Source organism: Hyperolius riggenbachi, chromosome 3 (genome assembly GCF_040937935.1).
Source record: "Hyperolius riggenbachi isolate aHypRig1 chromosome 3, aHypRig1.pri, whole genome shotgun sequence".
NCBI classification, from domain to species: Eukaryota; Metazoa; Chordata; class Amphibia; order Anura; family Hyperoliidae; genus Hyperolius; species Hyperolius riggenbachi.
Genome location: NC_090648.1, coordinates 323,736,482 through 323,808,570, shown reverse-complemented (window position 1 = coordinate 323,808,570; position 72,089 = coordinate 323,736,482). Strand labels below are relative to the sequence as shown.

The window sequence follows — 72,089 nt, the reverse complement described above, 5'->3', positions numbered from 1 at the left end:
TATGTACTGTAAGCTGTTCCCTTCCTTTGTCTGTGGCTGCTGTATTTAGTATTTAAGGACCAGGGGTGTTTTGCCTGATCTGTGCTGCGTGGACTCTCCAGCCCGCAGCACAGATCAGGATTATGCCAGACTTACCCCGAGACTTACCCCCTTTTTTCCCCACTAGGGGGATGTCCTGCTGGGGGGGTCAGATCGCCGCCGGCTTGCTGCGCTTTGAGGGGGGGGGCAAAGCGTTTTATGCGCTCCCTCTCCCTCCCTACCTCTGCCTTCATGTATTGCGCAGGACGGGTAACCCTCCTGCGCATTGTAGGATAGGCTTCAGCCTATCATATGCCGGCGATCCCCGGCCAATCAGATGTGCCTTACAGCAGTGCCGTATGAAGTAAACAGCGGGGATTTCTTCCCCGCATGTTTACATTTTGCCGGCGAGCCACGATCTGCGGCTCTCCGGCTGTTCACAGAGACACCCTCCGTGAACTGACATGGAAAGGCCGCTCTATCGAGCGGCCCTTTCCATGGTAAACCACTTAAGACCTGCCGACGCCTACGGGCGTTAGGCGGTCGTTATCACAGTCCAGACAAGACAATTCACTCCTCCCTTATTTGCATTGCTGAACCCCACCCACATTCTTTGTCCCAGTCTGATCATCGACTGCAGTTTCCTGCAGTGCCAGTCTGATACTATATGTTCTAGGAGGGAGTAGGAGACACCCAAGGGTAGTAGGGTTATGTGTATTGTGTGGTAGAGCATATGGTAAGAGAACCTCACCTTAAAGAGGTACCTGAGATGTGCCAGAGATGTTTTAAAAGAAAAGTTTTATACATAACTGGGGCTTCCTCCAGCCCCATGCACACAGATAGCTCCCACGCCGCCGTCCTCAGCCTTCTCTTAGTGTTGGGCGAACACCTGGATGTTCGGGTTCGGGCCGAACAGGCCGAACATGGGCCAGATGTTCGGCATGTTCGGCCCGAACGCCGAACTCAATGGGAGTCAATGGGACCCCCGAACATGCCCATTTTGGGGGCCCTATGGGGTCGCAGGCATAAGGGGGGAGCATGCCCCGGTCGCGGGGGGGGTCGGAAATTCCCCCCACCCCCTCCGCTAGCGCTCCCCCCTCTGCCCGCTTCCCCATACAAAAAGTTTAAATCAAGTTCAATAGTACCTGGGCTGGTGGCATTGGCTGGCAGTGGAGTGAGGAGGAGGAGGAGTCCGAATAGTAGAGTGACGTTGAGGCCGGGCAGCGGGCGGTTCAGCGCTAGTACCCTTGTGGTACTTCCGCCCTTTCTCTGACCTCACGTCCTCTGCGTGATGACGCATACGAGGGTACGCGTGATGCGTACCCTCGTATGCAGAGGACGTGAGGTCAGAGAAAGGGCGGAAGTACCACAAGGGTACTAGCGCTGAACCGCCCGCTGCCCGGCCTCAACGTCACTCTGCTACTCGGACTCCTCCTCCTCCTCACTCCACTGCCAGCCAATGCCACCAGCCCAGGTACACTACTATTGAACTTGATTTAAACTTTTTTTATGGGGAAGCGGGCAGAGGGGGGAGCGCTAGCGGAGGGGGTGGGGGGAATTTCCGACCCCCCCCGCGATCGGGGCATGCTCCCCCCTTATGCCTGCGACCCCATAGGGGGGCCGTATTGCGGCCTGTTCGGCCCTGTTCGGGGGCATACAGAAGTTCGGGGCGAACCCGAACTTAAAAGGCCGAACACCATCAGGTGTTCGGCCGAACTCGAACATCACCCGAACAGGGTGATGTTCTGCAGAACCCGAACAGTGGCGAACACTGTTCGCCCAACACTACCTTCTCTATCACCGGTACAGAGTCACATAAGTTCCTCCAGTCGTGGGCAGTCTGCACTAGAGAAAGAGCCGCGACTGGAGGAAGTTACGGTACCACTATTCTTGCGCAGACTTGCTGCTACTGGAGGAAGTTACCGATACCGGCGATAGAAAAGACTGAGGACTATGGCGCAGGAGCAATCTGTGCGCATGGGGCTGGAGGAAGCCCCAGGTACACTCCCATATATTCATACGTTTTTCTTATTGGATTGCTAAAACCAGCAAACGTACTTTGTGTATTACGTATAACATATACTGTATTAACTACATATAACTACTGAAGAATTTTATTTTGTTCTTGAAGATATACTTTCTTCAAGTGTTGTTCTGCGTAGAAATTATTTTACAAATTGTGCTTAGGCTATAAGTAAATTCTCCTTTGAAATAAAGAACATAGATTTTTTTGACATGATGATTATATAATAAAAGCGATATTTTACTTCACAGCATATAATGTGTTATGTCTTGTCATGTCTCGTCATACTTTGTATGCTGTAATTTATGTCTTATAAAAAGTAAAAAGTAAAAGTAAAAATGCACATGCATGCAGGCCATAGGACATAAAATACCACTGATCACAAATTCTCATGCAGAGTCACAGAACACATAGATCTCTAAAATTCACACTTATCAAATAAATGGCCAGGAGAGACAATTTCATGAGCCAGTGAAGGGATAAAGTCAAACTAATTTACCTATAGGTCCTATATGTTTCTATGGAAACAGGGAATGGATATTCTACAAGGAGTTCACTGCTTCAATCATTATCAATTATAATATATGATACATTATAAATCTACTTATCTGATTTACTAATCTGATTTACAGATTAATGATATTAAAAACAATTTTCATTTTGGCCCCTCATATTTAAAAAAATATATAAAAAATAAAAAAGTTCACACTGTTGTTTGTTGTTATGGTTCCCAAAATTGAAAAGCCACCGTCTTGGAAATGGCCCATTGCTCTTCGCAGAAGTTTGCACAGAAATAAGGTCAAATAACAGCAAATTGCATGAGTCCCTTGTAACGCTAACGAGTAGTGACTAATCAATTTGTACTACATAATTTCTCATATAGGAAAATCATTGACAAGCAGCGTGACAGTGTGCTTAATTGATTTGTTAAATTCCTGATTTTTTTTCACTCATAATCACATGTCTCTTCTCGGTTTCCTAAGTAAGATGAAATAGTGAAATAAAGATCATGGGATCATTGCCAGTCATTCTGAGAGTGAATATGCTTAAAAAGTCTCAAAACAGGGCCTGGTTCTACAATGCAATATACATATATTAAATCATTTACATCCATCTTAACCACTTGAGGACCGTGGGCTTTCTACCCCTTATGGACCGGCCACTTTTTTTCCATTCAGACCACTGCAGCTTTCACGGTTTATTGCTCGCTCATACAACCTACCACCTAAATGAATTTTGGCTCCTTTTCTTGTCACTAATAAAGCTTTCTTTTGGTGCTATTTGATTGCTCCTGCGATTTTTACTTTTTATTATATTCATCAAAAAAGACATGAATTTTGGCAAAAAAATGATTTTTTTTAACTTTCTGTGCTGACAGTTTTCAAATAAAGTAAAATTTCTGTATACATGCAGCGCAAAAAATGTGGACAAATATGTTTTTGATTAAAAAAAACCCATTCAGCGTATATTTATTGGTTTGGGTAAAAGTTATAGCGTTTACAAACTATGGTGCAAAAAGTGAATTTTCCCATTTTCAAGCATCTATGACTTTTCTGACCCCCTGTCATGTTTCATGAGGGGCTAGAATTCCAGGATAGTATAAATACCCCCCAAATGACCCCATTTTGGAAAGAAGACATCCCAAAGTATTCACTGAGAGGCATAGTGAGTTCATAGAAGATATTATTTTTTGTCACAAGTAAGCGGAAAATGACACTTTGTGACAAAAAAAAAAAAAAGTTTCCATTTCTTCTAACTTGCGACAAAAAAAAAAAATTAAATGACCCCATTTTAGAAAGAAGACACCCCAAGGTATTCCATTAGGAGTATGGTGAGTTCATAGAAGATTTTATTTTTTGTCAAAAGTTAGCGGAAAATTGATTTTTATTGTATTTTTTCACAAAGTGTCATTTTCCACTAACTTGTGACAAAAAATAAAATCTTCTATGAACTCACCATACTCCTAACGGAATACCTTGGGGTGTCTTCTTTCTAGAATGGGGTTATTTGTGGGGTTCCTATACTGCCCTGGCATTTTAGGGGCCCTAAACCGTGAGGCGTAGTCTGGAAATCAAATTCCGCAAAATGACCTGTGAAATCCTAAAGGTACTCATTGGACTTTGGGCCCTTTAGCGCAGTTAGGGTGCAAAAAAGTGCCACACATGTGGTATCGCCGTACTCGAGAGAAGTAGTACAATGTGTTTTGGGGTGTATTTTTACACATACCCATGCTGGGCGGGAGAAATAACTCTGTAAATGGACAATTGTGTGTAAAAAAATCAAAAGATTGTCATTTACAGAGGTATTTCTCCCACCCAGCATGGGTATGTGTAAAAATACACCCCAAAACACATTGTACTACTTCTCCCGAGTACGGCGATACCACATGTGTGGCACTTTTTTGCACCCTAACTGCGCTAAGGGGCCCAGAGTCCAATGAGTACCTTTAGGCTTTACAGGGGTGCTCACAATTTAGCACCCCGCCCACTTGCCAGGACAGTTAACAAACCCCACAAATGACCCCATTTTGGAAAGAATACACAACAAGGTATTCCATGAGGGTAATTGTGAGGTCATTGGAAATTTTATTTTTTGTCACAAGTAAACGGAAAATGACACTTTGTTAAAAAATAAAATAAAAAAACAATTCTGCTAACTTGTGACAAAAACTAAAATCTTTTATGAACTCACCGTGCACCTCACATAATACTTTAGGGTGTCCTCTTTCCAAAATGGGGTCATTTGTGAAGTCTGTCCTGGCATTTTAGGGTCTCTGCAATCATTACATGTATGGCCAGTATTAGGAGTTTCTGCTATACTCCTTATATTGGGTATACGGGTAATGCACTCTGGGCTGAAAGGAAAAATGAACGACAAACATACCTTGCTCCACATCAATGGCAGATCTTCCTCCACATCAATGGCAGTGATAACCTCAGGAGAGAGACACCCCGTGCCACCCTGCACTCAGGGTGAGCCACCAACTTATGTGACTGGGCCTCAGAACTTTAGTATACAGCATTATGCCTGTAGGATACAGCAATATGCCTGCCAATAGAGATGACTCTGTGTGGCATTAAAGCATCATCATAGGCCCAAATCACATATAAACCGGGGGTGTCCACATTAAAGGGAAATTCAAACATGCCGTCTTATATCGCCAACCCAGGACAGATCAGCAATATCAAGCATGGAAACCGATCCTTCTTCCGACTTTTATGCTTACCCGTTTGGTTTTCAAGCTTACCTCTCCTCTCCCTGCGACAATGTGCGAAATACCACTGAGTGTGTGCCTACTCCTGTGTCTGGAGTTCCCTAGGTTCTAATAGTGTACCTGCTCGTGGTACCTCTCAAAACACTCCCCTACGCATAGGCCAGGGTGGTCAGGACATTTGGGACAATAAAAAACGGTGTCAGTCCTTCTCCTAGCACTGCTGCAGACACGACAACGTTTTCTTCAGATGCGTTGACCTGGGGTACTCGGAATCTGATAGGCGTAATGCCTTCCATGCAATCGGCTAGTTGCATCTGGGGGGGGGGGGGGCCCTGACACCTCCTGGATACAGGATGTCTAGAATGATCTGTTCCTGAAATTGAAGGAAAGTTCCAGTTCTCCCAGCCTTACTGTAGAGAACAAAGCTGTTGTATACTGCCAATTGAATCAGATAAAAAGACACTTTCTTATACCAGCGTCTTGTTTTCCGGTAACTAAATAGGGCGCTAACCTCTGGTCATTGAAGTCCACCCCTCAGTCTTTTCAATGACCGCAGTTGCCCGTTGAATTTGGACTGTCGTGTCTGTGTGAATGGTGGACAGAAAGTAAACATCCCTCTTGTCCCTCCATTTCACCGTGAGTAGGTCTTCAGTACGCAAGGCGGCCCTCTGCCCCCGTTCAAGTCTGGTGGTAACGAGCCGTTGGGGGAAGCCCTGGCGACTAGGCCGCGCAGTGCCACAGCATCGGATTCCTTCTAACTTAAAGTGCTGAAAGAGGGCCACACTTGTGTAATAATTGTCCACAAAAAGATGGTACCCCTTCTGGAACAAGGGTGACACCAAGTCCCACACAACCTTTCCACTGCTCCCCAGGTAGTCAGGGCATCCGACCGGCTCCAATTTTGAGTCTTTTCCCTCATAGACCCTAAAACGACATGTATAGCCTGTGGCCCTTTCACAGAGCTTATACAGTTTCACCCCATACCGGGCGCACTTGCTTGGGATGTACTGTTTGATGCCAAGGCGCCCGGTAAAGCGTAAGAGGGACTCGTCTACGCAGATGTTCTGTTCAGGGATATAAGCATCTGCAAATGTTGATGACAGGTGGTCTATGAGGGGCCAAATTTTGTGGAGCCGGTCATAAGCAGGGTGGCCCTTTTCATGACAGGTTTCGTCGTCGTTGAAGTGCAGGAAGCGCAGGATGGACTCAAATCGTGTCCTGGACATGGCAGCAGGGTACAAGGGAACATGATTTACTGGGTTCGTAGACCAATACAACCGCAGTACATTCTGTTTCATTAGTCCCAAGTGAAGGATAAGGGCCAAAAAGATTTTAATGTCGGAAACTTGGACTGGTTTCCACCGGAAAGGCTGGGCATACATGCTCTCCGGGTGCTCGGTGATGAATTGTGTGGCTTTACGGTTGGTCTCAACCACAATTAAGTCCAAGAGAACCTGGGTGATGAACAGCTGCAAAAAGTCTAGGGCCGTTCCTAGATGAGCTGTCGCCACCTGGACTCCAGACTGGGCGGTGAAAGGGGGCACTACGGGTGTGGCGGAATCAGGGGATTGCCAATCTGGTTGTGCCAGCACCTCTGGGAGTCTATGGGTACTACGGGCCCGTCTTCTTCTTGGTGGCTGCGACGGGGGTACTACTGCACTTGCCACCGTACCAGTTTCAACTTCCATGCTGACGCTCACCACTTCGCCAGGGTCTACAGAAGTACTGGTACCAAGTCCAGGAGATGCTGCGCTGCTGGTGCCTGCCTCACCAAGAAAACTACCAACAGCGCTAGCACCACCCTGCTGCCCTTGAGGCGGATCCTGCGCCACCTGCGGTCTAACGACTTGGGGTCTGGTACGCCTGGCTCTAGCCGGGACCAAAGCCTCGCCATCACTTTCATTCAGGGAACCACTGCTTTCTACAGGTTCAAATTCGGACCCGGAAGATTCGACGGATGATTCTTCCCAAAAGAACTCATCCGACTGGTCCATGTACCTGTATACCTCGTCATCGGAAAGCCCCCTTCTTGCCATTGTGGATTGCTAAATTTATGGGGTTTTCCTCCGAGACTACCCAGAAAAAAAGAGCACCTACCTAGCAAAAAGGGAGTATTTGAGAGGTATTGGGGTTGGTGGGAAGTGGGGTCTCAGAGGCAATCAAACAATCACGGGACAATCAAATACAATTACAGCACAATCGACTCCAATCACAGCACAAGCAAATCTGATGCACTCGGAAGGTAGTGGTTGGAAGTGGTGGGGGGGGGGAGGGGGGGGTTGGGTGTGGTGGGGGGAAGGGTGGGGTTGGGTGTGGCGGGAAGTGGGGTCTCAGGCAATCAAACAATCACGGGGCAATCGAAGCCGATCACGGGACAATCAAATACAATTACAGCACAATCGAATCCAATCACAGCACAATCAAATCTGATGCACTCGGAAGGTGATGGGGGGAGGGTGGGGTTGGGTGTGGCAGGAAGTGGGGTCTCAGAGGCAATCAAACAATCACGGGACAATCGAAGCCGATCACGGGACAATCAAATACAATTACAGCACAATCGAATACAATCGCAGCACAAGCAAATCTGATGCACTCGGAAGGTGGTGATTGGAGGTGGTGGGGGGGGAGGGTGGGGTTGGGTGTGGCGGGAAGTGGGGTCTCAGAGGCAATCAAACAATCACGGGACAATCGAAGCCGATCACGGGACAATCAAATACAATTACAGCACAATCGAATACAATCGCAGCACAAGCAAATCTGATGCACTCGGAAGGTGGTGGTTGGAGGTGGTGGGGGGGGAGGGTGGGGTTGGGTGTGGCAGGAAGTGGGGTCTCAGAGGCAATCAAACAATCATGGGGCAATCAAAGCATATCACGGGACAATCAAATACAATTACAGCACAATCGAATACAATCACAGCACAAGCAAATCTGATGCACTCGGAAGGTGATGGGGGGAGGGTGGGGTTGGGTGTGGCGGGAAGTGGGGTCTCAGAGGCAATCAAACAATCACGGGACAATCCAAGAAGATCACGGGGCAATCAAATACAATCGCAGCACAATCGAATACAATCGCAGCACAATCAAATACAAGCGCAGCACAATCGATACAATCAAAGCACAGTCAAATACAATGCACTTGGACGGTAATTAGGGGGGGGGGGGGCCTGAGGGCGATTTGAGGGGGTGGGGGGTTGATCAGGAGCCCGCACGGGGCAGACTGAGTCCTGATCTGATGAGAGGCAGACACAGGGGTTTACTGATCGCAGATCAGTTAGTGATTGCTGGGGAGGACAGATGTGAACAAAGAGCAGGGGATGTAATCAGGAGGGGGGTATGAGGGCAATCGAGGGCCTGGGCAGGTGATCGGTTACCCCCGCGGGGCAGTTAGGGTCTGCTCTGATGGGTGGGGGTGCTGAGGGGTGATGGACAGGTGATAGACAGGTGATCAGAGGGGGATCAGAGGGGGATCAGGGGGTAAGGTAGCTGTATACAGATGTATACAGTATACAGGGGGGTAGTCTGGGATGGGGTCTGGGGGTGATCTAAAGGTAGGGGGGGGATCAGGGGTGACTAGGAGGCAGTTAGGGACCTAAACTAAGGGGCAGCGTCGCTAGTTAGCGGCAGGTGGGGGGGGGGGGTGGGGGTTTTGCAGGGGTGCAAGGGTGCTGGGCAGGGGTCTGCTGGGCTGATCAGGGGGGGTATGAGGCCTGGGGTGGGAGATCAGGGGGGCTGTGGGTAAAAAAAAGCAGTGTGGTTTGTAACTTACAAAGTGCTTCCTCCTCGCTGGTGGTCTCTGCAACAATGAGACCACGAGGCGAGGAGGAAGCACGTATAAGGCACTTTGTTTACCTAACAAAGTGCCTTATACATTCTGATTGGCCCCATGCACGGATTCCTCCACTCGCCGGCGCTGCTAAGTGGCCGGCGAGCGGAGACAAAATGCCGGGCTTCCGACTCCCGGCGGAGGATCGCGTCACTGATGACGCGATCGCTCCGCCCATGCCCCTACCAGGACCGCCGCCTTTGGGCATGAGCTGGTCCTTGTGGGGTCCACTTCCCGGCCGCCTCTGTGCGTTAGGCGGTCGGGAAGTGGTTAAAGTCTCACCTTTACCACGTTTTGATGGTAAACTAGCTCCAGAGTGTGATGCCCTGTTTGAAAATGCTTTTATAATGCTGCCCAAGTATTTCTCTATGTCATTACATTGCTTACCACCTCTTGTTTAAGTTTCTTAAACAAAATATACATGAAAATATGAATAAAGATGGTAATACCCAGATTCTAAATAGAAAGACATATAAGTAATTTACAGGGTATAATCAGAGGTAACAAAGGACACATAGAAAACTAGAGAAGTACAGTAGATAATGATTAATAAAACTTAAGCTCCTAAATTAAGGCGGTACAAAGGTATACCCTTGGCCATTCTTGATCAGAAACATAGCTGGGCAACTATTTGGTTCACTCCGCTGAAACACATCCACAATCTGTAATTGATTATATAATTAAATGAATCAGATGTTTCTCTAGTATTTCTCCTAGTGGATACATTACATAAACAAAACTGATCACATCTGATGTACTTCTTACTAAAATACTGCAATACTGGCATGCTTTCTATATGGTAAAATAAATCCTGGTTCTGCCCAATCTTATTTCTTAGCAGGAAGAATTCTGATTGGGCAGCTCAGTAGATCAACAAGAAGCTCCAGTGGGAGAGTCAATATTACTTTTTCCCAGGTTCCCTATATCTACTAGGGATTATCAGAAATGCTGATTTCTAATTCTGAGAAAATTCCAATTTCCACCAATGACGATTACCGATTCCGCGGATTTCTGATTCCAATTCCCAAGGAGTCTTTTTTTGTGGCCATTTTTTTGCATTCTCTGATTGGCCAAGTACTTCTTAGTTGACTCTGAATTCTCTGATTGGTCCAATGCTTCCGAGTTCTGTAATTGAGTTAAGGGCCCTTTTACACCGGGGCGCTGTGGTATTTTTATCGTACCCCACTGCCGGACAATGAAAGTCTAGGGAGACTTTCATACTTCCGTGGTATGGCGCAAGCCTGCATCATGTGCGTGTCACTTCCTGCTTGGCCGAGGGCCAAACAGGGTTCCCTGAAGAACTGTTTGTGATTGTGCGATGCAGTGCATCGGGCGCAAGGTGCCTGATTGCCAACGCTGTTTTACAGTGTGAAACCAGCCTTAAACTACTGAGTTGCAGTATGCAATGCGGTATTTCTACCGAAACCTTATTCCCGAGGAGTCTTTTTTTGGGTCATTTTTTGCATTCTCTGATTGGCCAAATACTTCCAAGTTGACTCTGCACTCTCTGATTTGTTCTGAGTTCTGTGTGAGTGCCAAGTTCTGTGATTGGGCTAAAATTACAGAGTTGCGGTAATGCAGTATTTCTGCAGAAATCCGATTTCTGATGACCTGACGACCCTCCTTGTGTACACAGCAATATTGACATGTAGAGTAACTACATAGAAAAGACACTTCATAGAAAAGAGCCAATCAAGGGGAGCAGAAACAGCAGATGTGTATAAACTGGAGGGGAGGACAGATCCCAGGGAGGTGCCCTCCTGAAGGCAAACCTGTAACCCTGTTTGAGAACCTGACGTAGTCTGTCATCTGCATACAGAGTGGGCAAATTCCACTTAATTATATTGACTATTCTAATGTACTCAATGCTATACGAGGTAATAAACATTGGCACGGGGCTACATCTGTGACCCATGTAGCCCTCAACATTGAGGTCATGTAAATGGATAGGGATATATGTTTGACATGTTTCAAAGCCCAGGAGGGATAACACCTCTCTGCAAGTCTGGCCTTTAAAAGAGAGAACTCCTCCCTCAGGGAGTCATTGTCAGTAGTAGCAAAATTACCTCGGCAGCTGAGAGTGGCGCGACCGCCGCTCTCGCGTCTGATGTCACGGCGGATCCCGCCGCCTCCTCGGCATCGCTTCCCACTAGGTCAGGTCTCTCCAGGGCGCATCTCAGCAGAAGGGCGCACGCGTGCACACAGAGACAGGACCTTTATGCGCTGAGAAGAAAGGTCAGCTGACCGGCCGGTCACTGACCTCTGCCGCCTGATTGGTTGAGAGGTGTGGGTGGAACTGCGGGGATTACCTTTGCATTTAAGTCCCGGGCTGTCAGTTCAACATTGTCTGCTGTTGCTGAAACTTTGCGGTTAAGCTCTCAGACCTTAGATAGTTCCGGTGTGCTTTGATCCGGGAGGAAACCAGGGATTTCATACAAGATAGAAATTGTTTGATAACTGTAATTATAATTGATATTATTGTCTCTATGTGTATGAACCTTGCCTGAACTCTCAACTATCCTTTGCCTCACGATTCTGTACTCTGCCTATCTGTCTAGTTGCCAACCTCGGCCCGACCTCGACTCTGCTCTTGCCTTCTGATTCTGTACCTCCGCATATCTGATTGCTACCGACCTTAGCTATCGTCTGACTACGTACTGTTTACTGATTTTGTACTGCTGCCTGACTGATCGATTACCGACCCTGCCTGTACGACCTCTCCTGTTCTGGTGATAGTCCCACAGCCAGGGGCTATCACTTGGGAGTGCTCCTGAGCTACTGTGCACCTAAACACGTGTGATCACTCTGATTAAAGTACTGACAGTTCTGTTACTATCTCTGCATTATTAGTGATTCTGCAGATCACCACATAATCAGATATAGTTTCTGTATTACTGGTGATACTGCAGATCTCCAAATAATCAGAATCCTGTCACCAGCTGACACTAACCGTTACAGTCATCCATTAAGAAATTCCTGTACGTACTGACAAATTTGCCCACCGGAACCTCTCTGATAGTTTGGTATCGGGGGGCAACTGTAAAACAGAGTTTCCTGAGCACGGCTTGCAATATGTGTTGGAGGTAACTTTTGAGCTTCCAACATCACCTATTCAAGCAAGATTCCAAAAAATAATGTGACATGGTAAATGATAAAAATAGGTCATTTTGATTCAGGTATGTGACAAAGTCTGGCAATAGATCCATTGGCCCAAACCAAACCACAAGTACTGTAGATGATCAATATATCTGCTGTACTAGGTCAGATATTTGAAAAACCTCTGCAGACAGAATCCCCCATCAAACAAAAAGTAATTAGTGTGTCAAAAGAAAATAGATCAGAACAAAAATCAGTGTTAGTGAAGAATAATGAGATCACCTCCAGAGATTATATTCAATTGCAGTGAAAGCAAGTCCATGTGGGATGAAAGAATACAAAGCTCTAACATCTAGTGTTACCTACACAAACTGGTTTGACCACAAAAAAATCCTCAAAGCTAGATAAAATGTGCTTTGTATTGCGAATAAAACTGGGAAACCGACAGACCAAGTGTTGGAGGTGTGAAATGAATCAACCCAGTCACCCAGTAGCTCCCCCAAAGATCCATTGCCCACCACAATCGGTCACCCTTCAGGGATAAACCCCAACTTGTGGATCTCATGTATAATGCACCACTGCCACTCAGGCCCAGTCCACCCATGAGGAGTCTGGGGGCAGCACCAAGCAGAAACAGAAAGTGAAGAGAGTGTCTGGCCAACCTATATTAGGGGCAACTGTACCTGGCTAACCTATGCTGTGAGCAACTGTACCTAACTACCAATACTGGGGGCTCCTATACCTGGCTACCTACCTATACTGAGGGTGTTTTTTAGGGGGCTCACAGCAGCTATAACATGCAGTGTTGGGTGCTGTGCAATCATTCCATTTGGGGGGGGGGGGGGGGCAGGGGGGATAGTAGGGCGCATCCTCATACGTTTGCCTCAGGCAACAAAAATTCTAGAACCGGCCCTGCTGCCACTTTGTGTTATGTACAGGACTGGGCCCCCCCCCTAGGTCCAGGCTTGCTCCCCCCTCTCTTGTGATGGAGGTTAGGGAGGGGACCCGCCAACACATCTCTGGGGGGGGGGGGGGGCTGGCCCATTGTAGTTAAGTCCCTGCCTTCCTGTATTCTAAACTGTCAACCAAATGTCTTGCTTCATGATGACATTTTTCTACTCATGGTAATGGCGTACGCTGGATACTGAATATTAACAATATGATGTTGGTTTTCATTTTTAAATACAGTAAGTGCACTTGCTGTAACTATTCTAACTTTTTTCCAAGGGCCATAGTGCAAAAGGAAGCCTGTGTTTATGATTTCTTTGCACAGAAAAAGCTACTGATTTCATTAAGTAATTTTCCATTTGTTTTGCCAAGCTTCTAACTTCAGCATACAGTTTTCAACTCACATCAAGTCGTTTATGATGTGCTTCAATTTCTAATTTCTTCCATAAAGTTATTAAACAAATTGATGTAAACTGAAAATATACCCCTGCTTGTGTACACTATATAAACTAAGATAAGAATATGGTCAGCAACACCAAAACATTTAATAATTTGAAAAAGAAATAGGAATAGCTCAATGCACTAAACATTACCACTAAACATTAAACATCAGAGTGCTATTCCGGTCAAATAAGTGGAAATGTTCAGGACTACATTCATCATGATCTGTATTTGGAAATAGTGCCACCTTGTGTTACATTACATTTTATTAAAGATCTAACATTCAAAAGAGATGTAGTACCATTAACAGTATGACTATAACAACAGAACAGGGAGGCAGGACAGACTAGATAGATAGATAGATAGATAGATAGATAGATAGATAGATAGATAGATAGATAGATAGATAGATAGATAGATAGATGCCTCACTCCATTTCCTTAGGGCAATAATACAAATGTATCATAACTGCAATACCAGCAGGATAAAGTGTGGTAGTGAGCCCTGGACCTCACCAATTATAATTGTTGAACTAGAACCTAAAACCAAGTTTTAGAGTTTTACAAATGTAAAGGTGGCCATACACTTATAGATTTGCAGCAGATTCGACCATCACATACATTTCTGTCAGATGCCTGTCAAGTAGAATCTGACAGGAATCTATCTGATGTGTGCCACACACTAGGAACAAATTTCCAATAGATTTCAGATTAAAAGTTATTGGAAATCTATTGGAAATCGATCTAAATGCATTTTTGGACCATTAGATCCAATAAAACTCTATGGGCCATCGATCTGCTGCCAGCAGCAGATCAACCTTGATTTTCCATCCTGTCAGATAGATCAAATCAATCGAAATTGGCCTCAAATCGATTGATCAATAGACTTGATAGAATTGATTTCTGATCAATCAACTGATTCGATAGAATCGATCGATGGCTGAAATCGAGCAGTGTATGGGCAGTGTAGATGAAGCATAGTCACAGAGCAAATCATTGATCAACACTAAAAATGATATGACACAACAGCAAACATATTCCCTTAAATGTTTACAATTCATACATGTGCACCTCTTGAACATAACTACTTTCACATGGCACCCAACTGTCCTTTTTGGACGGACAGTCCCTATTTGGGAACCATATACCTCCGTCACTTTTTTTTTTTACCTGTAACATTATTCTCATCCTTTAAATTAATATCCTTACTTTTAAATGTTATTATGAAATAAAATGTACGGTGATCGATAGGACCAATGTGGTTTGATTTTTTGCTTTTGAATTCTTAGTGAATTCTTAGTGTAACTAGGGGTGTGGCTGGGCATGACAAGAGGTGTGGCAGGGGCATGTCTTAAAGTATCCCTCTTTCTTAACTCAAAAAGTTGGGAGGTATGCATTCAGAGACAAGAAAAAGGGACATTTTTTTGTGCAAAAATGTTTTGATAAGAGACAAGTCCCCACCACACCTTCCGTCACACCCCATTTTACGTGTACTTAAGCCCCACCACACTTCCAGTCATGTACACTATAAAAAAGCTAATGAAAATGTATAAATACTGGGTGTTCTCTAAAATCAACTAAGCATCTTATAACTAGTGTTGGGCGAACAGTGTTCGCCACTGTTCGGGTTCTGCAGAACATCACCCTGTTCGGGTGATGTTCGGGTTCGGCCGAACACCTGATGGTGTTCGGCCAAACTGTTCGGCCATATGGCCAAACTAAGAGCGCATGGCCGAACGTTACCCGAACGTTCGGCTAGCGCTGTGATTGGCCGAACGGGTCACGTGTAGTGTTGGGCGAACATCTAGATGTTCGGGTTCGGGCCGAACATGGCCGAACTCCGAACATAATGGAAGTCAATGGGGACCCGAACTTTCGTGCTTTGTAAAGCCTCCTTATATGCTACATACCCCAAATTTACAGGGTATGTGCACCTTGGGAGTGGGTACAAGAGGAAAAAATTTTTTAGCAAAAAGAGCTTATAGTTTTTGAGAAAATCGATTTTAAAGTTTCAAAGGGAAAACTGTCTTTTAAATGCGGGAAATGTCTGTTTTCTTTGCACAGGTAACATGCTTTTTGTCGGCATGCAGTCATAAATGTAATACATATAAGAGGTTCCAGGAAAAGGGACCGGTAACGCTAACCCAGCAGCAGCACACGTGATGGAACAGGAGGAGGGTGGCGCAGGAGGAGAAGGCCACGCTTTGAGACACAACAACCCAGGCCTTGCATGAGGACAAGAAGCGTGCGGATAGCAATTTGCATTTTGTCGCCATGCAGTCATAAATGTAATACAGATGAGAGGTTCAATAAACAGGGACCGGAAACGCTAACCCATCACAGATGTTCATTGTTCATGTTACTTGGTTGGGGTCCGGGAGTGTTGCGTAGTCGTTTCCAATCCAGGATTGATTCATTTTAATTTGAGTCAGACGGTCTGCATTTTCTGTGGAGAGGCGGATACGCCGCCGATCTGTGACGATGCCTCCGGCAGCACTGAAACAGCGTTCCAACATAACGCTGGCTGCCGGGCAAGCCAGCACCTCTATTGCGTACATTGCCAGTTTGTGCCAGGTGTCTAGCTTCGATACCCAATAGTTGAAGGGTGCAGATGGATTGTTCAACACAGCTACGCCATCTGACATGTAGTCCTTGACCATCTTCTCCAAGCGATCGGTGTTGGAGGTGGATCTGCACGCTTGCTGTTCTGTGTGCTGCTGCATGGGTGTCAGAAAATTTTCCCACTCCAAGGACACTGCCGATACCATTCCCTTTTGGGCACTAGCTGCGGCTTGTGTTGTTTGCTGCCCTCCTGGTCGTCCTGGGTTTGCGGAAGTCAGTCTGTCGGCGTACAACTGGCTAGAGGAGGGGGAGGATGTCAATCTCCTCTCTAAAGTCTCCACAAGGGCCTGCTGGTATTCTTCCATTTTGACCTGTCTGGCTCTTTCTTCAAGCAGTTTTGGAACATTGTGTTTGTACCGTGGATCCAGAAGGGTATAAACCCAGTAATTGGTGTTGTCCAGAATGCGCACAATGCGTGGGTCGTGTTCAATGCAGTCCTAGGCCGAAAAGGTCATAGCCTAGGGTCACAAAACCTGTTTATTTGGGCAATTTCAATGGTGGCGAGTCTGACGTACATAAATCGCAGCAATGGCCGTTAGCAACGTCTGAATCTCACGAAATGTCTCATGCAGGTAGAAGACATATTGTTAGACTTGGGCTCCAAAGATGGGTTCCCTACATCTCTGCAAACCAGAGTTACAGGGCTCCAAATTTGGTAAAATCCCCCATAGGCTTTTATTGGGCCTCCTATTTACAGTTCCAAAATCTCACATCTTTTCAAAGGGCAATTACTCAGCAGTGGCAAATTTTCTAGCATTGTAGGGACCCTTAGGGGCAACATGACTGGTGAGTTTCGGGCCCCTAGGCCAAAGAGGTCATAGCCTAGGGTCACAAAAACCTGTTTATTTGGGCTATTTCAATGGTAGTGATGGTGACGTACATAAATCGCAGCAATGGCCGTTAGCAAAGTCTGAATCTCACGAAATGTCTCATGCAGGTAGAAGACATATTGTTAGACTTGGATTCCAAATATGGGGTCCCTACATCTCTGCAAACCAGAGTTACAGGGGTCCAAAATTGGTAAAATCCCCCATAGGATTTCATTGCCTCCCTATTTCACTTTCCAAAATCTCACATCTTTTCAAAGGGCAATGGCTCAGCAGTACCAAATTTTCTAGCATTGTAGGGACCCTTAGGGGGAACATGACTGGTGAGTTTCGGGCCCCTAGGCCGAAGAGGTCATAGCCTAGGGTCACAAAAACCTGTTTATTTGGGCTATTTCAATGGTAGTGATGGTGATGTACATAAATCGCAGCAATGGCCGTTAGCAAAGTCTGAATCTCACGAAATGTCTCATGCAGGTAGAAGACATATTGTTAGACTTGGATTCCAAAGATGGGGTCCCTACATCTCTGCAAACCAGAGTTACAGGGGTCCAAAATTGGTAAAATCCCCCATAGGATTTCATTGCCTCCCTATTTCACTTTCCAAAATCTCACATCTTTTCAAAGGGCAATGGCTCAGCAGTACCAAATTTTCTAGCATTGTAGGGACTCTTAGGGGGAACATGACTGGTGAGTTTCGGGCCCCTAGGCCGAAGAGGTCATAGCCTAGGGTCACAAAAACCTGTTTATTTGGGCTATTTCAATGGTAGCGATGGTGGCGTACATAAATCTCAGCCATGGCCGTTAGCAACGTCTGAATCTCACGAAATGTCTCATGCAGGTAGAAGACATATTGTTAGACTTGGATTCCAAAGATGGGGTCCCTACATCTCTGCAAACCAGAGTTACAGGGGTCCAAAATTGGTAAAATCCCCCATAGGATTTCATTGCCTCCCTATTTCACTTTCCAAAATCTCACATCTTTTCAAAGGGCAATGGCTCAGCAGTACCAAATTTTCTAGCATTGTAGGGACCCTTAGGGGGAACATGACTGGTGAGTTTCGGGCCCCTAGGCCGAAGAGGTCATAGCCTAGGGTCACAAAAACCTGTTTATTTGGGCTATTTCAATGGTAGTGATGGTGACGTACATAAATCGCAGCAATGGCCGTTAGCAAAGTCTGAATCTCACGAAATGTCTCATGCAGGTAGAAGACATATTGTTAGACTTGGATTCCAAAGATGGGGTCCCTACATCTCTGCAAACCAGAGTTACAGGGGTCCAAAATTGGTAAAATCCCCCATAGGCTTCCATTGGGCCTCCTATTTACCGTTCCAAAATCTCACACCATTTCAAAGGGCAATGGCTCAGCAGTGGCAAAACTCACCAGTCATGATCCCCCTAAGGGTCCCTACAATGCTAGAAAATTTGGTACTGCTGAGCCATTGCCCTTTGAAAAGATGTGAGATTTTGGAAAGTGAAATAGGGAGGCAATGAAATCCTATGGGGGATTTTACCAATTTTGGACCCCTGTAACTCTGGTTTGCAGAGATGTAGGGACCCCATCTTTGGAATCCAAGTCTAACAATATGTCTTCTACCTGCATGAGACATTTCGTGAGATTCAGACTTTGCTAACGGCCATTGCTGCGATTTATGTACGTCACCATCACTACCATTGAAATAGCCCAAATAAACAGGTTTTTGTGACCCTAGGCTATGACCTCTTTGGCCTAGGGGCCCGAAACTCACCAGTCATGTTCCCCCTAAGGGTCCCTACAATGCTAGAAAATTTGCCACTGCTGAGTAATTGCCCTTTGAAAAGATGTGAGATTTTGGAACTGTAAATAGGAGGCCCAATTAAATCCTATGGGGGATTTTACCAAATTTGGAGCCCTGTAACTCTGGTTTGCAGAGATGTAGGGAACCCATCTTTGGAGCCCAAGTCTAACAATATGTCTTCTACCTGCATGAGACATTTCGTGAGATTCAGACGTTGCTAACGGCCATTGCTGCGATTTATGTACGTCAGACTCGCCACCATTGAAATTGCCCAAATAAACAGGTTTTGTGACCCTAGGCTATGACCTCTTCGGCCTAGGACTGCATTGAACGCGACCCACGCATTGTGCGCATTCTGGACAACACCAATTACTGGGTTTATACCCTTCTGGATCCACGGTACAAACACAATGTTCCAAAACTGCTTGAAGAAAGAGCCAGACAGGTCAAAATGGAAGAATACCAGCAGGCCCTTGTGGAGACTTTAGAGAGGAGATTGACATCCTCCCCCTCCTCTAGCCAGTTGTACACCGACAGACTGACTTCCGCAAACCCAGGACGTCCAGGAGGGCAGCAAACAACACAAGCCGCAGCTAGTGCCCAAAAGGGAATGGTATCGGCAGTGTCCTTGGAGTGGGAAAATTTTCTGACACCCATGCAGCAGCCCACAGAACAGCAAGCGTGCAGATCCACCTCCAACACCGATCGCCTGGAGAAGATGGTCAAGGACTAAATGTCAGATGGCGTAGCTGTGTTGAACAATCCATCTGCACCCTTCAACTATTGGGTATCGAAGCTAGACACCTGGCACAAACTGCCAATGTACGCAATAGAGGTGCTGGCTTGCCCGGCAGCCAGCGTTATGTCGGAACGCTGTTTCAGTGCTGCCGGAGGCATCGTCACAGATCGGCGGCGTATCCGCCTCTCCACAGAAAATGCAGACCGTCTGACTCAAATTAAAATGAATCAATCCTGGATTGGAAACGACTACGCAACACTCCCGGACCCCAACCAAGTAACATGAACAATGAACATCTGTGATGGGTTAGCGTTTCCGGTCCCTGTTTATTGAACCTCTCATCTGTATTACATTTATGACTGCATGGCGACAAAATGCAAATTGCTATCCGCACGCTTCTTGTCCTCATGCAAGGCCTGGGTTGTTGTGTCTCAAAGCGTGGCCTTCTCCTCCTGCGCCACCCTCCTCCTGTTCCATCACATGTGCTGCTGCTGGGTTAGCGTTACCGGTCCCTTTTCCTGGAACCTCTTATATGTATTACATTTATGACTGCATGCCGACAAAAAGCATGTTACCTGTGCAAAGAAAACAGACATTTCCCGCATTTAAAAGACAGTTTTCCCTTTGAAACTTTAAAATCGATTTTCTCAAAAACTATAAGCTCTTTTTGCTAAAATTTTTTTCCTCTTGTACCCACTCCCAAGGTGCACATACCCTGTAAATTTGGGGTATGTAGCATGTAAGGAGGCTTTACAAAGCACAAAAGTTCGGGTCCCCATTGACTTCCATTATGTTCGGAGTTCGGGTCGAACACCCGAACATCGCGGCCATGTTCGGCCTGTTCGGCCCGAACCCGAACATCTAGATGTTCGCCCAACACTACTTATAACCTTCCCTCAAAAACTATGATCCAATCAATATACTCACAAGCTCCTTTGTCCTACTTCTCACTGACAAGTGGTAGGTGACACCTGTGTATGCATCTGCCACCTATCATTGGGCATGGACAACGGGTGCTGGGGAGAAGGCTTCGAATGTGCTTCTCTAGTAGTGAGCATTGAGCAATGCAGGTTAGTGCTGAACTATTCAGTACTAGCCTTTCTAAAAAATGATTCAGTTTAGAGTAAAAATGAGCTTTAACCTCTTACTAACTAATGTCTAATTGCCTCTAATCAAAGCCCAAATATTTTATTAACCCTAACCTTTGTCTAACATTGACGTAATGCTTAAGACTAACTTACCTGACATTTTAATTAACTTACCTATAAAAATAGAATATCCCCCTTTGCAGTTGCTTGCTCTATTGTGTCCATTTTGTAAATCATGTTTCTCCATCTCACCACTCAAAACAGTTAATCTCTGCCATCCTTTGTTAATCATTATTTGACTTCTCCCATGGCAATGATGTAGGAGACACACAATTTCACATACCGTAGCTGGTAGTCATCTGACCATCCCCTAGTGTCATTGTTTTGATGTAGCACACACACACACACACACACACACACACACACACACACACACACACACACACACACACACACACTACACTACACTAAAATATCAGTTGAGCCTGAGGAAGGAAAAAACTCTTGAAGAGTGTGTAGCAGTTTTCTTTAAAAGAAATAAAAAACAAAAAAACAAAAACATTTACTTCATCATGTCAATCAGATTGTGAGATTAGGATATGAGTATATGAGTATCCTGAGTGATTTATCCTGCAGGAAAGCGATGTGTAGAAAATAAACACTGGAATAAAATGTAGAGCCATGCATCATGTAGGCTATGTCCCCCTGAGGCTATTTAAATGCACAATTTTCATGTTTGACGAGAAAGTACCTTTAATTGCTTTTAATGAGCTAGACATATTAAGTCACATGAGACCAAGTGTAATAAAAATGGTGATTATGTTTGTAGTAATCAATAAGATTTCAGAAGTCTAGATGAGGCAGGAAAACAAAAACAAGTCTAACTGCTTGAAAAATAAACATTATTTTCTGCTTGCTGTTTTAGCACCATGAATACGAATAAACTAATAAACAAATGCCTGTGGCTCTTATTCAGGAAAATAAGTTCCAAGAGGTTTTTCTGTGTACAATTATTTAGTGTAATGAACCTTGTTCATACAATATACTGGCAAGAGTTCTCAATTCTGCATGCAATAAGGTGCAAGAAAAAAAGGTGTGGATTGAGAAGAACTGTGTGTAATGTAATATATTATTGACATTTTGAATATAGCATAGCCTTAGAATATCACATCATGGTTTGTGATGTGGACTGGATGATTTGCTCAACACAACTATCATAACTCAGAAGAGATGAAGGTGTATGGACTTTATGCCCTGTCAGAGATTTGTGCATTCCATTTTTAAAGCAAACCTGAACTGAAAATTAAGAGTCAAAATAAACATACCGTATATACTCGCATATACGCCAACCCGCGTATAAGCCGAGGTACCCACTTTTCCCTCAAAAAAAAAACAGGAAAAAGTGATTGACTCATGTATAAGCCCCCTCTCCAGTATAGCCCCCTCCACAGTAGCCAGATGTGCCCCTAGAGGGGGAGTCATCCCCCCTCCCCATAGCCAGATGTGTCTTGAGTCTTTAGCAGCGCACTCTGCACACCATGTTGCAGGGGATGGGGGACATGAACACAGCAGGGAGCCGGCTGGCAAGAGCAGGATCTTTACACTCCTGTGCCAGTAACAAAACCTGCTTCACTATCTGTTCTGTTCCACTGACTCGCAAATAAGCCGAGGGGGTAATTTTTTAGCACATTTTTACGCTGAAAAATTAGGCTTATACGTGAGTATATACAGTGCACATGTCATACATATGTGTAGCCTACTCACCAATATCTTTCTCCTCTAGTAAGAAGAAATGAGCTTCTGAGAGTAACTGGTGGTGAGGTAAGTATGTAATATTAATTTGCAGGTACATCATGTGTTTATTTTAAATAATTTTACTTGGTTCAGGTTCAATAGCTCTGACTAGTCCAAGGTTTATGACCATTAGAATATTAAAGGCCATACACACATTATTGTTTTCATTTGTTTTCCAGAAGTATTGATTGGACTGGATGGAAAATTTAAGTAGATCAAGCAAAAATGGCAAAAAAAAAATCTATTATTTTATGAGTGCTGCTTTCAAGCCTGCATTTTGAATTTTTTGTATTTATATAAGGTACCAACTGTAAGCAAAACATAAAGGATATGAGGAAGATATGTGGATACTTTAAAGTTTGATAGCTAAATTGGTGGAGGTAAGGCCAGATTTACCAGATGGCATGGTAGGCACATCCCTGGATCAGGCTGGGCTTTTCACTGCCTGCAACTTTAAAGTGAACCTTAAGTCAGAAAAAAAAAGAGTTTTACTCACCTGGGGCTTCTACCAGCCTCCTGCAGCAGTCCTGTGCCCTCGCAACCACTCACTATTCCTCTGGTCCCCCGCTGCCAGCTAGTTATAGCTGGCAGCATAGCTTTTTCCGCATTCCCGACTGCAATTAGCGCTATTGCGGGCCGCAACGCGTACAAAAATATGCATTGCCGTATATCTATGCATTCGTAATGCTGCAACACGTATTTCTGTATGCGTTGCAGTTAGGAATGCGGAAAAAGCTACGCGTGGCCAGTCCTGACAGGCCTGTTGGCAAAAACAAAACTAGCTGGCAGCGGGGAACCAGAGGATTAGTGAGTGGCTGCGAGGGCACAGAACTGCAGCGGGGGGCTGGTAGAAGCCCCAGGTGAGTAAAACTCATTTTTTTTCTGGCTTAAGTGTCCCTTTACCCAACATAGTGCAGTCAGGGTTGTTCACCTGTATCTGTGGTAACTGGCTGAGTTTTTATCCCTCAACTTTGTCACAACTTTGCTTCATCATCTTCTCCTGAGCTGTTGTGCCATAGTGAGAGCACGCAAACTGGTGTCTCACCTTCCAGAGGATTTCTCCTGTCTCCAGGGGAGTAGAGAAGTCATATGGAACAGAAATAGACTTGTAGAGAGAGACCGAGGGGGGGGGGGGAGGAGGAGAGAGAGTGTGTGTGTGTTACATTACAGGAGCCTATAGGCACAGATGTCCTGGCACTCTAGACTTTGCCCTCTATGAGCTTGCAAACCCCTACCGAACGGCACTGCAAGTGTGCTGGCTGTCCCAGCTGTCACTTCTCCCTTCTTTCCCATCATAGTAATGAGGATAGCTCTAGCTACCTAATACTAAGTAGCTACAGGTTCTCCAAACTGAAGGGAGATCTCATCAGTGGAATGCTGACACCCAGGTGAGTAGCCTCTCATTTACACTCTCAGGACTCTGCATAGGGATGAAGAGAGGGAGGCGCTCAGGGAGGAGAGTGAGCCGCCTTTCCATCATCAGGCGCCTGTAGGCACCTGCTGTGCCTTATGATAAATCTGGCCCTGTGTGGGTGTAAAAAAGGAAATAGGGCAATGAGAGTCCAATTACTCCTGGCACCATTTTGCCATCTCTGTAAAAGAGGCCTGACGTGAAAAACCCTTGGAGATACGTATTTGGGGAGTTTTGGAGCATGAACATTGTACAGTTCAAGAACTAAATGAAGTGTATACCAAAAAAATAGGGTATTGCTTCCATGTTGCCAGAGTGGCCACTGCCATTAAACAGTATGACTGACACTTACTATTAAGTTTGAGTGGACAAAACTATTTCTTGCAGTGACCAATATGAGTTAAACTGTACACTTAATTATAGGTGACCAATCCTGTACTAATTTATTGTACATTAAAGTTTCAGCTGTGTCTACAGAACTTCTGCAGATTACTCATTTTTATTCCACCAATGACACTCACAATATAATTTTAAGAGAACTGATTTTAACATGAGAATAGTGCTAGCTTAGTAAATTGCAGCTAAAGTAGAACTCTTTGCTCTTATAGAATCTCCACCAAAAGCAAATTCATATCTTTAAGTTTCAAACCATATCCATTCTTGTATCAGTGCTGTCAGAACTTGATAAAGCCAGGCCCTGCACAAATCATAACTAGGATGAAATAAATGGGCCACTTCACTTACCTAACTACTGTTTTGACAGCAATTTTAGTAAAGAGCATCAGCATCTGATTAGCCCATGATGAAAAACCATCAGTTCTTGTCAAAGCAAATGCTGAGAAGAAACGATTGTTTTGAAGTATCAAGAGGACAATAAAAGCAAACCAACTTAACGCATCAGCGCATATGTTTCGAAAATTGGAGACTTGGTAAAATGATTTGGTAAAATAGGCACGCCTGGCAATTTGGATGCTGTTATGTCTTCAATGCAATATGTGGCTATGGCAGGCCAAATGTGTAAATGCTCAGCTGTATTATAGTTGAAATAACGGAGTTAGTTTTAGCGTTGGGGTTCACCTACAGTGGGTGCTAGATCAAAAATAGGCACTTGGTTATAGTATAGCCATAAACTGTTTGGTTGTGGTGGTTCAGTGATTGGGAATGAGCACTCAGCTATACTATAGCCAAGCGCCTACATTTAATTTGGGCACCAGGATTCGGCTACAGTGGGCATATAGTGGGCATATAGTGGTGGGCACTCAACTATAGTATAGCTAAGTGCCAGGGGATGTTACTAGTTAGTGTTAAAGAGACACTGAAGCGAGACTAAATCTCGCTTCAGGTCTTATATATAGCAGGGGCACGTGTGCCCCTGCTAAAACGCCGCTATCCCGCGGCTTAACGGGGGTCCCTTCACCCCCAACCCACCCCCCGCAAACCTGGGTCGGAAAAAGGTCGCTGGAGCTGATCTTCCTGGAGGCAGGGCTAACGGCTGCAGCCCTGCCTCCAGTCGCGTCTATCAGACGCGCATCGCCGCCTCTCCCCCGCCCCTCTCAGTGAAGGAAGACTGAGAGGGGCGGGGGAGAGGCGGAGGTACGCGTCTGACAGACGCGCATGGGGCAGGGCTGCGGCGGTTAGCCCTGCCCCAACCAGGAAGCGCTCCCCCGCTGCTCGGAGGGGGTTTGGGGGGACAGGGACCCCCGTTAAGCCGCGCTATAGCGGCGTTTTAGCAGGGGCACGCATGCCCCTGCTAGCTATGAGGTCTGAAGCGAGATCTATTCTCGCTTCAGACTCTCTTTAAGTGTTGGTGGCTGGTACCTTAGTGTTAGGAATAGGTAGAGGGGGTTAGTGAGAGTAGGGAGTAGGAGTAAGTAGCGGAGGGTTAGTGTGAGAGATTCTTTAGGTAAAGAAAGGTGATAGTAGATATCAGTAACAGTACCGATATTCTGTTATCAACATTACCCAGTGCCCACATTTTTGGGCGCCTCTTTTCCAGGTAAGCATGTTTTATGTTTTATAGAAAGAAGAGTTTATCATGTAAGTGTTCAGGGTGGAAAGATACAATATACTTTGATGGCATACATGACATATCGCGATGCCACACAAGTGATACATTTCTAAGGCTGGTCCGGTTTCAGTTTTATTGGGAGTTATCAGAGAAACTTTTGGTGCCACAGCTCAATTTGAGCAATCAGAAATAAGGATGAACACATTACAGAATTCCAACTTTAGCGTCAGAATTTTGCAACTTCTAGTTGAAATTCAGAATTACAGGTATCCCGACATTTAAGTTATTAAACATATGCAAAATTATGTTTGTGTAACTACTCTTTTTTCACACCACACAAATAGCAAAGAAATGTCTACTGGGGACATGAATAAGAAAGTTATATTTCAAAATGTAAAAATTCTATAGGAAAATGCACACATTCAAACCAAAATTATAACCTACTGTGAATATGTTTTTGCAAATTCACACCAATCATATTTAATCGTATGGGTAGTGCCAAATTCTATATGCAAAAAATTGTATTAATTAATGTAATCGTATTCATATGTACTTAGCTTGTTGACTTAGTTGTTTTTTCAACTAATGCATCACTGTTCACAAATGGAATAATTGATATTCTTCAATTTAAATAAATTAACCAAATAAAAAAAGAACCCTGCTGTATTTAGGAAGATGTAGATAAAGCAAAAAGAAAGCGAGTTTTAAATTTTCACAATAGTGTGGTATTCATGACCCAGCTTTTATCTTTATTAATACTTAGATCTGTTTCTTCAGTGGTAAACTGCTCTGTAACAATGCAACAATTTTATAATGCAAATGCATAAGTGATTCATATATATATGTCCGTAACACTTGCAAGAAAAAAAGCATATTTGATGTGTGTATGGAAGTTGACCACAAGATGGCAGCAAAGCTGCACACTTTTTTTTATTGAACCTGGAGAACTACAATAGTTATTTCACATACATTTGAGTGTAACCTATATTGGTAAATTAAATAATATTTTCAGACTATTTATATTAAGAGACAGAATCTGTAAGGTTACTGTAAGTTAACAAATAACCTTTATGTACATGTCTTAATCAGGAGCACCAAACTTCACATTTAATCTAAGATGAGAAAGGTGATAATCAGACTTCAGGAACTAGAATGTAGAATAAAACAAAACAATCCACAAATACAAGGTACAGCATACTTAACTCCACTAAATGTTAATTAATTATAAGAAGGTTTTTATGTACATTTTGTGCATATTATTTTCCAGGTTTCAGTACATTTAATAGATTCATTTATTTCAGTTTGCATTTTTATTCATGAGAAAACATATTAATCAAATTATGTTATACACAATTTAATTTCTCAATTAGAGTGAGTGTTATGTATTAGAAAGCCAGGCTAATGAATTACTTTTATGTGTTTTATTGAGTTAGATTGTAGTCTTTTGGCTTAGATAAGTCTGCCAACTGGTATACGAGGTAGACACATGAAGGCCTGTGGTGTTTTACTTAAATTGATAGGATTACCATCCAATCGAATGTCTTCAAGAGCTCTCCGTGCGTATGAGTAATCTTTCATATTGCAGAAAGTGTCTTCATGCATTTCCTGAATGTTATTGTCCTGAAATTAAAATAAAACTTGTTAGTCTTCTTAACATTATTCCAATTAAAAAGAAGACTTCTGAAATATTAGGCCAGTCACAGAATGCAGACTTTTTCAGTGAAAATCGGTTTATCACAGACATTTTAGGCCAATCAGAAGACTTTAGAAGTAGTTGGCCAATCAGATAATGCAGAAGTTTACTGTGGTTGCCAATCGGAAATTTCTGCAAAATAGCGTACCTCCGCAAAAAATAGTTGATTCTGCATTTTTTTTATTTTTACAATTAACTAACTTTATTGAGAAAAAAATGTATATTTTGTGGAAATCTGTGGAATTTGGAGAATCGGATTTCCGTGGAAATCCATGGAAATGGAAAGACACTTTTCTGAAAGCATACATTTCATTGAAACCGGAAATTGGCATTTCTGACCATGACAAGAGGTGAGCAGTAAGAGATGGTGCAGGGGCACAGACAAGCCATTCCTATTGACAGTTTCATGTCCTCAGACATTTTCAAAATGGCTGCCAGTTTTTCCCTGATTAAGGAGGGGGTTACCCTGGAGGTATTAGGGGTGGAACCATTGAGTTTAACATGAATGATTGGTCCCCATGACCAGGACTGCCCTTCCAATGGTAATCCTGACTTCAATATCCCCAAACCCAAAGATGGGCAATGATACGAGCCAGGACTATGGCTTCCAGGGCTAGGATTTGGGCAATAGGCTAAACTTAGCTATATGAAGTGGGTGTGGATCAATAATGGATGTGCCCAACCAACCAAAAAGCATAATAATTTCCTTTAAAATAAAAAAAAACCAATGGAAAGGAAACATTTACCTGAAGATGAAGAGCCTGTAAGCTATCTGGAAGAGGTATTGGGATGTGGTCCAGGTGGTTGTTAGTAAGGAACAAGAGACGGAGATCTTTCAAGTCCTGAAAAAAACAAACAAACACAGTTTTTTACTTGTATAGTCCCATGTATGCTAAAGCATAATAACCAAAATGTTTCATGATAAATACTGTGACCTTTTTCTGTAAACCTGCAAAAAGCCAAAGTTCAATTGTAAAGTAGCCCAATAAAATTAGCCATACATTAGTCCAGAGTACTCAGAGCCAAAAATAATTCTGATTGGACATTCCTTGTGTGGTGTTTCACAAGGTTAAAAAACAAGATCATATACATTTCCAGACTGTTTGAATAGTGAAAGTTCTATTTGTACATACAAAAAAATTAGGGATGGGACGAATCCACAATTTCTTCGAATCCGAATCCGGATCCGAATCTAAAAAGGTTCTCGAATATCTCGAATCTTTTGAATCCCGAATCTAACGAATCCTGCACATAAGAATTGTGCGATCCATGGTATAGTTGCCCGCAGTATAGGTACCCAGGCATAGGTGCCCGCAGTATAGGTAGCTAGGTAAAGGTGTCTTCAGTATAGCTAGCAAGGTATAGGGGCCTTCATTATAGGTTGCAAGGTATAGGGGCATTCAGTATAGGTTGCAGGCAGGGCCGGGCAGAGGCATAGGCTGGAGAGGCTCCAGCCTCAGGGCGCAGGGTAGGAGGGGGCGCAGAATTCATTCAGCTGTCATTCCTAATTGTGTTTGAAGCAGAAAGAAATAAGAAAAGGGGATACATGGCAGTGACTGCATGCCAGATAACTAGATATTAAGGTGTTGGGGAGGTTGTGGGCCCTGTGGCGCCTCTTAGTCTAATAGCAATCAGTGTGTGACGGCTGGGGTGGCAGGGATGGAGGGGCGCACTTTGGTGTCTCAGCCTTGGGTGCTGGAGGACCTTGTCCCGGCTCTGGTTGCAGGGTATAGTGGCCTTCATTATAGGCAGCAGGGTATAGTGGCCTTCAGTATAGGCAGCAGGGTATAGTGGCCTTCAGTATAGGCAGCAGGGTATAGGTGCCTTCAGTATAGGCAGCAGGGTATAGGGGCCTTCAGTATAGGCAGCAGGGTATAAGGGGCTTCAATATAGGTAGCAGGGTATAGGGGCCTTCAGCATAGGCAGCAGGGTATAGGGGCCTCCAGTATAGGCAACAGGGTATGGGGGATTCAGTATAGGTAGCAGGCTATGGGGGGCTTAAGTATAGTTAGCAGGCTATGGGGGGCTTCAGTATAGGTAGCACGCTATGGGGGGCTTCAGTATAGGTAGCAGGCTATGGGGGGCTTCAGTATAGGTAGCAGGCTATGGGGGGCTTCAGTATAGTTAGCAGGCTGTGGGGGGCTTCAGTATAGGTAGCACGCTATGGGGGGCTTCAGTATAGGTAGCAGGCTATGGGGGCTCAGTATAGGTAGCAGGCTGGGGGGCTCAGTATAGGTAGAAGGCTGGGGGGATCAGTATAGGTAGCAGGCTATGGGGGGCTCAGTTTAGGTAGCAGGCTGGGGGGCTCAGTATAGGTAGCAGGCTGGGGGGGGCTTCAGTATAGGTAGCAGGCTATGGGGGGCTTCAGTATAGGTAGCAGGCTATGGGGGGCTTCAGTATAGTTAGCAGGCTGTGGGGGGCTTCAGTATAGGTAGCACGCTATGGGGGGCTTCAGTATAGGTAGCAGGCTATGGGGGCTCAGTATAGGTAGCAGGCTGGGGGGCTCAGTATAGGTAGAAGGCTGGGGGGATCAGTATAGGTAGCAGGCTATGGGGGGCTCAGTTTAGGTAGCAGGCTGGGGGGCTCAGTATAGGTAGCAGGCTGGGGGGATCAGTAAAGGTAGCAGGCTGGGGGGATCAGTATAGGTAGCAGGCTGGGGGGCTCAGTATAGGTAGCAGGCTGGGGGGCTCAGTATAGGTAACAGGCTGGGGGGATCAGTATAGGTAGCAGGCTGGGGGGCTCAGTATAGGTAGCAGGCTGGGGGGATCAGTATAGGTAGCAGGCTGGGGGCTCAGTATAGGCAGCAGGCTGGGGGGCTCAGTATAGGTAGCAGGCTGGGGGGATCAGTGTAGGTAGCATGTTGGGGGGATCAGTATAGGTAGCAGGCTGGGGGGCTCAGTATAGGTAGCAGGCTGGGGGGATCAGTATAGGTAGCAGGCTGGGGGGATCAGTATAGGTAGCAGGCTATGGGGGGCTCAGTATAGGTAGCAGGCTGGGGGGCTCCGTATAGGTAGCAGGCTGGGGGGGTCAGTATAGGTAGCAGCCTGGGGGGGATCAGTATAGGTAGCAGGCTGGGGGGATCAGTATAGGTAGCAGGCTGGGGGGCTCAGTATAGGTAGCAGGCTGGGGGGATCAGTATAGGTAGCAGGCTGGGGGGCTCAGTATAGGTAGCAGGCTGGGGGGATCAGTATAGGTTGCAGGCTGGGGGCTCAGTATAGGCAGCAGGCTGGGGGGCTCAGTATAGGTTGCAGGCTGGGGGGATCAGTATAGGTAGCAGTTTGGGGGGATCAGTATAGGTAGCAGGCTGGGGGGCTCAGTATAGGTAGCAGGCTGGGGGGATCAGTATAGGTAGCAGGCTGGGGGGATCAGTATAGGTAGCAGGCTATGGGGGGCTCAGTATAGGTAGCAGGCTGGGGGGCTCCGTATAGGTAGCAGGCTGGGGGGGTCAGTATAGGTAGCAGCCTGGGGGGATCAGTATGGGTAGCAGGCTGGGGGGATCAGTATAGGTAGCAGGCTGGGGGGATCAGTATAGGTAGCAGGCTGGGGGCATCAGTATAGGTAGCAGGTTGGGGGGATCAGTATAGGTAGCAGGCTGGGGGGCTCCGTATAGGTAGCAGGCTGGGGGACTAAGTATAGGTAGCAGGCTGGGGGGATCAGTATAGGTAGCAGGCTGGGGGGCTCAGTATAGGTAGCAGGCTGGGGGGATCAGTATAGGTAGCAGGCTGGGGGCTCAGTATAGGCAGCAGGCTGGGGGGCTCAGTATAGGTAGCAGGCTGGGGGGATCAGTATAGGTAGCAGGTTGGGGGGATCAGTATAGGTAGCAGGCTGGGGGGCTCAGTATAGGTAGCAGGCTGGGGGGATCAGTATAGGTAGCAGGCTGGGGGGATCAGTATAGGTAGCAGGCTATGGGGGGCTCCGTATAGGTAGCAGGCTGGGGGGCTCAGTATAGGTAGCAGGCTGGGGGGATCAGTATAGGTAGCAGGCTAGGGGCTCAGTATAGGCAGCAGGCTGGGGGGCTCAGTATAGGTAGCAGGCTGGGGGGATCAGTATAGGTAGCAGGTTGGGGGGATCAGTATAGGTAGCAGGCTGGGGGGATCAGTATAGGTAGCAGGCTGGGGGGATCAGTATAGGTAGCAGGCTGGGGGGATCAGTATAGGTAGCAGGCTGGGGGGCTCAGTATAGGTAGCAGGCTGGGGGGCTCAGTATAGGTAGCAGGCTGGGGGGCTCAGTATAGGTAGCAGGCTGGGGGGATCAGTATAGGTAGCAGGCTGGGGGGCTCAGTATAGGTAGCAGGCTGGGGGGATCAGTATAGGTAGCAGGTTGGGGGGCTCAGTATAGGTAGCAGGCTGGGGGGATCAGTATAGGTAGCAGGCTGGGGGGCTCAGTATAGGTAGCAGGCTGGGGGGATCAGTATAGGTAGCAGGCTGGGGGGCTCAGTATAGGTAGCAGGCTGGGGGGATCTGTATAGGTAGCAGGCTGGGGGGGTCAGTATAGGTAGCAGGCTGGGGGGCTCAGTATAGGTAGCAGGCTGGGGGGATCAGTATAGGTAGCAGGCTGGAGAGATCAGTATAGGTAGCAGGCTGGGGGGATCAGTATAGGTAGCAGGCTGGGGGGATCAGTATAGGTAGCAGGCTGGGGGAATCAGTATATGTAGCAGGCTGGGTGGGCTACCTTACCTACACTTCAGTAGGTAGCTGGGTCATATCCTCCTCCCGCTCCCCGCAGCCTCCTCCGCTCGCCCCCCTGCATAAATAAGCAGAAGCAGCCTCTCACCTCCAGCGTGGAGTGAAGTGCGGCAGACTTCACTTCCTAGTTCCCCCTAGTGGCCGCCTGACCGGCTCTTACTGATGACGTAGTAAGAGCCAGTCACTAGGGGGAATAAGGAAGTCTGTAGGAGGTCTGCCGCTCCGGGCTCCACGCTGGAGGTGAGAGGCTGCTGCTTCTTATTTATGCAGCAGGCGAGCAGAGGAGGCTGCGGGGAGCGGGAGGAGGACACTTGCGAGCGGGTGAAGCGGCGGATGCGCGGCGATGCAGTGTCGGGATTCGGCGGATTCGGCGAGCGGAAAATGGCGTCGGGATTCGAATCCACGAATCTCTAATATTTCCTAATATTTGAGGGATTCGTGGATTCGCCGGATTCGTCGTCCCATCCCTAAAAAAAATACATAGGTAAAAGATCAAAAATCACCTCCTTCTTGGATTTACAACACTGACAGTTTTCCTATAGTCTGGATTCAAAGCCACTGAAAACCATAGAGTTACCAGTACTGTGCATCTCCTAAATCACTGTATCAACCTCTTTTTCCAATTGCTGTCCTAATTACTGCATAGTATGCATGCTTTGATATAGTTAGGTATGCAGCAACCCACAACAGGGTCACATTTATGCATAATATTCACATATTAAAGTAACACACATACATGCCCCCATAATTTACTGCACTTACGTTCCTTTCCTTTGCCTGATTGTTACCCACATGGAACACTCATCTTGTGTGGAATGTCTGCACTATGCACAGGACCTTGGCAGAATTTTTCTTTTCTTTTAAATTGATATTGAACAGTGCCATTTTATATAAACAAAAAAGTTACTACAACATTTAATTGTTTGAATGTTTGATGTGTCACCTTTTCACTTGTCTGCCCCGTACTCTCGTGCTACCCCACCCTGAGTGCATTGGCCAAATTAGAGATTCCCCTTATGTATGCTTGTAGTTGATATCATTCTGTCATATCCTAATTGTGAGCAGGGCACAGGACAGTGTGACAAGATTAAGTGCAGTAGTGTAGCTGGTGTCACTAGTGGGAGGCTGTGTGCTTGCATAATCATGCAGAGATTCTGAGAAGCACAAGCAGGTCATTGAGATTGGCATTGAGAACAGACCAGTGAGAATCTGATGTGTGCCGTGCATGGCATGTGCATGCATATAAACAGAATAGGAGTGTAACACTTTCTGTCAATCATTGAATTAGTACACCTACTGAAAATGAGCAAATATGACTTTTTTTCTGTGCAAATAATTATGCATTCAGCAAGAGTAGTTGTTCACTAGTTTGTACTCCAAAAAGACTGCTCTAGCTATTGCTGCACAGAAGCACAATCCTATAATAATTCTTGAAAAGGGGGAGCCTTATTAGGATCCAGAGGTTTCCCCCTTCTAAGGTAGGTATCTGTTTTTTTTTCTAAGTTAAAGGTTAACGTTAATCTTTTAGAAAACCATATGTGCACTGCAGGGCCACATTGTTTCTGCTGTCCCTCCCTCTCAGCCTGGCAGACTATGTCAAGCGGCAGGCAGCCTTTTCATATTTACCTGTTCCGGATGCTGGATCATCTCTTCTCTTCCTCAGAGTAACCACTGTAATGCCTGCATCCCGTTCTGGGTCTCGATTACATGATATAACATGATCGGGACCCGGAGGATGATGCCAGCATTGCAGCGCCACTTGGTGGTGGAAGAAAGGTGATGGAAGAGACTCTGGAGGACTCGGGAACCAGGAGAGGATGTTGGGACTACAGCGCCGTGGGTGTAGTAAAAGAAAAGGAAGAGAGTAACCGATCGAGCGTCTGAAAAAGGTAAATATGAAAGCGCTCCCTGCCGCTCTGAATGGCTGCATTAAGGCAGCCCAAGATTATTCGGCTGAGGGTGCCCTGCCCTAGCATACGCATTAGTATGCCGCCAGTGAGCTGGGCACAGGGTGAGCCAAATAATTACTCACCTTGCTGCCACTCAAATCCTCGGCAGTGTAAAATATTACTCCCCCTTTGAGTCATTGCTAAAATCCCAAATTACCCTTACGTGTTCCACAAAGTATAAAGTTACTGCAATGGCAGGGCCTAGTTTTGTTGCTCAGCACTGAACGATGTGCGCCAAAACCACCTGCTTCGCTGCCTTGAGTTATCTCACATGAGATAATAATGCTTCTCTGAACCCAGGCATTATTAAAGGGACACTGTAGAGGGGTCAGGGGAAAATTAGTTGAAGTTACCCGCGGCTTCTAATGGTCCCCTGCAGACATCCTGTACCCGCGCAGCCACTCCCCAATGCTCCGGCCCCGCCTCCGGTTCCCTACTGGAATTTCAGACTTTAAAGTCTGAAAACCACTGCGCCTGCGTTGCCGTGTCCCCACTCCCGCTGATGTCACCAGGAGCATACTGCGCAGGCCTAGTGTGGTCTGTGCAATCAGGAGGACAAGAAAGATCTGGCACTATGGTTTATTCTGAGCAGCAAAAAACAAAAGGGTGATGTATAGTGCGTTCAACTTGCAATAAGCATGGCTAGAACAGACATCAAAAAAACATCACACAGTGTTGAGCTGTACCTGGGTGTGAGAGAGGTGGCAGGTGTGGGCGCCAGGAAGGTGCACGGTCCTTACGACCGTTTCGCTAGGCGGTTGCCGAGCTTCATCTGAGGTGTGCACAAGTGACTGGAACGCCAGCAGGGCTTTAAATGCGCGCTTGTTACAAGCCGCGCTTCCGTGTCTCTGGGAAGACCCACCCACCATCAGTGATTGGTCCGGTATGTTACTCCAATGGGTGGAAGGTGGGAGGTGCTCAAGTACGCGTGCATGCGTCGTGCACGACGCAGAAATCAGCGGCCAATACGTGAGCAGCTAGGAGGCGTCCAGCTGTAAGGAAAGGTCGCGTATATGCGTCATTCATGACGCTACAACCAGTGGCCGGTAGCTGGGCGACTCCACCCACAGAAAAATGTAAACAAGGGCTGCAATGATGTAACCCTCAGGCTGCTCGTTGCTATGGCAACCCGAGAGGCCACATCCACATAAACAGTGGTTGGGCACAAACGAAGGGCCACAGCGGGCACAGACCTGATGGGGAAGAGAACCAAACCGTAGCCGCAGTCAACACAAAGTGGCGCGGCACCCTGCATTGGTTACTCGAAGTGTGGAAGAATTTCACACACTAGGACTTATTAGCTATAATGCAGCAAAGAGGGAGAGTAATACAAAATGCTGGATCACCATATTGGCAGGGAGGGAGGTGAACTCACGTGACCAAAGAGTGAGGGATAGGCTGAGTGAAAGGTGAGATAATAGGAAGGACAGAAGAAAGAAGAAAACGTGAATGGGACACCTATGAGGCAACTAGAGAGAGAGGGGTCAGGAGCCAATCACCTGACCGTGTTAGGCATATTAGGAGGGATCAGGTTGCATCATGGTAGTTGAATGCGATGGTAGATTTTTATTAGTTGTATTAAATAGAGTAGAGAGTCCCATTGGGATAGTTAAAACCTAAATTGAATAAAAGCCATTATGCAAACTTAGCCTTAGTCTGTTCTAGCCATGCTTATTGCAAGTTGAACGCACTATACATCACCCTTTTGTTTTTTGCTGCTCAGAATAAACCATAGTGCCAGATCTTTCTTGTCCTCCTGATTGCTTGCATCTATCCCTGCCTTTGTCTTGAGCACATGGTTTGCCGGGTGTTTTCTAAACCAGTTAAATACAGCTTTCCCCGAGTGCCTGCCAGCTCTCCCACAAGACTAGTGTGGTCTGTGCCTGAGCCATGCACTCCTGGTGACATCAGGGGAAGTGAGGACACGGCAATGCAGGCGCAGTGGTTTTCAGACTTTAACTACTTTGGCCTCCTGGATGTACTAGCTACGCCCAGGAGGCCATGTGCGCTGCCGTGTGCCCCCGCGGCCGATCGCGCACGTGCATGCGCACTCCCGGCCCGCGGTTCGCTAGCCAGGCAATCAGTGAATCGGGCTATGGTGCCCGATCACTGATTGCTCTCCCCCCGAGAAAAACCGTCAGCTTCTCACGGAAGCTGAGGTTTTTCTGTTCTTATTTCCCCCGACGTCACTCTAAGCGTCCGTGTTATGCTTAGAGTGACGTCATTGTAAACAAACTCATGGCTGCCATCTTGTGGCCAAAAAGCTAACTGCAGGAAAATGCAAACAAAAATTTAAAAATAGACCAATATGTCCTTAAAAAATTGATTTGCATCCCACCCTCCCAAAAATACCCACATAAAATGTTTAATAATAAAAAAAAAAAATGACAATAAAAAAAAAAAAACATAAATATTTACCTAAGGGTTTAAACTTTTTAAATATCTATGTAAACATTAAATATTTATATGTTTTTTTAATTATAAGCTTGTAAATAGTGATGGATGCAAAACGGAAAAAATGCACTTTTATTTCCAAGTAAAATATTGTCGCCATACATTGTGATAGGGACATAATTTAAACGGTGTAATAACCAGGAGAAATAGGCACATACAATTCGTGAGTTTTAATTGTGGAGGCATGTATTATTTTAAAACTATTTTGGACGAAGAAAGAGAAATAATGCATTTTTTCTGTTTTTTCCTTATTCTTCCTGTTAAAATGCATTTACAGTAAAGTGGCTCTTAGCAAAATGTACCCCCCAAAGAAAGCCTATTTGGTGGTGGAAAAAACGAGACATAGATCAGTTCATTGTGATAAGTAGTGATAAAGTTATAGGCTAATGAATGGGAGGTGAACATTGCTCGGAAGCATAAAGTGAAAACGACTGAAGGCTGAAGTGGTTAAAGTCTGAAATTCCAGAAGTGAACTGGAGGCGGGGCCGGAGCAACGGTGAGTGGCTGCGTGGGAACAGGATGTCTGCGGGGGACCATTAGAAGCCCCGGGTAAGTTCAACACATTTTCCCCCGACCCCCCTACAGTATTCCTTTAAACATCAGTTACTAGATACATATTAAGAGAGTAACCTACATCTTAAAAGACATACCTGTCTGTCTTTATGGTCTCAGTAATTCTCACCTTCATTAGGTGCTTGATTTGTAAACCGCTTTACAAAAACTGCATTTATAATAAAATTGTCTGTTGTCATGCCTGCAGCTTTCCATTCCCCTATATTTAAGGAAAGTTCCTGCCCGAGGGAATCAACCAGATTACAAAGTATATGAAAGAGGATGCCTGGCTGGTTTCTATGTGCTATTTTACATGCTTTATTGAATTGTATTAGTATACCTTGAACGCCTCCTGCTTTATGCCTTTGCGTCCAAGTCTGTTCTTGCTGAGATCAAGAAAACTTAAAGAGTGTGGTAGCTCAGGAAGTTGTCTTATTTTGTTATCTGGGAGTAGGAGTTCATCAAGATTAGACAAGGTTCTAAAAGCATCTTCATCAATTTCTGTTATGATATTTGACGTCAAGTCAATCTTCTGTAATTTATCTAAAATATAAAAAAATATAAAATTCATCAAATTATTTAAAGCTCTAAACAATGACTAAAGCAATGTACATATTCATACATTTGATGCAACAACATTAATGGCAGGCTATGATGTTCCACCCTGGTAAGATGTTAAATGTTAACAAATCTTGTCATCAATTCAGTAAAATTTATTGAATGATTTCTTAATAACAATTCAATAGTTATAAACTTACTTTATGGTATGTTTTTCTGCAGTTATGGCTGTTTTTACCGTTTACTTTGTTCCAACCAAAACCTTTTGAATTTATTCAAACCAAAACTACTATATAAAATAATAATTAATTAATATCTAGGCACTCTGTTAGAGGACATGTTGAGCTTTTTTCTGGTAAGGCAAGCATTGGTAATGGACTTCTCTCATTGACTTCATAATCACTGACTTCCATGAACTGCCGTGCAGACATTTGATCTGAGCCTCCCTCTGACCTTAACTTCTTCCTACAGTCTAATCCTAAACCCCACCCCTAACATTATTCCTTATCTCATGCCTAAATGATGCCTAACCCTAACCTCCCCATCACATAAAATCCTTGCTGTTGCCTAACCTTCTAATCTTTAAACTCGTACAGCAAAATGTAATTACCAGTACTTTCTGTTATCTGCTTTCTCTTGGGCATCTTGGCACTTATCACAGCTACCCATCACCTGGCCTGCTAATGCTGACAGCCAGTAACACTGCAAGTTCTCTTCACCAGCAGCTAATAAGAATGTTTGTGGCCCTGGCACCTCCCAGCACTTGAAAATAACCTTGTCATCAGGCATCCAAAATCAAACACCTTTCAGTAATACATTTTGGGGCACAGTTCCCAGACTGCTTAGGAATGTGCAATAAAATGACCAGCATGATCTGTTACAAACCTTTAACCTTTTTAGGACCGCTCCAAGGCAATTGGTGTGGATGCAGCGGTTGCCCCAGGACCACCTAATGCCGATCGGCATGCAGTCCTGGGGGCGTGTTTTGCAGGAGATCGCGCACGCCACTGCACATGCATCTCCACTCCGCCATCAGTCTCCCACCGGCGATGTCCGCTAGGAGACAGTTAGATGGCCAAACCACCATCTATTTACTAGGTACAGCGCTGCTATGTATGGCAGCGCTGTACCAGGGACAGCCATGTGACACGGCTGTCCCCTCTAGAGGCAAGGAAGCGATCCGCTGTCATAGGCAGAAGTCTATGACAGCCAATTACACTGATTGGCTGGTGGGGGGAGGGAGGGGGGGGAAGAAAAATTATAAATAAAATAAACATATTTATTTAAAAAATAATAAAATAAATATTTGTACAAAATAAAATAAATATTCTGGGAGAGATCATTGCTCACCAACAGAGAGCTCTGTTAGTGGGCAGAAAAGGGGGGAGGGGGAATCACGAGTGTGCTGAGTTGTACGGCCCTGCAGCGAGGCCTTAAAGCTGTAGTGGCCTTTTTTGTTAAAAATGGCCTGGTATTTAGGGGAGTTTAAGCCCGTGGTCCTTAAGTGGTTAGCTGCAGCTGCTATACACTAATTTCAATAGAAAGAAGGTTTTTAATTACCAGTACATATGGTATGGTAAACGGTTGGACCTGATTTGGGGTCTTTTTCTGCTTTATATCACCAATGGAAAAATCTTCCTGCTCTTCTTATGTCTTGTAATTGCCATGAACCTCCTTGGCTTTAACCCTTTCTTTTCTTCCCATGGATTAGCATAGGACCTATTCCAATGTCGAAGATGGTCCAACATAGAAAAATGGCTGCCAAGAGTGTGTCCATTGTATACAGTAATATACAGTAACACAATAGTTACTTACGTAAATTCTCTCCTCTCAAAAACCACCACCTGTAGTCTAGGTACTGGTTTGTGAAAGCATCACAGTTTAATACTGCAGTTGCAGGGATCTATCTGTCCTACCTTGGCCTGGCATAGGTAAGGTTCACACCTAACCTTCAAAGTTCTATCAGTCATGCAAACTGCTTTTGTACTGCGTTAGTACCAAATGAGAGTACAATGAGCTTTGTCCAGCTAGCAGGCAAACAAAAATCCTATTGGAACTGTCAAAGGCAAAGGTAGCCATAAATGGGATACATTAAAATGTTTTGCTTGACTCTAAAAATGGACAAAAAAGCTGTATTTATCTCTCATGGATATACTGTAGAGAATAATAGAACAATAGATAAACATAAAAAGGTGTGTTTACTTAAATATGAAAAATCATTCTTGTTTATCTTGCTTATCCTGTTGAAACGTAAATAGACGTGAGTTGTGTCCTTAGGCAGAGGAGGAACTGCGTCAAGGTTGTGGTCATCACAGTAAACGGTGGTACGGATACATCCACACAGAATACAAGTAGAGACACCTACAAAACAAACAGATACCAATAGTCACCTAAAATAAAAATGTTGTGGTTGTATCAAATCTAAAGTGAACGAGTTACACATGTTTAAGCATTTTTAACCAGTGTAAAAGGATTGCAAGTATTACAAAACTACAGTTTAGGGTATCAGTGGGCTAACTTTATTTGACAGAATTTGGCGAAGATCTGCTGTCTAAACCATCAAAGTTGAACAGTGAGTTCTTATCAGAATTGTGATATCTCACTTGTTTCTACTTACATGTAAAACACTATTTTACTATACTGTAGCAATAAAAACAGAAGATAGTTCCAGATTGGCTATATCACTTGAGTTTGCCCCTGTTTTCCAGTGTTCAGGAGTTTTGGAGAACCATGGTAAACAATATTGAAGCTGTCTCTAGAGATCTTGCATGAAATAAGGATGAGAAAATATTTCATTTCTTTTTATTGCTCCTGTTGAATATGTCCCATAATGTCCCGATCTTTAAAGCCTCTGCTCTTCATAGACCTTTTTCTTAAATGCTTGAAGAGATAAAAATAAGGACACCGAGAGCCCAATATGGTGTAGTACAGTATATACTGGTGATGAGGGAATGGTAGAGTAATACTTACAAACCTCCTAGGCAACCACTGTAAAGGCACATGGGGAGAACAAGCCTGTCCCCACTCAGGATTAAGAAGTCGCTCTCTGTAGATAGGAGGAAATGTTGAGAATTTCAGCCCTTCCACCCAGGGTGGACTGTTTTGGCGCCTCTGTTCTCTTTTGCTACATTTTCTTAAATGCATTTATCAGCACTATATTTTAATTCTGATGACATATAAAACAAATAGCTTTGGTTTTTGCAGTGAAAAGGTAAAGTACCCATTGGAGCAGCTGGTTGTTGTTTTGTTGTCCTCTCGCAGACTTGTAGTTGCTGCACATTTCCTCCTTCCCCCATCCTATGTTTGAACAGAGCCCCATGTAGGAACATGGGTACAGCAAGGGAAGGCAGCTACTGTTCTCTCATCTGAAGACCCACCTTTCTATGAAATGACAGATTATGCTAAACAGCCATCTCCTCCTCTCTCTTACTTAAACGGAACTGTACCAAAAAAAGTGGTGTGTGTGCATGGGGGGGGGGGGGGGAGGGGGGGATAAATCAATACATTGCAAAGTGAGGAGTTAAAAAATAGAAATGAGACGTAGAAATGATTGATATCTGCCATGTGGTGTGATCTACAATAAGCCTGCTAGTCATCATCTTTACTACTGACAGTTGCAGGCAAGAAAAAAAACTACAACAACTGCTATTAGCTAAAATCACACCCACTAACAATGTGATAGACTAAAATAGACTAAAATTATTTTTTTATAGATGTACATATGCACAGAAGACAATACTGGTTGCTTGGCAGTTGGAAATAGCTATTATTACCCACAATGCAACAGGGTTCACAGAAAGGAAGCTGTCATGACGTTTTACCACAATATCAGCCACACAGACTCCCCTGATGTGCTATTCAAGAAAAGGTAAAGATTTCTCAAGGGAAAGGGAGTATCAGCTACTGTTTGGTATGAAGTTCACTCCTTGGTTCAAGTTCATCATTAACCCTCTGGGCAATACAATTACATCGCCCAGGAGGGGGCACTGCACTTTTTTTTTAAATTATTTTTTTTAAAATCATGTAGCTAGCCTAGTGCTAGCTGCATGATAGCCGCTGTGCAGCGGCATCCCCCCACCCACTCTGATCGCCTTTGGCGATCAGAGTAAGCAGGAAATCCCGTTCAGAACGGGATTTCCTGCTGGGCTTCCCCGGTCGCCATGGCGACGGGGCGGGATGACATCACCGACGTCATGGATGTCGTGACGTCAGAGGGAGTCCCGATCCACCCCTCAGCGCTGCCTGGCACTGATTGGCCAGGCTGCGCAAGGGGCAAGGGGTCTGGGGGGGGGGCTGCGTGGCACGGCGGGTAGCGGCGGATCGGCGGCAAGCGGCGGCGATTGGAAGTTGCACGCAGCTAGCAAAGTGCTAGCTGCGTGTAACAAAAAAAAATTATGCAAATCGGCCCACCAGGGCCTGAGAAATCCTCCTGCGCGACATACCACAAGCTCAGCTCGGGATTATCGGCCAGGAGGTTAAGGCACTGGTAGAGACTATGTTTATAGTGAGGGCGGAGAAGTAAGTGATGAGAGGACAGCCCACACCCAGAGGTGGTGAGAGAAAAGCACGTTACCACTGTATACAGCTATACTCTGCTGCATACCTGGGCTAGGGGAGCACAGGAGGGGAGAACAGCACAGAATGGAAGAGCAAAGCAGAGGACAAAGAGAGCAAAAGAGAGGGGGAGCACCATACAGGATTGCAGGGGAAAACCCAGGATTTTCAGGGGGGGGGGGGTTCCTGAAAGGTCTCCTTCAGCCATGCACAATTTAGTATAATAATATGGTAGGACATCATGTGGGATCTGACATTTATTTCCGACATTTCCGATCTGCTCCCGATCGACAACGGGATTGATCAGCAGCAATTTGGATACAGTTACTAATGAAATTATGTAATAAAGGGGAAAGTGACACGTTCACACAGCAGGGCACAGGGCTGTGCTCATAACTGACTTTGTGCTCTGTTAAGTTCCCCAAAGCTGCTCCATGCTCTGTAAAGAAAGGGGGCAGTGCTGTGAACTGCAGGATGCCTGCAGATATTCTAGTGTCTCAACTTGTGCCTCTCCCCACTGCACTGGCCCTGGTCCGAGGGGGATTCTGGGCAGCTGTAATAATCCCCCCCCCTGCATTTGCCTATGGGATGGGGAGTACACAGGACAAAGGAGACCAGAACTGTGTAAGCACAGGATGCGGGGAACACAGGACAGGATTGGGGAGCACAGCACAATATAGGAGTAGCACATGATGTGGGCAGCACAGCACAGAATGGGAAAGTACAGGACTGGGAAGCACAGGATGTGAGGAGCACAGGATGGTACCGGGGGACAGTGGTCCTTGGACTGTTACGTTTATCAAGTTCTCCATTAAAGGGAAGTTGAAGGGAGAGGCATGTGGGGAGGCTGCCATATTTGCTGCCATAGGGAGAGGCTGCCATATTTATTTCCTTTTAAATAATAACAATTGCCTGGCTGTCCTACTGATCCTTTGCTTCCAATACTCTTAGCCATAGACACTAAAACGTCCCACTACACCAAATGGGAGGGTAAAAAATCCAAGTCTTTATTTAGAACAGCAAATGACACGCAGAAAAAACTCAAGCATATCAGAGCTCTGCATGGCTCCTTAATCATAGCTAGTTACTGTTGTCTGAGCCATAGACCCTGAATAAGCATGCAGATTAGTTGTCTCTGACAAAACTCTGACTAGATTAACAATTTGCTTCTTTCAGGTGTGTAATTCAGACACTGCTTCAGCCAGATCAGCAGGACTGCCAAGCAACTGATATTTTTTCTGCTGATTAAGAAAATGAATATGGCTGCCACCATATACCTTTCACGTCAGGTTCCCTTTAAATTGCTATTTCTTTTTGTTTTTCTCAGTTAACATGATCATTGCTAAACAAATAGATAATATAATATAAAGTATACCTATAAAATTATAAAAAACATAAATAGTAAAAAAAGATAACATAAAAACATTCATATTTAATTCTGCAATAAAATGTGAGGTTTCAAATATTAAAATGAAATCTAAATAGCAGCATGAGTTATTTTTCTGAATGTGTTAATAAAGCAAAATAATCTATTTGCCTTGAAGTAGTATGAACATTCTCAATCATGTTGTCAAATGTAATCACATGAGAGTGCTCTGCACTGAGTCCTGAATAGTCGTGGCACAAACCTCCACTTGCTTCCGGAATTTGGACTCCAGGAGACAAAGGTCCCTGTGGTGAAGATCCATCAATTAATTTTGGAGTTGATTCTTCAGCCTCTTCAGTCTCTTCCTGGACTTGCTCAGGAGAAAGAATTGGTCTATTCACAACAACAGGCAGCACTGTTCCAATTTCTATCTGTAGAGATAACACACAAATCAATTAATCAATCAGAAAACAAGAACTATAAATCTCTTCTTTGGTAAAATGATGAAGTGTAAAGAAATACAGTTCAACACTAGGTGTCACTGTACAACACATCCAGCTTTAGATACTCACACTATTACACTGCAGAGCAGCTCTACAAGTAGAATAGTCAGAAAATCAGACAGTCGCTCCATGTGCAGCCAGCAATGTGATACAACATAAATAAATATAAAACCAAAGATCTGGATAAAGGTGCCTTTATTCCCCTTGCTTCTTCACTGCACTGTACATTTTGTAACCTTAGCATGGAAAACTATCTCAATCCTCTTGCTTTTTCCTCTTTTTTCTGTTTTAATGAATTGATTCTTGAATTTTGAAGCCTAAACTGGTTATGAACGGCACTAAGCAGTGCTGCTCAGTGGCGTAACTGAGGAGCTTGGGGCCCCAGTGTGAGTTTTACATAGAGCCCCTAACACTCTATTGATATAAAGCCCTAAAACCTATGAAGGAAAGTTTCAGCGTCAGAAAGGTGTGAAATATGAGTAGGGAATCAGTTAGTTAAGGATTACTAATATTCAATGCACATATAAAGGTGTTAATTACCAGCTTAGCACCAAAGAAAAGGTAATAAGATGGAGGATGGAGGGCCCCTAGTGGGCTCCTCTTGTCAAAGGTAGAGATGGCTAGAAATGGCCTGAACCAGTGGCGTACCTAGGGCATTTGACACCCGGTCCTGGGTATTAAAAGACACACACCCCCGCCATAAAAAACAACAACTGTGTAGGCCAGGTGTAGGCTCCCCCTTCCCCTAAAATTGGCCTCAGTATAGGTAGCTAACAAAAAATGGGTGCGGCTATAACCTGTGAAAAATTGGCGTGGCCATGACCGGATGAGGGCGGAGCTAACTGTAATTTAAAGTGATATGGAGGCTGCCATATTTATTTCCTTTTAAACAATAGGCAGCCCTGCTGATCTATTTAGCTGCAGTAGTGAACTGAATTACACCAGAAACAAGCATGCAGCTAATCTTGTCAGTTCTGACAATATTGTCAGAAACCCCTGACCTGCTGCATGCTTGTTCAGGGTCTATGGTTGAGAGAATTAGAGGCAGAGGACCTGCACGGCAGCCAGGCAACTGGTATTGCTTAAAAGGAGATAAATATGGCAGCCTCAATATTATTCTCACCTCGGGTTCCCTTTAAAAGTGCAACACAAAGGCAGTAGGCCCAAGTTTTGGTGACCCTTTCTCCAGAAAATTCACATAATTGTGCAGGTTTTCTCAAGAAAATACACGTAATGTGAGCAGATTTGCCCAGAAATTAAGTTCAATCATGTCGGCAGATTTGACCAGAAAACATGTTCAATCATGTCGGCAGATTTGACCAAAAACACATTCAATCATGTTGGCAGATTTGACTAGAAAATACGTGCAATCATGTGGCAGATTTGACCAGAGAATAGTTCAATCATGTAGGCAGATTTGCCCGAAAATACGTGCAATCATGTCGGCAGATTTGCCCAGAAAAAACATGCAATTATGTCGGCAGATTTGCCCGGAAAATACATGCAATCATGTCGGCAGATTTGCCCAGAAAATATATGCAATCATGTCGGAAGATTTGCCCAGAAAATACATGCAATCATGTTGACAGATTTGCCCAGAAAATACATGCAATCATGTCGGCAGATTTGACCTGAAAATACATGCAATCATGTCGGCAGATTTGCCCAGACAATACATGCAATCATGTTGGGAGATTTGACCAGAAAATACATGCAATCATGTCAGGAGATTTGACCAGAAAACACATGCAATCATGTCGGCAGATTTGCCCAGAAAATACATGCAATCATGTCGGCAGATTTGACCAGAAAATACATGCAATCATGTCAGCAGATTTGACCAGAAAATACATGCAATCATGTGGCAGATTTGACCGGAAAATACATGCAATCATGTGGCAGATTTGACCGGAAAATACATGCAATCATGTGGCAGTCCTGGCCAGAAAATACATGTAATCATGTCCGTAGATTTCACCAGAAAATACATGCAATCATGTAGCAGACCTAGCCAGAAAATACATGCAATGATGTGGAAGATTTGACCAGAAAATACGTGCAATCATGTGGAAGATTTGACCAGAAAATAGTTCAATCATGTCGGCAGAATTGCCCAGAAGATACATGCAAACATGTCGGCAGATTTGTCCAGAAAATACATGCAATCATGTCGGAAGATTTGACCTGAAAATACATGCAATCATGTTGGCAGATTTGCCCAGAAAATACATGCAATCATGTCGGCAGATTTGACCAAAAAATACATGCAATCATGTGGCAGTCCTGGCCAGAAAATACATGCAATCATGTTGGCAGATTTGACCAGAAAATACATGCAATCATGTGGAAGATTTAACCAGAAAATACATGCAATCATGTGGCAGTCCTGGCCAGAAAATATATGCAATCATGTTGGCAGATTTGACCAGAAAATACATGCAATCATGTAGCAGACCTGGCCAGAAAATACATGCAATCATGTGGAAGATTTGACCAGGAAATACATGCAATCATGTGGAAGATTTGACCAGAAAATAGTTCAATCATGTCGGCAGAATTGCACAGAAAATACATGCAATCATATCGGCAGATTTGCCCATAAAATACATGCAATCATGTCGGCAGATTTGACCAGAAAATACATGCAATCATGTCGACAGATTTGCCCAGAAAATACATGCAATCATGTCAGCAGATTTGACCAGAAAATACATGCAATCATGTCGGCAGATTTGACCAAAAAATATATGCAATCATGTCGGCAGATTTGACCGGAAAATACATGCAATCATGTCGGCAGATTTGACCGGAAAATACATGCAATCATGTCGGCAGATTTGACCAGAAAATACATGCAATCATGTCGGCAGATTTGACCAGAAAATACATGCAATCATGTTGGCAGATTTGACCAGAAAATACATGCAATCATGTGGAAGATTTGACCAGAAAATACATGCAATCATGTGGCAGTCCTGGCCAGAAAATACATGCAATCATGTCAGCAGATTTGACCAGAAAATACATGCAATCATGTAGCAGACCTGGCCAGAAAATACATGCAATCATGTGGAAGATTTGACCAGAAAATACATGCAATCATGTGGAAGATTTGACCAGAAAATACATGCAATCATGTGGCAGACCTGATCAGAAAATACATGCAATCATGTGGAAGATTTGACCAGAAAATACATGCAATCATGTGGCCGACCTGGCCAGAAAACACTTCAATCATGTAGCAGACCTGGCCAGGACAGTTGATACACCTGCTAATATAAAAAAAAAACATTTACTCACCTGAAGCAGCAGCAGACCTCCTGTCCCGGCCTCTGTCTGGCACGCAGCTCCCACGATCCTCTGCAGCCAGCCAGCAACTGAAACTCCCGCGCTGAGAGCAGGGCTACGGGAAAATGGCGCCCGAAGTCCTGCACTGCCAACTCAAGTTTCCAGAGCAGGGCTTCAGATGCCATTTTACTGTAGTCCTGCTCTGCCACTGTCGGAGCTGCGGGCTGCTGCTGTCAGTGAACTGACATGGCGTCTACTAGAGGGGTGCTTTAGGGGTGCTTGGAGAATTTTAGGGGGTGCTTCAGCACCCAAAGCAACCCCCTGATGCCGCCACTGCCCCATTATAGCTAGTATAGTTGCACCCAATATAGCTAGTATAGCTGCCCTAAGTGTAGGTAATATAGTTGCCCCCAGTGTAGCTAGTATAGTTACCCCAGTATAGCTAGTATAGTTGCCCCCACCCCAGTAAACTTAGTTTAGTTGCCACAGTATAGCTAGTACAGTTGCCCCCAATATAGCTAGTACAGTTGCCCCCAGTATAGCTGCCCCCAGTGAAGCTAGTATAGTTGACCCCAGTGAAGCTAGTTGCCCCCAGTGAAGTTAGTATAGTTGCCCCAGTATAGCTAGTATAGTTGCCCCCAGTATAGCTAGTATAGTTGCCCCTAGTGAAGTCAGTATAGTTGCCCCAGTATAGCTAGTATAGTTGCCCCCAGTAAACTTAGTTTAGTTGCCCCCAGTATAGCTAGTACAGTTGCCCCCAGTGTAGCTAGTACAGTTGCCCCCAGTATAGCTGGTACAGTTGCCCCCAGTATATCTGGTACAGTTGCCCCCAGTATAGCTGGTACAGTTGCCCCCAAAATAGCTAGTACAGTTGTCCCCCAGTATAGCTGGTACAGTTGCCCCCAGTATAGCTGGTACAGTTGCCCCCAGCATAGCTGGAACAGTTGCCCCCAGTATAGCTAGAACAGTTGCCCCCAGTATAGCTAGTACAGTTGCCCCCAGTATAGCTGCCCCAGTGAAGCTAGTATAGTTGCCCCCAGTGAAGTTAGTATAGTTGCCCCAGTATAGCTAGTATAGTTGACCCTAGTGAAATCAGTATAGTTGCCCCAGTATAGCTAGTATAGTTGCCCTCAGTAAGCTTAGTTTAGTTGCCCCCAGTATAGCCAGTACAGTTGCCCCCAGTATAGCTAGTACAGTTGCCCCAGTATAGCTAGTATAGTTGCCCCTAGTAAACTTAGTTTAGTTGCCCCCAGTATATCTCATACAGTTGCCCCCAGTATAGCTAGTACAGTTGCCCCCAGCATAGCTAGTACAGTTGTCCCCAGTGTAGCTTGTACAGTTGCCCCCAGTATAGCTGCCCCCAGTGAAGCTAAAATAGTTGCCCCCAGTGAAGCTAGTTGCCCCCAGTGAAGCTAGTTGTCCCCAGTGAAGTTAGTACAGTATCTCCAGTCAGGGCCGACATCAGAAATGTTTGGGCCCCTCACACATCATCAGCCCTGCCCCCCCCCCACCACCCAGGCCCATATAGGACACATTTGTTGCTTGCCCCGATAACGTTCACCGTTACCGTCGCGCACCCAGTACAGAAAGTCGGCCCTACATCTTGCAGCATGTCTGACCGATATATGCAACCAATCTTCAATCGGGCATGCATTTGGCAGCAAAGACTTTCATCCGACTCAATAATTATTGAGATGGTCGATCAGCTGCCAAGTTGCTGATGTATGGCCGCCTTAAAGGAAACCAACCAGAGATGATTGATACTGTTTTATACATACCTGGGGCTTCCTCCAGCCCCATGCGCACAGATCGCTCCCACGCCACCGTCCTGCAGCTCCGGTATCGGGTAACGTTAGTTCAGCCAGTCAAGGCCAGTCTGCGCAAGAGGAACTGTGCCCTTTTACGTATCTCTCCAGCGGCCACCGGAGAGATACGTAGAGGGCACACTTCGCTTGCGCAGACTGGCAGAACTAACGGGACCCGATACCGGAGCTGCAGGCAGCAGAGGACGGCGGCGTGGGAGCGATCTGTGCGCATGGGGTGGGAGGAAGCCCCAGGTATGTATACAACAGTGTCAATCATCTCTGGTACACTTTAAGACATTCTTAATGGGAGACCAGCAGGAGCTACAAATTATCAGTGGTGCTCAGCAGAGCTCGAATATTCGAGTAGCTCGAATATTCGAGCTCTTTTTCAGCTATTCGAGCTCGGTATTCGAGCTCCGAATAGCTGGAGCTATTCGAATGGGCTATCCGAGTACACTCGAATAGCCCATTCACTATTCGAGCTATTCGAGCAACTCGGCGCTATTCGAGCTCGGTACCGAGCTCGAATAGCGTCATAGCCCAGATTGATGTCCTTAGAGCCAATCAGAGGGCTCCCAGGCCCTCTGACGGCAGCCAATCACAGAGGGGGACCCTGGCCAGCCCCTACCCTATAAATAGCGGCCGCCATGTTACGTTTCTCCATGCTTGCCTGAGACTTGTACAGAGAGAGAGTTGCTCCTTTGTGCTTTGGCTTAGCAAGTGCTCTATTGTGATCATTTACCTAGCGTTTTTGCTCACCTACACCTGCCATATACACCTATATTGTTGTTAGTTAGATAGACATTGTATTTTAGTTAGTAGCTTGTGTGTTACATTAGAGACAGGCAGCTGCTGCAAGCTTACAGGTTTAGGCCTCAGGGGGGCCTTGCCTCTGTGGGCAGCTGTCCTCTGTTTATTTCTCTCATCTATACCAGTATTTCTGCTGTCCTTTACTAATACCGTCTTTCCCCGAATATAAGACACTGTCTTATATTCTTTTTGGGGAGGAAATGTGTGCTAGGGCTTATTTTCGGGGGTGGGAGGGGCTAGACGCTGTGTGTATGGGCAGGTGCGTGGTCTCTTACCGCACCTCCCTTGTGGCTGCGTCCCCCTCCGTTCCTGGTAATTCCTCCGGTGGCGGCGGCATAGTAATCCATCTGTGAGGGCGCCCTGTGACCCTCACGCAGTACGCTAGGCCGGCTCTGCGCTGGCGCCCTCTTCCTGTCATCATGTGCGCCCGGCAGATGCGTCCCAGGCGCACACTGATTAATCAATGTGCGCCTGGGACGCATCTGCCGGGCGCACATGATGACAGGAAGAGGGCGCCAGCGCAGAGCCGGCCTAGCGTACTGCGTGAGGGTCACAGGGCGCCCTCACAGATGGATTACTATGCCGCCGCCACCGGAGGAATTACCAGGAACGAAGGGGGACGCAGCCACAAGGGAGGTGCGGTAAGAGACCACGCACCTCCCCATACACACAGCGCCCCGCCCCCAGCTAGGCCTTATTTTCGGGGTAGGCCTTATATTTCAAGCATGCTTGAAATATAAGGGAGGCCTTACTTTCGGGGTAGGTCTTACTTTAGGGGAAAGACGGTAGTATTGTAGTTATACTGTACTAGGAGTAGGACACTCACTGACTGTCACTGTTTATAGGCTACTAGCTAGCTCCTGCGTGTGTGCACTCACTCACTGTCTGTGTGTACACACACTCTATTTCCTTCTGATTACTGATAGATTATTGTTAGTTAGTTGTACTTACTGTTACTACTTACTCTTACTGTACTAGGAGTCTAGGACACTCAGTCAGACAGTCACTGTGTTCATAGGCTACTAGCTCCTGCGTGCGGTCACTCACTGTCTGAGTGTACACACACCACCCACACTCCATTTCCTTCTGATCGCTGATTGATTATTGTAATTAGTTAGTTCTACTTACTGTTACTACTTACTCTTACTGTACTAGGAGTCTAGGACACTCAGTCACTGTGTTCATAGGCTACTAGCTCCTGCGTGCGGTCACTCACTGTCTGAGTGTACACACACCACCCACACTCCATTTCCTTCTGATCGCTGATTGATTATTGTAATTAGTTAGTTCTACTTACTGTTACTACTTACTCTTACTGTACTAGGAGTCTAGGACACTCAGTCACTGTGTTCATAGGCTACTAGCTCCTGCGTGCGTGCACTCACTGTCTGAGTGTACACACACTAAATTTACTTGTGATTACTACTGATTATTGTAACTGCTAGTTGTACTTCCTGACTGTTACTACTTACTTACTGTACTAGGGGACACTCACTCAGTAACCTCACCAACCAACCCACTCCATTAAAGTACCCCACTTTTCACCCGCCCTTTTACAAAACTTTTGTCTATACGCCCAAAACATTTAAGATGTCTGGAAGTGGCAGCCAGCGCGGTTTGGGCAAGGGGAAGGGCAGCAAGGGAATCAGGAGGAGAGGGAGCAGCATTGTGGCAAGCCGCGGCCGCGGGCGCGCCACCATGCACAGTTCCGCAGCAGCAGCAGCAGCGTCAGTGGCTAACATTCCTCCCATAGCCACTGGCCGTGGACGCCTTGGGCGCCGCCCAGCAGGAGCATCTGCAACTCACGCTGCAGAGACACAGCAGCAGCAGCGTGTAGCACCTGCTCCGATTTTCCTCCAGCCGGGTCGGAAACGTCCCATTGAGGAAAAGGATGCAGACACTGTGGTGCAACTCATGACGGAGGATGAGCAGCCCGCCATCAGCTCTGCATCCGAGGCCTCCACCCTCACCACCACCACCACCACCACCCCTGTTCGCAGCAGCCGCCCAGCAGGGTCTGGGGAGGAGGCCAGTTCACCGTCAGTCGCCGACCTCTCATTCAGCACTCTTTTGACCCCAGGCATGATGAGTCAATTGTCTGCTGTTGTTGGCGATTTTGAGGAGGAGATGCTGATGGGCACTTTGGGGGATGAGGGATTGGACAGCAAGACTGTGGCGACAGTCAAGCAGCCCATCCATGCATCAGGAGAGGAGTTTGGGGGGTCATCATCCCAGCAGGACATGTTTGAGGAGGGGGAGGATGATGTTGATGACCCGGTGACAGACAGAGACTGGGTGCCACCACCTCCAGGGGATGTCGTCCTCAGCAGCTCGGAGGAGGAGGAGGATGCGCTTGTGGGCCTTGCAAGGAGGCGCATCATTGCAAGCATTGGCAGCGACCCACAGCCTGCTGGTGTCTCAGGCTCAGCAGCAGCAGCAGCAGCATCAGCCAGTACCACCACCAGCCGCACCCAAGCCCCCCCCCCAACCACCACAGGGAGACAGGCAGCAGCGCTTCCATGCCGTAGGGGGATGTTTCTGTCACCAATCTGGCGCTTTTTCACCATGCCCACTGTGTACAGCAAGTACGCCACTTGCAACCACTGTCAGCGGAAGTTGAGCAGAGGTGCAGACCCCTTAAAGTTCAGCACCAGCTCGCTGATCAACCACCTTGCGGCTAAACATTTCCACCAGCATGAGGAGTTCCAGAGGCTGAAGGCATCTGGTGCTGGCAGTGGCACCACACCCATCACTGCACAGCCTTCAGCAGCAGCAACAGCAGCCACCCGCCCTCCTGCTCCTCCAGCAGCACCAGCAGGAGTGCGGAAACGCACTGCTCCTCCCCCCTCTGCAACTCCTGCCGCCGACACTGAGGCCTGTTCTGGCAGCCAGTCCTCAGTGGCCTCCTCCGCTGTGTCTGGTGATTCCCGTGTCAGCAAAAGGCCACGCCAGAGCCTTTTGAGCGAGTCCTTCCAGGGGGTGGTTAGGGCTCTGCCTCCCAGCAGCCGTCGCGTGCGGCAGCTGAACGGCTTGCTGGCACGGGCCATGTGCTCCCAACTCCTGCCGTACACGCTCGTGCAGGAGGGGAGCGACATGCGGGCGCTGCTTGCTTGTGCAGCCCCAGACTGGCAGCTCCCCAGCAGACACTTTTTCTCCCGCAAGGCCATTCCAGCACTGCACCGCTTTGTGATGGCCAATGTGGAGCGAGGGCTGGAGCACGCGGTTGGTGAAAGGGTCCACGTCACCATGGACTCCTGGAGCAGCCGCTTCGGGACAGGCCGCTACCTGTCCTTCACTGTCCACTGGGTCAGCTTGGTGGAAGGGGGTGAGGATGGGAGAGCAGCAGCGGGCACAGCAGCAGCAGCAGCAGCAACACACTGGGTGGTGCCACCCCGCAGGGTCAGGGGAACTGCAGCGGGTTCCTCCGATCCTCTGCCATCCTCCGCCACACCTGGCCAAACCCCCCGCCTCAGCAGCAGCGTGAAGGCCCGCCACTGCCAAGCGCTGCTGCACTTGGTCAGCCTTGGCAAGACCAAGCTGACGGCAGCCCACGTGTTGGCCAAACTCCAGGAGCAGGAGAGGATTTGGCTGACCCCCAGAGGCCTCAGAGTCGGAGAGGTGGTGTCCGACAATGGGGCCAATCTGGTTGCTGCCATAGACAGGGGAAACCTGACCCACATCCCCTGTCTTGCCCACGTGCTGAACCTGGTGGTGCAGAAGTTCCTGCGCACCTACCAGGGGATGGGCGAACTGCTGGAAACGGCAAGGAATGTTGTGCGTCACTTCCGGCGCTCGGCTGCAGCCTGTGCGAGCCTGGAAGACGTGCAAAAGGAGCTGGATCTGCCACGCCATCGGCTGATCATTGACGTTCCGACTCGCTGGAACTCCACCCTGGCGATGTTGGAGCGTATGGTTGAACAGAGGCACGCTGTCAACCAGTACCTTGCCCTGGCCACTGTTTCCGCAGCTCGGAGAAGGGACAAGACCAGCAACATCCCGTCCATCGTCCCCGATGATGACTGGAGGCACATGCAGCAGGTGTGCTTTGTGCTGGCTCCCTTCCTGCAGGCCACAAACATGGTGAGCAGAGACCATGCTATGGTCTGCGAGTGGGTGCCCCTGGTTTCTCTGCTGAACAGGGCCCTCGATGGTTTGCTGGAACAGGGAGCGGCAGCCTTGGACCAGCAGGAGCGGCAACCAGCTGCGCAGTCCACCTCTGAGGGGGAGGAGGAGGAGGACTTGGTGGAGGTCCCTGACCTGGCTGCTGATGAGGGGGATCAGCACAGCGCAGCTGAGTTGGTGCGGGGGTGGAGAGAGGATGAGGCGGCAGAGGAGGAGGATGAGGACAGCACTGACGTCGATGTGCCAGCAGACGTGGCCCGCCTCTTCCCAATGGCAGCGCACATGCTGGCGTGCCTGCGCAGGGACCCCAGGGTGATCCAGATGAAGCAGAGGGAGGACATCTGGATCAGCATGATGTTGGACCCACGCCTCAAGGGGAAGTTGAGCCAGTTCCTGCCGCCTGCAGGAGGAGACCCAGCGCAACAAATAAGGAGCTTGCAGCAGGCCCTTGTTGAGCGCTTGGAGGAAGCCTTCCCCCAGCCTTCCACCCCCACTGTCCAGCAGCCAGCACAGAGGCAGCAGCAGGTGCCTGCATCCAGCAGCAGCAAGCGCCCCACAGACCTGCTGTCTCTCAGCCACGAGCTCTACAGGACTGTAGAGGCTCCGGCAGCAGTGACTAGAGAGGAGATGCATGCAGCAGCATCCTCCTCCGGTCACAGCCAGCGCCTGACCCGCATGGTGGCTGACTACATGGGGTCGTACAGCGGGCTTGACAGCGATGCCCCTGTTGATCCCATGGAGTATTGGGTCAAGCGCATGGAGATCTGGAGCGAGCTAGCGCAGTACGCCCTGGAAGTGCTGTCCTGCCCCCCTTCCAGCGTGCTGTCCGAGCGCTGCTTCAGTGCAGCTGGTGGCGTGGTCACCGAGAAACGCTCACGTCTGTCTCACAAGTCTGTGGACAGACTGACGTTTCTCAAGATGAACCAGGCGTGGGTGGAAGGCGAGTTCCTGGCCCCTGTTGTCGGCGAGAGGGGGACATGAACTGGCTGCCGGAACCATCGTTAATGTGCCTTACCACCCTTTACCACCTCCTGGCTCCTGCTCACTAAGCCAGCCTGGTTCACTTTGACTATTACGTCGCCTGCAGCCACACATTTTACACCTACAGTGGGCTGCTGTGTACTGCCCTTCTGCTGTCTGTCTGTGTTTCCCACTGCCAGGGTACACAGAATGACCTTCTTCTGCTGCCACTCTGCCACCAGCTATTACGTCAAACAATAGCTATATTGGTTGCAAAACCGAAACCAAACAAACCATTAAAAAAAAAAAAGGTTTAATTTTTCTGAGGTGCCCGGGTTGAAAACTGTGTTGTTCCAGTTGTGTATTGGACACAATGTGGGCTGCACGACCGCTGTCTGGGACCTCCTGTTGTGTTTATTTACGGCCCTGGTATCACCGCTAGGTACCAGGGCTATTATGTCACGCTGCCTACCTGCTGCCACACTCACACTGCTCCTCCATACCTCCTCCTGCTGCTGCTGCTGCTGTCTGTCTGTGTTTCCCACTGCCAGGGTACACAGATGATTTACCTTCTGCTGCCACTCTGCCACCAGCTATTACGTCAAACAATAGCTGCTCGCCTACTCCTCCATTCCTCCTCCTGCTGCTGCTGTCTGTCTGTGTTTCCCACTGCCAGGGTACACAGAATTACCTTCTTCTGCTGCCACTCTGCCACCAGCTATTACGTCCAAAAATAGCTAAATTGGTTGTAAAACCAAAAACCAAAAAACCATTAAAAAAAAAAAAGGTTTAATTTTTCTGAGGTGCCCGGGTTGAAAACTGTGTTGTCCCAGTTGTGTATTGGACACAATGTGGGCTGCACGACCGCTGTCTGGGACCTCCTGTTGTGTTTATTTACGGCCCTGGTATCACCGCTAGGTACCAGGGCTATTATGTCACGCTGCCTACCTGCTGCCACACTCACACTACTCCTCCATTCCTCCTGCTGCTGCTGTCTGTCTGTGTTTCCCACTGCCAGGGTACACAGAATTACCTTCTGCTGCCACACTGCCACCAGCTATTACGTCAAACAATAGCTGCTCACATAATTACTCTCCTCCATTCCTCCTCCTGCTGCTGCTGCTGTCTGTCTGTGTTTCCCACCGCCAGGGTACACAGATTTACCTTCTGCTGCCACTCTGCCACCAGCTATTACGTCAAAAAATAGCTATATATCTGTGTAATTGGTTGTAAAACCAAAACTACAAAACCATTACAAAAAAAGGTTTAATTTTTCTGAGGTGCCCGGGTTGAAAACTGTGTTGTCCCAGTTGTGTATTGGACACAATGTGGGCTGCACGACCGCTGTCTGGGACCTCCTGTTGTGTTTATTTACGGCCCTGGTATCACCGCTAGGTACCAGGGCTATTATGTCACGCTGCCTGCCTCATTGACTGCATGCTGCCACACACTCATCCTCCTCCTCCTGCTGCTAAATTTACCTCCTGCTGTCTGTGTGTTTCCACTGCCAGGGAGCACATACAATGGCGCTTCCAACATGCGTGCGCCACCAGCTATTTGTTGTTACGCTCAAAAATAGCTGCATTTCTTTAAAAAAAAAAAAATGAAAAGAGAAATAAGTGACGAAGAAGACGATATAGAAGAAGATGAAGAAGAAGAAGAAGATGAAGAAGATGAAGAAGAAGAAGATGAAGAAGATGAAGAAGAAGATGAAGAAGATGAAGAAGAAGATGAAGAAGAAGATGAAGAAGATGAAGAAGAAGATGAAGAAGAAGAAGAAGAAGAAGAAGATGAAGATGAAGAAGATGAAGAAGAAGATGAAGAAGATGAAGATGAAGAAGATGAAGAAGATGAAGAAGAAGATGAAGAAGATGAAGATGAAGATGAAGATGAAGAAGATGAAGAAGAAGATGAAGAAGATGAAGAAGAAGATGAAGAAGAAGAAGAAGAAGAAGAAGAAGAAGATGAAGAAGAAGATGAAGAAGATGAAGATGAAGATGAAGAAGATGAAGATGAAGAAGATGAAGAAGAAGATGAAGAAGATGAAGAAGAAGATGAAGAAGAAGAAGAAGATGAAGAAGATGAAGATGAAGAAGATGAAGAAGAAGATGAAGAAGATGAATATGAAGAAGATGAAGAAGATGAAGAAGAAGATGAAGAAGATGAAGATGAAGAAGATGAAGAAGATGAAGATGAAGAAGATGAAGAAGAAGATGAAGAAGATGAAGAAGAAGATGAAGAAGAAGAAGAAGAAGAAGAAGAAGAAGATGAAGAAGATGAAGATGAAGAAGATGAAGAAGAAGATGAAGAAGATGAAGATGAAGAAGATGAAGAAGATGAAGAAGAAGATGAAGAAGATGAAGATGAAGAAGATGAAGAAGAAGATGAAGAAGATGAAGAAGAAGATGAAGAAGAAGAAGAAGAAGAAGATGAAGAAGATGAAGATGAAGAAGATGAAGAAGAAGATGAAGAAGATGAAGATGAAGAAGATGAAGAAGATGAAGAAGAAGATGAAGAAGATGAAGATGAAGAAGATGAAGAAGATGAAGATGAAGAAGATGAAGATGAAGAAGATGAAGAAGAAGAAGAAGAAGATGAAGAAGAAGAAGAAGATATAGAAGAAGAAGAAGAAGATATAGAAGATAAAGAAGAAGAAGAAGAAGAAGTATATACAGTACTGAACAAAATTCTGGACACAACTTCTCTTTTCACCTTTTTTTTTTTTTAAAGGAACATCCCCACATAATCACTTGCTGTTGTCACTTGGAAAAAAATATGTTTCTTGCATCATTAACCCTCAAAACAAGTGTTGGGAAGCTATTTAAGGCCAATTCGAATAGTCAGCTCGAATAGTTAGCTCGAATACCGACTCAAATAGTGAGCTCGAAGTCCGAGGTCGAATCGAATAGTAAAAATTATTCGACTCGAATATTCGACTGACCTCGAATAATTTACTATTCGAATTCGACCAAACTCGAATTTTAAAAAGGGGTATTTGAGCATCACTACAAATTATTAAATTAGGATACACAAAGCTTAAGAAGCTAGGACAAGCAGTGAAAGGGTTAAAAGAAAATGCAGGCTGAAGTGAGCAGAGCCGATAAAATAGCAGAGGGCAGGTCAGTCAGTGAGACTGAATAGTGAAAGGAAGGGGGGGGGGGGTGAGCCATTACACAGTGTATACCTGTCCTCTGGGCAGACTGTTCCTGCTTCCTGAGCTGCAGATAGGAGTCAGTTAGTAATAGAAGAGTATCCCCTGCCCACCAATCATCACAGTAATGTGGGCACAGGGTTGTCAGGTCAGTGTGGGAGGTCAGGGGACTCGTACACTATACACAACATAGCGTCCATCAGCACACAGGCACAGTGGTAGGTGGGTGCACTGAAGTGAATAACAGGTAGGTATATGCAGTACTGGATATTACAATGTGCACCTGTCACACACAGACAGGTACCGGACAGGCACAGTGACACTGCGTGCGCTCACGTAGGTAGGTGGGTGCACTGTGAACAACAGGTAGGTATATGCAGTGATGGGTATTACAATGTGCACTTGGCACAGTAGTGAAAATTAAACCACCAAGGGGCAAAAAGGCCAGCTGCGACTGACTGACAGGGCTGTATATAATGCAAGTGGGCCGCACAAAAAAAAAAATAGATCACAAGAACAAGATTAGCTCTAGAGATAGCCCGGACGGTTCGCCGGCGAACGGTTCCAGGCAAACTTTCGGTGGTTCGCATTCGCCAGCGAAGGGGAACTTTTGCGGAAGTTAGGTTCGCCCCCATAGTGTGCCATTAGGGTCAACTTTGACCCTCTACATCACAGTCAGCAGGCATATTGTAGCCAATTAGGCTACACTCTCTTCTGGAGCCACTCCCCCCCTTATAAAAGGCAGGCAGCGCTGGCTATTAAACTCACTCGTGTACCTGCAGTAATTAGTGAAGGGACAGCTGCAGGCAGACTCTCATAGGGAAAGATTAGTTAGGCTCTTGTAGGCTTGTTAGCTTGCTCCTGGCTGATTGTTATTGCTAAAATAGCACCCCACAACAGCTCTTTTCAGAGCTAATGTTCTCCTGATGTGTTTTTTTTGTGTTGCCCACTGACACTGATACAGTCCTATTTGTTGCAGCTGGACCTTGGTAATTGCTATTACTGTGCCAGCCAGGCCCTGCCTAACTATCTGTACTGGGACACCTACCTATGCCTACCTAACTACTGGGGCACCTACTTACCTATACGGGGACACCTACCTATGCCTACCTACCTACCTATACTAGGACACCTACCTATGCCGCCTAGCTAACTACTGGGGCACCTACCTATGCCTATCTACCTATACTGAGACACCTACCTATGCCTACCTACCTATGCTGGGACTCCTACCTATGCCTAGATAACTACTGGGACACCTACCTATGACTATCTACCTATACTGGGACACCTACCTATGCCTACCTACTTATACTGGGACACCTACCTATGCCTACCTACCTATACTGGGACTCCTACCTATGCCTAGCTAACTACTGGGGCACCTACCTATACCTATCTACCTATACTGGGACATACCTATGCCTAGCTAAATACTGGGGCACCTACCTATGCCTATCTACCTATACTGGGACACCTACCTATGCCTACCTACCTATACTGGGGCACCTACCTATGCCTACCTACATACAAGAAGATAATAAGGTCGTTGCTTCATTTTGGACAGACCAAATTTGATCAGCTGGACAGTCACTGTCATTGAGCTACCACAGCCCGGCGACCATATGGGCTTGAACACCGCCACAGGCTGCACTCTCGCCATGGTGCGCACCAGTCCAGCACGGCCGTCACTATGCAAACAGCTGTTTGCGGTGCGTTACACTGTGAGTTTGGTGTGTCAGTGGGAAGCAGTACTCTAATTACACTCCCTGATTGATGTATACACATGCAAGATGTTTGAAAGCACTTTAGGCCTGCTATTTAGCATTCAATGTGATTTCTGCCCTTAAAACACTGCTTTGCGTCAAATCCAGATTTTTCCCCGGGACTTTTGGCATCTATCCCACTCATCCATGCCCCCCTCCAGGTGTTAGACCCCTTGAAACATCTTTTCCATCACTTTTGTGGCCAGCATAAATGTTTCTAGTTTTCAAAGTTCAAATCCCCATTGAAGTCTATTGCGGTTCGCTGTAGGTGAGAAATAGAGAGAGAGAGAGGCATGTAACAGAGGAAATGGAAGGCAAGTGCAACACAGAAACAGGTGAGAGATGCCTGACCAGGATAACAATATTGTATTTTGCAGGGCCATGCTGAGATAATATACAGACATATTGCACTGTGGAGGAGAGACAGGGGGTAGAGATTTGGGAGAGAGAATGTACCAGGGAGAGAGGGTGAGAAACACATGGAGGAGATCGAGGCACATACTTCAGTGAGAAATAAAAGTAATTTGATTTAAGAGGCCTATCACTTGGGCAGCCAGGGACCAGGGAGTATTCATCTTGTTTATCCATCCAGACCTCCCTCAGTGCTTCTTCTCCTATCACTACAGAAGTCAGCCGATGGTAAACATTGATATCTGTATCCACTGGCCTCTGAAGCATGTTCAGTTTGGTATTACCGGAGCCAGTGAATACAGATAATAATGAGGACAGCCAAGATCTGTAATGAAGGGGGAAGTGAAGCATTCTACAAGGATGCAGGATACATTCTAGTTTCTTAACTTGTGCCTGTCGTCAGATACTGCATTGCTCCAGTCTGAGAGCAGGCATGGGCTTCCGAATTCCGCGGAAGCTAAAATTCCAAAATTCCGCGGGAATTGGGGTTTCCGCATGGTTCCGCGGAATTCGGAAATTGCAATCCGGAATTCGGAATTCCGGCAAAATCGGAATCAGAATGAATTGACCAATCAGGAGATGCGGAATGAGTTGACCAATCATAATCAGCGGAAAGTTACCGCGCTAAAATAACGGTTTCAACATTTTTTTATCCAAATTTACAAAATACAAATCAACTTTATTAACAATAGACTGTTATCAACAGTATTGATGATCATCTTAAATTTCAGATACAAAAACGATATTTCAAATGAGCGATTGAGTAATTCCTCCTAAATTTACAGAAATCCGTTTAAAAAATAGGGAAAGTGCACGTGGCGGAATACCGCGGAATTCCGCGGAATGTAGCGGAATTCCACCGGAATGTAGCGGAAGCGGAATTTTGTTATGGCGGTATGCGGAATTACCGCGGAATCGGAAATTGGCTCTTCCGACCATGCCTATCTGAGAGGGGATTCTGGGCACCAGTAATCTTTCCTAAACCTGCCCATCCTTGAATGTAAGTTGACATTGTTCATAAGTTGATCCAAAAATTTGACCCGCTTAAGCTGGAATTTGTTGATGGCTCAAGTGTAAGTCGACCCATGAAAGTGTGGAGAGTTATGGACGCTTTTATTCTAGCTATATAATGCTTATTACAGTGGAATCATGAATGTTGTATAAGGCAAAATACCTGGAACAATTAACCCCTCATGACCTTCAAGCATCCTCTCCACACTGTCCGGCTGCTAAAGTGGACCCAAATTAAAAATACAAGATTTCAGAAATAAAATCTATTTTCTAACTTATAATAATAAATATCAGCCTTTTTTCAGCTGCTTGATGACAAATATAAAATATTTTACATTTATTGGAGGAACCCCTCCCTTCCTTTCATATTGCCGGAACAGAATCCGGCAGACTGGTGGAGGAGATAAAAAACTAAAACAAAACACAGGCTGCTACTGATGATGTCACAGGGGAGGTGATCTCAGCTTGTGTGAGATTTCACATAGACGACGCCCCTGTGAGGGAGAGTAGCTGATGACAAACACACCCATGATCTAAAACCTCCTACTAAGCTCAGAGGTAATGGCTGCCACCTGTATAACCCTAGTTATGAAAAGAGAAGGGTGAAAAGTATGCGCTGAAATGCTCATAGGCTTGAAGGAGTGTTTATTTATCTTTGTATGTGTCAGAGTGGTGCAACTAAATATTTTGAATTAAAAAAATGTTCTTTAAGACACTTGGTGCATTTACCCCCTTATGACCTCTAAGCATCTCCCCCACTGTGCTGCTGTTAAAGTGTTGATACACAACATTAACAGCAGCACAGCGTGGGGAAGATGCTTTAACCACTCTAGGACCGAGTCACGCCGATGGGCGCGTGCCCGCGGCTGCAGCCCAAGGGCCGCCTAATGCCGATCGGCATAACGTCCTGGGCCCTTAAAGTTGCAGTGGCCATTTTTGTGAAAAATAGCCTGGTCTTTTTTTTTGGGGGGGGGGGGGGGGTAAAGCCTGTGGTCTTGAAGATGTTAAGACTATGAGGGTTTAATTGCTCAACAGTGTCTATCTTTATATATTGACAAACCACATAAACAGCAGCACAGTGTGAGGAAAATGCTTGGAGACTGTAAGGGGTTAATTAGTCCAGGTATCTTGCCTGATATGGTACAAGGGGGGCATTTGTACCTGCTTTCATGTTGCTTTTTATAGTGACACTGCCAGATGATGACAGTACTCGGCAGAGGGGCACTGTGTGATCTGCCTCTGGTGGGGAGAGCAGTGATTGTGGGTGAAGTTAGTGTCAGAGGGGCACTGTGTGATCCTCTGCTGGTGCAGAACAGCAATCATAGGTAAGGTTAGTGTGGCAGAGATGCACTATGTAAACCATGGCTGGTAGGAAAGCAGAAATCGTTAGTGTGGCAGATGGGCAATGTGGGATCCATGGCTAGAAGGGGAGCAGCAATTGTATGTAGGTTAGTGTGGCAGGGGGGCACCGTGTGGTCCGAGGCTTACAGTAGAGCAGCAATCATAGGTAAGGTTAGTGAGGCATGGGGGCACTGTGTAATCCCCGGCTGGTGGGGAAGCAGCAATCGTTAGTGTGGCAGATGGGCAATGTGTGACCCGTAGCTGGCAGGGGAGCAGCAATCGTATGTAGGCTAGTGTGGCAGGGGGCACTGTGTGATCTGAGGCTTGCGGGAGAGCAGCGATCATAGGTAAGGTTAGTGAGGCAGGGGGGGCACTGTGTAATCCATGGCTGGTGGGGAAGCAGCAATTGTTAGTGTGGCAGATGGGAAATGTGGGATCCGTGGCTAGCAGGGGAGTAGAAATCGTATGTAGGCTAGTGTGGCAGGGGGGCACTGTGTGATCCGAGGCTTGCGGGAGAGCAGCGATCATAGGTAAGGTTAGTGTGGCATAGATTCACTATGTAAACCATGGCTGGTAGGGAAGCAGCAATCGTTAGTGTGGCAGATGGGCAATGTGGGATGCATGGCTAGCAGGGGAGCAGCAATCGTATGTAGGTTAGTGTGGCAGGGGGCACTATGTGGTCCGAGGCTTGTGGGAGAGCAGCGATCATAGGTAAGGTTAGTGAGGCAGGTGGGCACTGTGTAATCCGCGGCTGAGGGGAAGCAGCAATCGTTAGTGTGGCAGATGGGCAAAGTGTGACCCGTAGCTGGCAGGGGAGCAGCAATCGTATGTAGGCTAGTGTGGCAGGGGGGCACTGTGTGATCCGAGGCTTGCGGGAGAGCAGCGATCATAGGTAAGGTTAGTGTGGCAGAGATTCACTATGTAAACCATGGCTGGTTGGGAAGCAGCAATTGTTAGTGTGGCAGATGGGCAATGTGGGATCCGTGGCTAGCAGGGGAGCGGCAATGGTATGTAGGGTAGTGTGGCAGGGGGCACTGTGTGGTCCGAGGATTGTGGGAGAGCAGCGATCATAGGTAAGGTTAGTGAGGCTGGGGGCACTGTGTAATCCATGGCTAGTGGGGGAGCATGAACATCTGGGGGAGGCTAGTAGCAGAAGAGTGCTTACTCTTTGATCCGCAGTTGGCGAGGGGAGCAGAAACCCTGGAGGAGGTCAGTCACGTATGAGCACTTTGATCAGCAGCTGCATGGGGATGTTGGAGCAGAAATCAGTGCAGGACAGGAAGTATTAGACAGTGAAATACAGGGGGTGGGGGATCATGGACAGAGCATTATTGTGCAGGACAGGGTAGAGGCACAAAGGAGGCAATGCTGACATTTGCATTTAAGATGCACAATGCCACTATTAGCACAGGAGGGGAGCTAGTAGGAGAGGGACTCAGCAAATGGGGGCATTAGGAACTGAATTTAATATGGCTATAAGTCAGAAAGTTATGTCTTACTTATGTATAAGTCGCCCCCTATGTTTCACTTAGGCAAATTAGACTTATAGTTGAGTACAGTATATACGGTATGTACCCTACACTTTGAGATCAGAGAGTTCCCAGGCTGCCTGTCAAGTTCTGTTCACAAGCGTATGTTCAGCAAGTGTTTTGGTTATCAATTTTTGGCTTGGGGATGGGGATGGCAATCATGGCATTGATATATTTTTGATAAACAATTATACTTTCCTCTATCACTAACTTAAAATCCAAGATAGTAGTAGCAATAGAGTATTGTACCAAGTTAGCGTTTAGTAAAAGGCTAAAAGCAAGAGTTTTTGAAAACAGTAGTTAAGAAAAAGATGTCACTATCCAGCTGTACAAGTTTATTTAAGTCTTTTTGTTCAGTTCCATGAATGTGTGGTACATTGTGGTATCTTTCAGCATGGTAGTGGCAGTAGAGTATTGTTAGCCAATATATGGTATCATCCCGATCCCGATCAAAAAAATCTTGCTTAAAATCTAAAACTGACTTTAACCTAATTACTAGGGTCTGCTGATATTGTGGTGCAACCCCTCCCACAGTATGATGTCAGGACCTATGTCCTGACATTTTTCTGTCTGTGAACCTTGTTGCATTGTGGGAAATAACAGCTGTTTCCAACTGCCAAGCAACCAGTATCTCCCTCTGTGCATATGTATATCCATAAAAGAAAACCTTTCACACTATCGCACTGTTAATGGGTGTGGGTATAAATAATGACAGTTGGTACTGTCTAGTTTTTTCTTGTCTGCTGGTAGTAAAGATGATAATGTGCAGGCTCATTGTTAAGCAAATGCTTTACAATTATCAATCATTTCTTGATCTCTCTTCTATTTTTTAACCTTTCACTTTGCAATGTATTGATTTATTGTTTCCCCCTTTTCGGTAAAGTTCCTCTTGAACACATCCTATTCACAAAATTAGCACTACTCTTAAGGTGGCCATACACTGGCCCGATTCGCGGCCGTTTCAACAGCAGATTCGATCCTGGGATCGAATCTGCTGCCATTCGTTCGCGCTAAACGCACCCGCCGATCCGATTTCCTCCCGAAATCGGATCGGTCCGTCGATCGCGCCGTGCGGGAAATTACCCTCGATCGCCCGCGGGTAGGGTGCGCGTCGCTAGCGGCGGCCGATCCGATCAGGTGTACATTACCTGAAGCTGGCTCCCGGGCGTCTTCTCCGCGCTGCACCGCTCTGTTCCGGCTCTATCCCGGCGCTTCCTGTGTCACAGCAGTGACCAGGAAGTTCAAATAGAGGGCGCTCCATTTGAACTTCCTGGTCACGGAGTGACACAGGAAGCGCCGAGATGGAGCAAGAACAGAGCGGTGCAGCGTGGAGAAGACGCCCGGGAGCCAGCGTCAGGTAATGTATACGGGAGGGGGCACAGGCGGCAGGAGTAGCTCAACAGATTGTGATCGGTTTCAGGCTGAAATCGATTCATAATCTGTTTGCAGTAAAGGCAGCCATACGATCCCTCTCTGATCAGATTCGATCAGATAGGGATCTGTCAGCTGGTCGATCTGATGGCAAATCGACCAGTGTATGGCTACCTTTACTTTAACCTTCCTAACTATTGATCTGATACTATCCCACACGAAGCTGAGCACAACGTCATTTTGTGTCCTATAAAATAATGCTGCTCAAATGTTTGATCTAAAAATAATTGTTTATCTACAATGTTCCCTCATTGTTCCTGTAGCAGACACACATGGGAATAAATATGCAGTAAATACTGATCACATCTGATGCACAGATACAAATGTGTTCATGACTTTCACACATAAGATGAAAAAAGAGCACAAACGATTTGAATTAAGACAATGGAAGGAAACTGGCAGAGCATCAGAAAATACACACAGCACTGCTGGTAAAAGTGTATATGATGTTATTAATGGAAAGTTCTTGAGAAGAATAGTTGTTGCATGCAATACATTTTGTAAATAGAGATGTTGCGAACATTGGGCTTGATTCACAAAAACAATTGTCATTATCATAGTGTCCCTCTATAAACAACATTTTGTGGGGTTAGCCTATTGTCTCATATTCATGTTCATATTTATAAATTCATTTTAAAGTTTTTGTGAAACCACCACTCTTAATTCTGTCACTGATGCAAACAAGGAGGGAGGGTTTATATTGGAAGTGAGGGTATGAATATATTGGGGTGAGTGGATGGTGCTATATTATGAGATTTTGCATCAGTGACAGAATTAAGAGTGGGACACTATGATAATGACAATTGTTTAATGCACTGCGGATATCGCTGTATAATATGGTGGATGACAGGTACACAACAGTACGGGTAGACGAGTTTCAGCCGACTCGTTGCGGGTTGCCATGGTTATGGCATCTACTATGTGTGGGTGAGGGGGGAGTGGTGTGCGGGCTCTGGGCAGCAATGCTATTGGCCTGCGCGGGATAGGAGAGGTGGCCCCTTTCTTCCCCATGCCGGAAACAGTGGAGGGCGACGAACCGGAAGTGGCGCATGTAGTATGGGTAATGTAGTTCTCAGACACGGCGGCCAGGAAGTGCATGGAGAGCAGTATGGGGCTTGTAGTTGCGTATACGCTGCCCATAGACGGAGGGGAGGAGGTTCCTGCAGCGAGGCGGGCTGGTTGCTGCGCATAGCTTGTGATTGGGTAGGAAGTATATGTTGGGATATTTAAACTTCTAGCGTGCAGACCAATCATTAGCTCCTGATGAGTCTTCGGACGAAACGCGTTGGGCGGGGCTAGAGGTCGGCACACTAAGGAGAGCATGCTGTTTGGATCCAGGACGCTGGAGTTTTTATCTGAATACGCCTTTTAACTCTTTGGAAATATGTGAGTGCAATCTTTGGAATGTTTTATTTATATTAAAGTAGTACTGCGCAATGGAAGTGTCTGCTTAGTTTTTTTTTTTTGTTATACTTTTGTTTATTGAAAAATTTTGAACATACAGATGTTGAGCATTGGGTAATACAAAGAAATCGTTTCACTTATAGACAGGGTTGAAAACATGAATCGTCTCCAGTTTGATTATAGACATGTAATGAGTAGTTATTAGGAGAGACCAGACTCCTTATAGGTTAGAAGTCTAGTTAACTAGATTTAGAGTGCTTGAATGTCTAACCTAGTGTCGAGACATCAAGAGGTTCCTGTTTAGTTTGTAGGGTGCTGAACATAGAATGTTATATACTAAGTAGATATATCCTGCTTCTATAGATATACAGGTTCTGTTAACCAAAGAACCTGTGTAGATAACTGAAAATGGGTCACACCAGTGATTGACGGCTGTCTAAGTAAAGGCCTATAGATAGTGAATAGGTAGAGGGTCTTGATAGGCCTATACGCGGAGGAGAAGATTAAAGTGGGGGGTTGCAAGGGCTTATGTGATGAAAGGTGGCGAGGTGAGAAGCCTTTTATGGGCTAATCTTATCCACATGATTGGGAAAGGTTGGTTAGATTAACATAATGGGACTCTTGGTTAGTATCAAGGGGGCATGAGGTCCGGTGAAAGTGAGGACCAAGGGTTCCAGACCTTATGAAAGTGAGCTTCGGTGCCTCTTAAGGATGCCGTCATTTGTTCCATTTCTTTAGTCCATTCAATCTTAAGTTTGACATCTGATAACGTTGGAGGAGCGATATTTTTCCAAAAAGTAGCTATTGCCAGGCGTGTAGCTGTTAGAATGTGGGTAATCAAGCGCGTAATATGCCTAGGAGTGTCTGGGGGGGGTTTGCCTAACACCATGTAGATAGGGTCAAGAGGCACTAGTATACCTGTTTTTGTCATGATGAGGTGTTGGACATTGGTCCATAGTGGGGTGATTAAAGGACATGACCAGAAGATGTGTTCAAGGGTGCCCTTTTCATTACAACCTCTCCAGCAGAGGTGGGAGGAGTCTGGGTAAATTTTTGATAGCCTGTCGGGAGTGAGATACCATCTAAATATAATTTTGTAAATATTTTCCCTTATTTGTATACACATAGATGAATGTTTAGCATTCTCCCAGATCTCCTCCCAGTCCTCTAGCGGGATTGGCTGGGAGAGGACTGAGGCCCATTTGGACATATATGGGTGAACCGGTGTATAGAGACCAGATTTAGTATGTAGCAAGTGGTAGATCTGGGAAATCAGACCTTTTTGATATCCCTGTGAGTCGCAAATATGTTCAAAAGGTGTTAGGGGCGGTATGGAGGGTGAATCTCGTAGCAGAGATTGAAGGAAGTGTCGTATCTGGATATGCTACATAGTGTATATAGGAGTAGGGTGAATTCTTTCTTTTAGGGCAGATCTAGGTAGAGTTAATCCTGTGAGTGGGTTCTTCCAGTCCAGTAAATTAAAAAAATTTAGTCTGTGCCATCTATCCATAAAGTCTTTAGATAGTCCAGGACGGAAAGTAGGGTTGCCTAGGATTGGCGTTAATGGGGAGGGGGAAGATTTTAGACCAGCTATGACAAATGTTGAGCGCCAAACCTGTAAGGTGAAATTTATAGTGGGCAAGAGTTGAGATGAAAGTAGTTTTGGGGGGGAGTTTGACCATATCAAGGAAGCCAAAGCAATAGGAAGCATACTGACTGCCTCAATGAGACCCCATTTGGTGTGTACTGTAAATTTGGACCATTCTCTCAGCTGACGTAGATGAGCTGCTTGGTAATAATAACGGAGATGGGGTAATCCTAGGCCTCCCTGCTCTCTAGGAGATAGGAGAATTGAGGCTCGGATTCTCGGTCGCCCGTGATTCCAAACAAATTTAGAAAAAGCGGATTGGAGTTTCGACAGCTGAGAGGAGGGGACCAATACCGGAAGTGTTTCAAAAAGGTAAAGCAGTCTGGGGAGTATATTCATTTTTAACGTATATATTCTTCCTAACCAGGAGATCTTGTAGGCGGTCCACTTATGCAGATCTTGCAGAATTTGTTGGATAAGAGTAGGGAAATTATGTTTGTAGAGAGTGGAATAAGTGGGTGTAAGATGGATACCTAAATATTTCAGGGAATGGTTTTGCCATTTGTAGGGAAAATTGTGTTTTAAGGAGGCGAGAAGTTCAGGTGGAATTTTTATGGGCATTGCTTCAGTTTATTCTTGATTAAGACGGAATCCTGATAAGGATTCGTAGGTACTTAAAGAGACTCCGTAACAAAAATTGCATCCTGTTTTTTATCATCCTACAAGTTCACAAAAGCTATTCTAATGTGTTCTGGCTTACTGCAGCACGTTCTACTATCACCATCTCTGTAATAAATCAACTTATCTCTCTCTTGTCAGACTTGTCAGCCTGTGTCTGGAAGGCTGCCAAGTTCTTCAGTGTTGTGATTCTGTGATGCATCTCCCCCCTCCAGGCCCCTCTCTGCACACTGTATGTGTATTATTTAGATTAGGTAAGCTTCTCTCTTCTCTCTTATCTTTTACAAGCTGGATAAATCGTTCTCTGAGCTGGCTGGGCTTTCACATACTGAAGAATTACAGACAAGGGCAAAGCTGTTTGCAGGAAGAAACAAGCAGCCTGAAACTTCAGTGCATGAGAACAGGGGGAAAGAAACACACAAATGATCTCTTGAGATTCAAAAGGAAGGGTGTATACAGCCTGCTTGTGTATGAATGTATTTTCTATGTGTGGACATACTGTACATCAACCTACTTCCTGTTTTGGTGGCCATTTTGTTTGTTTGTAAACAAACTTTTTAAAACTGTTTTTAACCACTTTTAATGCGGCGAGGAGCGGCAAAATTGTGACAGAGAGTAATAGGAGATGTCCCCTAACGCACTGGTATGTTTACTTTTGTGCGATTTTAACAGTACAGATTCTCTTTAAGGTGTTGTGTAAAGCAGGTAGGGAGATTAGAGGATTCGTGAGGGTAAGTAGGATATCGTCTGCGAATAAAGAAATCTTAAATTCATGCTAGTCTACTTGGACGCCTGAGATGTTAACGTTTAGTCTTATAGCACTGGCGAGGGGTTCAATACTAAGAGCGAAGAGGAGCGGGGAAAGAGGGCAACCCTGCCTAGTACCATTGTGGATCTGGAAGGGAATATGGGAGGCCAGGGGAAGTTTTACACAGGCTGAAGGAGATGAGTAGAGGAATTGAAGAATGGTCAGAAAGGATCCATTAAAACCCTGATGTTGGAGGACATGGAAGAGGAAAGGCCATGCTAGGCGGTCAAAAGCCTTCTCTGCATCTAGGCAAAGTAGCAGAGAAGGTTTGCCTATACGGGACATGTGGGATATAAGGTCTATCGCCCGACGGGTATTATCACCTGCCTGCCTGTTTAAGATAAAGCCCACCTGATCATTGTTAATGAGCCTAGGCAGTATAGGGTTTAAACGATTGGCCAGAGTTTTAGTAATGATTTTGAGGTCAGAATTTAGGAGAGAGATGGGGCGGTAACTTTGTGGAAGTTGTGGGTCTTTTCCTTCTTTGGGTATAACTGTTAAGAGGGATTTTAAGAACGAAGATGGAGGAGATTCCCCTCTCATGATCTTGTTTGCTAGTGAGGTTAAATGGGGTGAGAGAACCTCTTGGAAAATTTTGTAATAAGAGTAAGGAAGTCCATCTGGGCCAGGAGATTTAGAAGAGGGGAGTGATTTGAGAGTTGCAACTATTTCGGTGATGGTGATTGGTGCGTTAAGGGAAGTGCATTCCTCTTCAGTTAATTTAGGGAGTTGGAGTTGTTCTAGGAAGGAAGCTACCTTGTTTGGGTATAAGGTATCAAGGGAGGGGTCTGGAAGATTATAGAGTTGTTCATAATAGTTATTGAATAGTTGTGCAATCTTTGATGGGTTGTAGTGGGTAGTACCGTCACTGTCTTTCATGGCATGTACTGTCTGAGAGGATCCCCTGGGGTTTAATTTGCGGGCAAGGATCAGGGGCAAACGCAGGATTTTTATGGGGGGGGGATTCCTGAAAGGTCCAGGTACTTATGTCCCCGAGTGCTTCCGAATACAGGTGGCTCCATACTGCCCATGCACAAAAGTGCGCTGGCGTATTACGGAGCTGCCTATCTTTGGAAGTACTCAAGGACACGAGTGTTTCTGAGGGCTTCTGGTAGCAGCAAATGTGAACGGGGTACAGCGCTGGAACAACTCCCCGAGAGAGGAACGGGATATAGACTTAGTTTGGACAATTCAGTGGTATATGTCACATAGCACAAGCGATACCCATATGATGCAGGGATATATGCATCTGCGGAAGATGTTGGCGCTACATAAATACTAAATAATAATATTTTGCCTCACCAGGATTGCACTTTTATTTAGCTTTCCTGTAAGACAAGAACACACAGTCAGCTCTAGGGGAAGAGGGAAACAAAGGTGAATGAGGGAGGGCTGCTGCACACCAAGAGGGCTTCTGAGCGTTTTTCAAATCAACAGTGATTTGAAAAGCGCTTGGCTAATGTTACCCTATGTGGGTGTTCCCACAGCAGAGTTGTGATTTTTTCAAAATCGCAGGTATACCGCATGTAGCATTTTTTTGAGTGATTCATTCAGAAATCGCTCTGAAAATCGCACTCACTAATTGCTAGCGATTGCTATTGTGATTTTGGCATGCACTAGCCCAGAGAGAAGAGGAGTGGAGAGAAATTGAGAATAGCCTGAGATGGAGCATTATCTGTATTGCAGTCCCACATCACACAGAGGCTACTTGCCTGTAATAGGACTCCTGTTCCTGCCAGTCTTTCACACAAGTCAGAAAGCAGCCCTCCTGGAGTCTAGGGACTGTCAAAAAATGTTCACCTTGTTTAACAAGATGCAGTCATTATGACATAGGGGAGAGACA

General features: G+C 45.9%; 1 protein-coding gene across 1 annotated transcript; it reads right to left on the bottom strand.

Annotated features, from left to right (window-relative positions):
- Window positions 1-27,124: 27,124 nt before the first annotated feature.
- On the bottom strand, window positions 27,125-60,723 carry EPYC (epiphycan). The gene is made up of 6 exons (XM_068273660.1): window positions 60,502-60,723; window positions 43,903-44,071; window positions 39,923-40,081; window positions 37,503-37,705; window positions 28,269-28,364; window positions 27,125-27,449 (listed from the first exon to the last, which is right to left on the bottom strand). The coding sequence occupies exons 1-6, from the start codon at window positions 60,721-60,723 to the stop codon at window positions 27,279-27,281; spliced, it is 1,020 nt and encodes a 339-aa protein (XP_068129761.1). The 3' UTR covers window positions 27,125-27,278.
- Window positions 60,724-72,089: the final 11,366 nt, after the last annotated feature.

Coding starts and splice junctions, on each gene's coding strand:
- EPYC (XM_068273660.1), bottom strand. CDS start 60,723: ATGCTTCAGAGGCCAGTGGATACAGATATCAATGTTTACCATCGGCTG. Junction 44,072..60,501: donor TTTCTCACCCTCTCTCCCTG/GTACATTCTCTC, acceptor TTATCTCTACAG/ATAGAAATTGGAACAGTGCT. Junction 40,082..43,902: donor AATTCCGGAAGCAAGTGGAG/GTTTGTGCCACG, acceptor TTTGTTTTGTAG/GTGTCTCTACTTGTATTCTG.